The sequence below is a fragment of the Streptopelia decaocto genome, assembly GCF_964273445.1.
Source record: "Streptopelia decaocto genome assembly, chromosome: 11".
In the NCBI taxonomy this organism is placed as follows: Eukaryota; Metazoa; Chordata; class Aves; order Columbiformes; family Columbidae; genus Streptopelia; species Streptopelia decaocto.
In genome coordinates, this window is record NC_138666.1 from 17034737 (window position 1) to 17106545 (window position 71809).

Consider the following 71809-nt stretch of genomic DNA (forward strand, 5'->3'; position numbering starts at 1 on the left):
AGAGGAGTAGCAGGAGAGAGGATGAAGGCTGATTAAATTACTGATTACAAATACCGAATTAAATCCACTTGCAAGGAGTCTTTGACTTTCGTGAAGCCATTAGTCTGTAATTATATGGCAAGTGATTTCTGTGCCACTTTTCAGGGGTCACTGAAAGGTTCCTGGTACTTTTTGTTTTTACTAGTTTGTTTGTATGGTGACTTGGGGAAGTTTTGCTGCATGGTTGTAATATAAAAAAATGAACAAATAATGATTAGTGGATAATGCACATGGTCATACACAAATACACGAATTCAAGATACGAGAGTCACTGAAAATAAAAATTATTTGGTATTGCTTGAGAAAATCCCTAGTAGTAGTTGCAGTTTGGTTTGAAAGGAAAAATATTCTGAAGAAGCAGGATTGGACAACATCTTTATCATAAAAATCAGATTTCAGTGTTGTATAACAAACTAGCAGGATTTAGTATTTGACTTCTTCTGGCAAACAGGGAAACCTGCCCCAAGTAGGGTGATCTGGACTGACATTTTAATGAAGGAGACATCTGGAGCTGGCATCCTTTCCCCAAAGCCGTTTCCCTGCCCTTCATGCCCTTCAAAGCTGCCTGAACGAGGTCACTACTTTTTAATGTGTAAGTCCAGGCTTCGTAGCCTTTCTGGCTGCTGGAGAGGGCTGAGTATTTTTATGAAGTCAGCGTTAAAGCATGAAACGGATTGATTTAACTTCCCAGGATTGTTAATTTTACCGAAGACGGGTCGGATGCCCGTGTGGGCAGGCGGAGCCGTGCAGAGGGCAGCAGCCAGGCTCGAACCCGTGGACGGGGTTGCAGCCGGGCTCGAACCCGCGGACGGGGTGGCAGCCGGGCTCGAACCCTTGGAGGCGGGGGTGCCGGCACCACGCGTGCCGGAGCGCTGGCACCGAGCGCCACCAGGCGGCCGCATGTGGCCATGGCAGGCGCGGCCCCGCGGTGCTGACCGCCGTACCGCGGGCTCGGCTCGCCTGTGGTTCTGAATATTGCACTAGCGGGCATTCTGTGCATCGGTGGCGTGGGACAGGCTGCGTGCAGAACGTGCAGCAGTAAACTCTGGCGTTTCATGTTCCTGTGGGGTTTTCAGCATTTTTAGGTTCTTCAGGTTTGCTCTTTAAATGGGGAGAGCAAAGCATGGACAGTTGTTTAGAAAACACATTTTAAAATTTGGACTCACATTTTGATCTGGTTTCTCCGTACTGCCCCAGTTGCCTAACAGTAGTTTGTAGTGGCAAGACATTGTCCCAAGAAATATTTGCCATGTTGGAGGTTTCTGCAGGTCAGAGCAGCAGGTGGATACACGATATCTCCCTTTGAACCTTTCCGTTTGAGAATGCACTGTTTGCAGAGGGCACTGCAGGTCAGGCCTTGAGCTCTAGCGAGGCGGCCAGAAATGCTCCTTGGACCACTTGCAGTCCAGCTGTTACTGGCTGGACTTTATTTGGCTTATTTTCAATGTGTTTGCCTGGTGAACTCTGCCTTGCTTTGTTCTGCTTGTTTTGATAACTTCATTCGGGGCACTGGCTTTCAAGTAGAGGTTCATTTTTAATGAGGAACGAAAGAAATACAGACATTTATGATTGATTGTGGCATTGACAAAGGGGTTAATTAGAATGAATTAAGAGAGTCTTGTGGGAAAGCAGGTGGAACAGCTCCTCACTGGGGGTAAGTGGAAGGAAATGCTGTTTTTCCCTTTTCTTTCAGGTCAGGCAGGAGCAAAGTCAGGAAGCTGAGAGATGCCAGCAAAAATCTGTGCGTTTTTATTGCTCATAAAAGAGTTTTTCTGTTTTTCTCTTTTTCTCATGCAGACTAAAAGGGTGTCTTTGCTGTTTGGTTTTCTGTCATGCTTTTTCTATGGACTAGATTTAGGCTAAATCACCACTTTGATCTGATCAGACTCTAGTTCAATTCCTGGTAAGACTTGATGACTTGTGCTACAGTGAAATCGTGGTCGCTTCCTAAATGGAAAAGATACCACCTTGGTGATTTCTTTCATTCCAGGAAGAGTGTGACGGTAAAAACTATGAGAGTTTTATCTTTCACTTCCTCAAACTTGAAATATTTATTTTAAAAAAGTAGGAGGGGAGAATAGATCAGGAAAGAAAGTGGTTTTTCTTTTTTTCTATCCTAGTCCCATCTGAAGTGTAATGGAAATAAGTATAACTATTATTTCTAGCCAAATAGGATAGTATATCTGCATATTTACTATCACCATGAGCATTTCCCCTATATGTAACATATGCATAGGAGTGAAAACGTATAAAATAAATGTACATAGGTGGATCTGTACGCCGAACACTAAGGTCCAAAACCCCAGTGTGGCTTTCTGTGGCTTGGTGACACCAGCTGTGTGTGAGCAGGTCTGATCGCCAGGCTGGCCCGGCCCTTCTGCTTGTTGAGGAAGAGAAAGGGACAACCCACTAAGTGCAGAACAACAACTCAGAAAAATTTTTTGAATTATTTTTATAACTAATCCTTCTGTTTTCGCTGGATTTGCCGTTATATTCTTTCTGACAGTGTATTTGTATCACTGGACTGTTATTGGATAATACCCAATACAATCGTTCTTTCTTTTTCTGGCCAGTGGAAACTCATTTTGATAACGGGACCTGAGCTGCTCTGAGCTACCTGGGCAGTGCGGCAGCGTGCCAGGTGTTCATTTCAAACAGCTTTCATTGCTGCTTTGATACGCAGCGAGGAATCCGATCACAAGTCATTATTTCATAAAAAATTTCTAACGGGGTAGGAGTAAAAACTTATTAAATGGCATTAACTTCTGTGTCTGAATGTAATAAAATAATAATTCGTGATGTATGTTTAGGGATAAGAGATTAAAATGCATATTAATTAGATGAATAATGAAAACCTTTACAAGAATCTCTGCTACAAGTTGCAAGTAGCTGTTTAATCAAATTCTTTCTATGGAAAAATGCATTTCATTATAACATAATTAGCACATCTATTGTGTTTTTAATACAACTTGTGCTAAAGTGTGTTTGATCTGGAATTTGCTCATGGCAATTAGCAGTGAAGGAATAGAACTTTTTCGCTTTATTCCAGGCTTTGTAAATTATCAGTGCTGTATCTGGGGAAAATTGACGTGTTTTTTTTTAAAGTACTAGAATAATCTTGGGAATATATTGGGGTAGTCATTGTTAGCAGCAAAAAGAAATGGTTGGAAACTGTGCTATATAAAGCTGCAGAGTTAGGAGTAGGGGTTTTTTTATTTAGTAGGTGTGTACTGTTCTGGCATGTCCGGTCTGAATCCCGTGATAAAGTGCAGGATTTTCTGCTCTAGGGAGCGATCCCGCCTGCCTGTGCGTGTGGCAGCGGATCAGAGGGGCGGGTGGCGGTGCTGGGGTGTCACCCGGGAGGTGACACAGACAGAGCGCTCAGGTGGTGCCCATATGTGCAGTTCCCCGGGGTGGGTGGTTCGTACTGGCCCGGGTGTCTGGACTTGCTGTTCCAGCCTGTCCTTTCCCGTCAGAGCCGAGTGCTGTTCCAGCAGGAAAAAGAGCTAATCCACCAAACATGTGCTGGGAATGCGGGTGTGTCGTGCAGCGCTGCCGAGCCCTCCACAGGCAGAGGGTTCGACTGAAGCCAGACCGCACTGGTGGGGCTTTTCCACACCCCAGGAGCTTTACTGACAACTTTCCAAAGAGCGGGAGAAAACTTCTTTTACAGAAAGTCCTTTGGTGAATTTGTGTCTACTCTGAATTGGCTTAGAGTGAAGATACCAGTGGTTTTATAGTTGAATTCACTGTGGTACAAAGCGTGGTATTGTCTTCTGTGTGAAACTCATTAATGCACAGAAAATCTGAACTTGAGATTGGCTTTTATCGAGTAAAAAAAAAATACAGTACAGGAATGTAAAAAGAAACTATCCAGTGCAAACATCTTTATACAGTGGAAATTGCTACAGTGATCCTTAAAATAGCTTTATAAAACAGGCTTAAAAATTGCGATTACAGGTACTATTATCTGGATGCTGCTTAACAAAGTACTTACTGCACTAAATAATTTTATAACTAACTCTACCTGTTGATAGCCAATACCTTAGTTACTGATGAAAACCTTAAACTGTAAGTATTATTAGTTAGCACTCCTTATAATATACTAACATGTGGAACCCCAATAGCATACACTGTTGAATGGATTAAGCAAAACAGAAGAGAACGAACACATTAAAAATAAAACCAAGGCTGTCATTGCAAATTGTACTTCTGCTATAAAGGATGTGATCCAAAGCTGATTCGCAGATGTGCAGAATTCTACTGACTTTTCCTTTAGTTCGTATTTGGACATTTGAGGGATTGCGTTATTGGTGATATGAAGCGTTAGTGTCCCGCTAAGTATTGCATTGGACAGCTTTCTATAGTAGTGAGGACTAATGTGAGACCCTATTATAGTGCATTGCTATTTCCTGCCAAGAAAGCATTTTGGGGGAAGGGGGTGTAAATTAGAGATGACATGAATAAGTGAAAAGCAAATTTGTGAGGTTCCACCATATTGGTTTAGGAAAACAAAAAAAATAAAAAGAAAAAAAATTAGCGTTACTTGATTAGCTACCAAATTTAAATAATCAAATCAACTAAACTAATATATACAGCTCCAGCACAGATTCTGCAGAACTGAGTATCTGTGTGGCAGGGCTCTGCTCCTGCTGAAGGCAACGGGAATCTGCATTGCCAGGACCAGAGACAGAGCAGCGTCCTAAGAGACCCGCATTTTACACCATGTGTCTGGCTGGGTAACTTCCTGCATGGGAAGTTTCATTCTGTTCATTCTGTGGCTCTTCATCAGGCAAGAAACTAAACACATGCTTACCAGGGACATAGTAGTTGCAGCTCCAAAACCTTATTTACATTTGCAGTTCTTTTATGCAGACTAATGTGTGGGTGTGTAGCATTCTGGTTTGGAAGTCTACAATATTTTCCTAGGTGGAAAATACCCATTTTACAGTACCTGCTTAGAAAAAAAATCAAAACAGTTTCACAGTAATGAGGCCTTTCAGTTGTGTTTGTCCCTGAAAAAATACAATTGCTTTAATAATGTTGAATAAAAAAATGTATTCAACCTCTTTAGAAATCTAGAGAGACCTATGTTGCCATCTAGAGACATTTACAGTATTGGAGTCTCCACATTCTCCTGATCTTTGCGTTTCCTGCCCTGCAGGATATGTTCCATTGAGTAACACTGAGATCCTCTTTACAGAGAGAAAAAACAATTTTGCTGCTAGCTAGAGCAAATTCCAGCAAGGTGCCTGAAATCATCATCAGGCTGTTGAAAATGACAGATGAAACCAGATTGTGCATCTAAAAATTCTGTCTAATTTTATCTTTAGTAACTCATATATGTAGTAGAAAACTATAAAGCAAGAATAATTAATAGATTGGAAAGAAGGAGAAATCATGCCTCTTTTTGAAAGTGATGGAATAATTTCTAATATGAAGTGACAGACCATATGTTCCTCCTCTCCTCTGCTGGGTAAGCATAAGCGTGGAATGTCGGTGAAGATGTTACAAGAGGGCCAGGCAAACCAGCCGGCTGGAGATACAGGAGGTTCAAAACATTCCTTCCCAATGCCACCCAACCTCTCTGCTTCAGCGGATGGTGACCTTGAATGTCTGTTGATGAAAACAGTGCAGGAGGAGAGAGGAATGAAGGAGAAACTGGGGACAAAACCACTTTTTAAGGAGAAATGTCTCTCTGGACAGGGAGAGGAGTTATGTCCCAGAAGAGTTGAGCAGGTCCTCAAGCAGCAATTTTGGGGAAAGAACTGAATGTTAGCAAGGAGAGCAGAGCTGGGGGAAGTCAACATATGTGATCTGTGTGTTTCTTTTTAACTCTATGCTCTCAGGTGGGTTTTTTTGTGTGTGTCTGTTTGAAATCTTAGTACAGATTGAATGAAGAGCTGTGAGTTCTTTGACCATTGGCAGGGTCTTGATGTCTGTCTGTAGTGGGAGTGAGAATATTCATGGCTAATTTGAACTTAATACACAAAATCTTCATTTGGTTCTGATCCATACAGCTCAGCTAACATTTTAAACCTGGGTCCCCAGTCATTTAGAAAGTCATAATCAATATCTGAGTCTGAGGAGCCTGATTCCAAAGAACTGAGAGATTCTGCAATGGACTCGGCACCTTCGTAGCCGTAAATGTGAAGTGTGTCATAGGGCAGCAGGTCCCTGTCGTTGTCGGCTTCATCTTTCTTAACCTCAATCATCATTTCCATTTCTCCAGCACCAGAAGTCATATTCCCAGGAGGCTTTTGGACTTGTGCATACGGAGAGGGAGCTGCCTCAGGCTTTATACCATTCTTGCGGACCGAGTTGAGTACAGATACATCATAGCTGGTGGTATCCATTTCACCACCCCCTTCTTCATCGTACGTGACCAGCTGTTCATGAATCTCTGCCACATTCCTCCCAAGACCGCTCAAATCCTTCTTGTGTCTCTTTCTTAGAAGAATTAGCAACGCGATTACTGCAAAGAAAACTTAGATGAGCAGGTGTAAATGGAGAAGTAGGGAAGTAAAACAAATTGCATTTAAGATATGTAACACAGTCTGAAGTGGGTTTTTTCCTGTTGTGGGTTTTTTTGATGTGTTGGTTTTTTTGGGGGGGTGGGTTTGGCTTTTCTTTTTTACACTATTTTTAAAAAGTTTTAAATGCTATTTAACTGTAGGATTTTTATGTTCTCAAAGCAGTTCAGTGGGTACAGGAATTGTACAACTGACTCTTGAGCCGGAATCACAAGTACGAAGGTATAGTGTCACAAGTTAATTGAATCAACTACTGCCTTGAACTGGTAAATCTTTTAATGCCAGGCATCAGATGCTGTTTATGTGCTAATTGCATAGGAGGCCTGTTCAAGCAAGAAAAAGTGTTGCTCCTTCTCTGATAGATTCCAAATACAGCAAATAGGTACTGGTCTGCTGATTTGTTACAGATTATTTATGTATATATGTCCACTGTACTGTTCAAAGGGCTTCCAGACTAGTTCAGCCTTTGGAAACAGGAATTCTGTTGTTATTGCCCCAGCACAAATTTCCTGTTTTATAGCTGCATGTGAGCCTAGGAACAGTAAATCAATTATATTATGCATACCTGCAATAACCTTTCAGTGGCTCAGCCTCTCCAATAGACTGAATGGTTTTGTAGCTGAAACTACGCTAACAGGCCAAATCAAAAGAGCAAGATGTATCAAATAGGTACAGTATTTCTGCCTTTGTGACCATTTGATAGCCACAAAGGTTTTGTAGATCTCAGTTAAGAAAAAACCAAAACAATCCCCACATTTAAAGTTAGAGAACATAACAAAAGTCAAATACTTACTAATGATAGTGAAGATACAGACAAAAATTGCCACCAGTGCTTGTATACTGACTCCAACTTGTTTAGCTCTTTCCTCACAAAAAGTGAAGTTGCCTTTTTCATTGCACTTGCAGACACTGATGACAAGTGTATTTGTGCTGCTGAGCTCAGGATCACCGTTGTCTGAGATGATGACAGGCAGGTAGTGGATTTTGGCAAGTTCACGATTAAATTGTCCATATTTGACAGTGATATTAGCTGTGTTATCTGGAAGAAGTAAACACATCTAATTAAGTGATAATCTCTACCAGATTTTCCTTAGAGATTATCAGTCAGTTGGTACATCTTCCCTTAGACAGAGCCAGCCACTACAGAATGCAGTGAAACTTGGGTGGCAACAAATACGATTTTTTTTCACCAAGTCGAGCCTTTACAAATAAATTGTTACTTAGCTCATCTAGACCAGTCATAGGTCATTGCTACAGCTTTTCTCCCCCATATCTCAGTGTCTCACTTTGGCTGGCTGAGAAAATGCATTGCAGGGATACGCTACCGTAGTTCTCAACCAAGGAGAAGTTGCTGTCTTCTGTGGCCAGGGAGTATTTGAAGAAACCTCTAGGTGATGTTTCATCCTTGTCGGTAGCTGAAATCCTGATGATAACCTACAAAGATGGAAGAGGTCAAAATTTTCAGTATGTATTGCTTCCAATGATAAAACTGTTTATTGTTAGAGCTGGGCTACGTATCCTGTGTAACCCTTCAGTAAAGGGCAGGACAAAGAGATATTGTGATGCTCCTCTTCAAGTTCTTTCAAGGCAAGTAATTTCCTGGTAGATCTCCAAAAAGAGCAGTCTTGCCCTTTCATTCACAGGTAGAAAACGAAAGAGGAAATCTTGTGTAATTAAAGCATAAAAAAAGTCTTATGCACAAAGACATGTGGCTCATTTAAACAGTGAAGGTGGCTGTCTTCTAAAGTGTTCAGCTTACTTAGAGCTATGACTCTCGTTCATTGAATGTCATTGCCACTGCCACTCCTGAATGACATGCTTCTTTTTGGAAACCTCAATCCGGGATAGATTAGAAGTATAAAATATATTTAAAAATGTGTATGATTATGTCCCAAAGGTATTTTAAAAAATAAATTAAAGGTAAAATAATATTTTGTGTGTTTTAACAGATTCCGTCAGAGAGTCCAGTCTGTGACAAAGTCTCTTAATTAAACAAACATTACATGTATGGGCTAAATACTTGTTTCTGAGACCAAACATCTGAAAGCACAAAAACTAACCCTGTGCATGCAGATACTTGTGCTCTGATGAATACCACTATAATGTTATATGCAGCAATGTTTCTTTTAGTATCTTGAAATGGTTTCATTCTCAGTATCATGTACGAGCATTTGCGTGATAAAACCGAATTGCTAATTTTTGCTCTGCAAGGCTTGACTGTACTTCACAGTTCAATTGCTAATGCACAGATGTTCTTAAAAATCTGGAGGGAGCGGAACTGTGCAGCCCACGTGTATAAGCAGATGAAAGTCAATATTCCAACACTGTAAAGTCCTGAAGAGAGGTTTCTGACCACTGATGTTTTGGAAATCAGTGAAATGATCAGGCGCTTGCGTGTGAAAATTGAGACTAACTTTTATTAAAAGACATTTTTCGACTGAGCTTGCAAGTAGATAATTCAGGTTTAAGGGAAAAATGATTCATCCTGTCTCACCTTTCCTGGTGCAGCATTTTCACACACTCTGGGTTCTTCGGGATAAACAAGTTCCGGAGCATTATCGTTTTCATCAGTGACTATTACGTGAACTTGGGCATGTGATTCTCGGTCAGAAAGGCGGCCTGAAATGACAATAACAACAGTACGGGTCTCAGACATCTGGAATCTCAGTGCTGTCTAGGCCTCTCCTTTCCACTGTTTGTGTCCACCCCTGTGCCTCCTGCATGATAAATATGGGGAGTTTCTAGCTCCATTATTAATTTAAACTTTTCCTTTGACAGATTGAGATATTTTCCTAAAATCTCTCCTACTGGCCTGAATGATCAAGGATCTATGGGGAAGAAAATGATAGTTGCTTATGGTTTCTTCTCACCATGTGGCTGTGGGATCCAGCATCGTTCTGTGGCGCTGGGGCAGCAGGCACAGGACAGGCCGTGGCCGGGATGTTTCTGCTCTAACCACAGGCTTATCCCTCTTCCCCAAGCTGCTTCCTCTCCTCATGCCCTTTTTATTCCTTGTAACAAACTGAATGCATTTTCCTAATAGCTTGGCGCCAAATCTTAAAACTGTATTTGACCTATTTGTAGGGACTCATTTGATTTGGAAGATTATTGCGCAAACCTTGCGAGCATCCCTTTCGTTCGTAGCTTAGTGGAAACAGGCTGGCAGGGTGTTGCTTTGCTTTTTGTAAAGTTGTACTCGATTTATTTCGAATAGGGCAGCGGATAGCACTTACCATCTTCAAGGATTTCCTGAGCTGCAACAGTGATGTTGTATGAGGAACTGAATTCTCTATCCAGGGGCTTGGGAAGTTGAATAATTCCGGTATCGGATACCCTGACATAGTCTCCATTAGGACTAGCTCTTCGTCGAATAAATCTGTTTTTTGTTTAAAAAGAGATATGTCAGTGCAAGGGTGATAGTGCTGTGCTTCACCTCAGTTCTTTGTAGTGGAAAGTCAGAGAGTTCTTGTGTGACAAATCACATTAATATCTTGACCAGGCAGTCTTGGAATATTTTCCTAAAATTCTGCAAGCTGTGGGAGTGAAATATGTCCATTGGAAAAGTTTCCAGATTTTTATTTTTTACTGTTTCAGAAGTCTATTTTCTTTTCAAAGCACAGGCTTGAGAGAGCTATTACAATAAAAAATGTAATAATACATTATAACCATGTAAAGATAGCCAGGATTATTCCTTTTCCTGTAAATGTGCAGATACTTAATCAGTAAGTTTATGTGGTAATTACATGGGTGAATGTAATTTATGTCCGTATTTTTGGTTACCATATATATCTGTGGCTGCAGTGCCAGAAAAATCAAATTGGATTTTTTTTTTTAGCGTGAATATTCTGAAAAACAGAGCCAAAGTCTCAGTTCTTTGTCAAATCCATGGAATCATTAATGAATTCACCATTTAAAACATAATTACTAAACCTAATGTCGTATTACCTGATTTTCCGTTTAGCGGCATCAGGGTCGTGTGCCCAAACTGATCCAAGTGTTCTTATCTCTGGATCATTTTCCCTTACTTTAAATTCATATGGCAGTTTAGTGAAGACGGGAGGCTCATCAACATCAGTGACTTCAATGGTGACTGTCGAAATGCTCCTGGAGCCACCGGATTTAAAATAGCGAAGATCAACTGTGGGATCTGTTGCTTCAATGTCAAACCTGTATTCTGCTACTTTTTCGAAATCCAGGGGCTAGAAGAAAGACAAACAGATGTTCTTCCTTTGGAGATGTCTAAGTAAACTTTGCAGTAACTATCTGTGGAAACCTAAGCTGTGTACTCTAACCCACGTTTGGAAATATTACCAAATTGCATCCCAGCTAGACTCCTGCTAGCATGTCCAAACTGACCATCTCCTTCATAGAGTGGTTTCAGCAGCTTCTGGCTTTGAACAGATTCATCTGGTATTCTAAGTTTGGGAAGTATTTCTTGGTTGAAATAATTTTCTGTAGCTACCAAAACTAGTTTAGCTGCTTTTTATCAAAGGATGGGGATCAGATTCTCCTCTTCTTGGCAAGGCTTTCTGTTCTGAAGTCACCCAAGGCAGAGTTCATAGCTGCGCTGACTGGTGCTTGGACCATTTACTGATAAACAACATCCTCTTCCTTGGTTTTCCCGTTGATTGCGATTATAAACGGGATCGCACAATGGAAGGAAGACCAGGAGTGAGGGGAATGCCCAAGCTATCTCTCATTTCAAAATTTGTGTCCCTTTGTGCTGTCACCTGAGATTATAAAAGCACCGTGAAATACACAGCAGTTAGTTGTGGTGACTCTTGATTTTCTCTTTGAGTAGACGTTGCAATTGGAAGTGCTAGTGCTCATCTAGCAGTTGAAATTTTATCTCGCGTGGCTGCGTATTTAGAATTATGACACGTGCATGGCCAAAAGCATGTTACAAAACAGTGGGGCGAACCTCTGCCCACTGCGTGTTAAAAGAGGAGCTGATTCCAAATCAACCGGTGTGTGTATGTTTGGAAGGGAAAAACACATTCTTGTCAATCTGAGGCTTACAGGACACTATTTATAGTCCTCCCTCTTTTCTTTATTTATTTATCTTTTCCTTCACTCTGAGTCAATGAAATCAATGAACTCTTGGCTCGGCAGTGCCCTGCATAACGCAGGAATGTTTCTTGGTACGAATCAAGTATGTTTGAGAATTAAAAAACAAAGAGCAGAGCATAATAAAGGCTTTGGAGAGTCTGGTCCGTCCTGAAGAGTTAAAAGGAATTAGTGAGGAAGCTCTGCAAACACCCTGAGGAAATTTAGAGAGCTGTGACTCGGGTTGGAGCAAGCGCCACACTGTAAAGAGCACGTTCGGAGGGGTGGGCAGGTGGACTTGTTCACGTTTCTTTGTTTTCACTTAGGCTGCAAAGATTCTTTGATTTGGTCAGTTGGTTAATCTCGTAAAATCACTGACTCTTTGAATAATCCAAATATCTGAAGTTTGTGAGAACTGTGTAACAGTGACACAGTCCCCATTGCACTCTGCAGTAATTCTGGATTTTCCCAGAGCTGGCAGTGAAATGAGCTGGTGAATCACCAGCTCTTCTCCCAGAGCTCACACAACAGGGTTTTCAAGATGAACGTATTTCATGGTGACTTCCACACATGTTCATTTTGTCCTCCCACTAGTACCAAACTGAATCAAACACCGTTGTTACACAGGGAAAAACAAAATAATCATCTTTGTTACTGGGAAAAGTACCTTCTTTGGCCTAATGATTCCTTCATTTGTGAACGGATTTGCTACAATTTCAAAGGTGTCCCTGTAATCTCCTCTGACAAAACTGTATTTTGTATTTCTATGTTGTGGTTCATCAACATCTTCTACTTTGACTCTGCCAACTTCTCCTCCTACTGAAATGTTTTCAGGAACTTTAAAGTGAAATGATGCTGTTAAAAGAAACAAACAAACAAAATAACACAACAAAGACATGAGGAGTGTGTACATGGAAGTTAGAACTCAGTCAAAAATTCTTAGTTTATAGACATACAAAAAAATATTCCATTGAGAATTCAGCATTATATATCTCTGCAGACAGCACTTTGATGTATTTTTTATAAAAGTATAATTAATTCTCAAAACTGCCAAGATCTTGTGCAAAGTGATAAAATTAATATTGTTTTTCATTTTCTCCTCTAGGTGTGAGTCAGCAGGCAATGTAGCCAGGGCTGCACTACAGAAGCCTTCTCCATAGGTAAGATTCTTTTGTCCACTTTTAAGAAAAGTTAAATTGTTATAAACTCTGACATAAATTGGTTATAGTCAAGTCAGCCCTTGGTTTCCAACTGATACAGCGCTTGCTTTATACTTACGGTGCTTGAATACGGGGAAGTTGTCATTGATGTCGGTTAAAGTGATAATGACTGTAGCTGTGCTTGAATCCCCAGAAGACCCTGGAGCATCTTTTGCTTTAACAATAATTTCATATGTCGACTGATGCTCTCTGTCTAAATCAGCCCTTGTTGTAGAAATCACACCTTTGAAAAAATAACATTGACTCTGATTAGGTTTTGCAGCATGTCCAATATCTCTTAACTTTGACAGCAAATTTTTGCCTTGTGCCACACATTCAGCTTTAAGTAGCATTTTTACAGTGGTATTTTTCTAAGGCCAGAAAAGTTTGAAATCTTTCTTACATGGTGGAATATTTGGGAGATTTTGTCCATGACATTCCTTTAAAGTGATACTGATCTTTGCTGCTTAGAAACAGGCTAACGATGTCTAAGCTTGGTCACTACAGCGTCTAGAGCCTTTGAGCACCTCTTCATCTGAGTTATGTGCTCCAGAGGACTAGCAAGGTTACAAGACATACTGACGTTATTTTTAAAACTGGGCAAAATTGAAACAAGAAAGTTTAGGAAAGCAAAGGGTTGAGTTACTGATTATCGAATGCTGTTTCAGAATTTATGTACTCTCCTTTTCCTGTTTGGTCAAAGGAATGGCATCTATGCTAAACTGGAACTGAACTTATATTAGCTCCTAGTCAGTCTCTTCATCAGTGGGAAAAAATTACCTTTTATCTTCTCATTTAGTTCATGGCACCTGATATCCTGACTTTATTAGTTCATTTCCAGATGCAGGCAGTGGCATTGTGTGAGTGTGAATGAAACATCTTTCTAAATTATGGTTAAAATTATAGTTTTGAGTTATTATCTGCCTTTTCCAGAATAACAAAGGCTTAAAACTGTTTTCTTCAAAGTCTAAGGTAAGGACAAAGTGTAAGGGCATTTGCTTATTTCACCTACCGGAGTCATCAACTGTGAAGTATTCGTCTCCTTTAATGACTTGGTAGGTAACCGTGGCGTGACCTGTAACTGTTGGGTCGTCAGCGTCTACAGCTGTCACCTTGGTGACTGAGGTTCCTAGAAAAGAGTTTTTCAAAGAGCATATTTAGTATAAATTCCGCTTTTTAACCAGAGACATGAAGGGAAGTGAGTGATGGAAGAACATACCTACTGGTGACATTTCTGGGACAGATCCATTGAATACCTTTTGTACAAACACGGGGACATTGTCATTAATATCATAAACCTTGATAATGAATTTAGATGGGGGTTCCAGTGACTGGTTGTTTCTTCTGTCAATAATGAGAGCTGTCAGCTCATACTCTGCTTTCTTTTCTCTGTCCAGTCTCTCAAATGCATATACATCACCACTGGTTTCTTCCACTTTAAAAATGGTGTTGGCATATTCACCCTCAATAATATACTTGGCGTAGTTGTTCCTTACGCTTGATGTGATCTAGAAGAAAAGAGAAAAGTGAGCTTTGGTGTCTGGATGCAGCATGGTTTGTAACAGAAGATACACAGAATCATAACCTTCTTCAGGCTCAGTTTGAAACCAGAATGGCCACCAAGACTTCTGATGACAGCTGGAGTATTGCTGAACAAACAGCGCTACAGCAGCTCCAGCCGTGCAGGCTTATGGGGTGAAACTTGCATCCAGACTGACAGTTGCTTGCTTATATATCAAGAAGCAATTTTAAATTTTTTTTTAGATCATATCTCATATTTCCTAAAGATTTAAATTGTTCATTCAGTTGACACATACAAATCATTAATGTCATTATATCTGAACACATGCCACCACGTTCAGTTTTGAGCTACTCTTGTTTGCAAGTAATCTTCTGAATTTAGCAGAGATTTTGCTTAGACTGCACAGAATTACAGAGTCAGATCTTCATTCACAGGTATTGGAATTATTCAGCATTAGTTTCTATTACTTGGCATTTAGCAGAATTCCTGCTGTAGCTGACAGCTTTCTTGTATTTAGTCACATGCAATTTTTTCATTGTCTTACATGCCATGACAGTAAATTTCTACCCCATAGATTTTATATTTTAACATTATATGCAATCAAAATGGGATGGGATGAAAGTAACGAACATTAATCAGTTTTAAAATGTAATTTAATCCGATCTCAAATGGTTTTGCACATCATTTAATCTGCAGGTAATCTGATGATTCACCCCTTTCCATACTTCATTGATCTAAGGACAGCGATAGCAGGCTTAAACCACAATTTTCTGTGCATCATATCAGCATTCTTACTTCAGCAAGCTATTTATCAATGATTGCTGGGTTTGATCAAGAATTTTTAGTCTTTTGTTACTGATGTTATCATAAATTGCACCTGTTATGTATTCAGGATTTGTTTTATCCTGTAGTTGTCATTTACTGTTGATCGTGCTTTCATTTCTGTTTTCTGTTTTGAAATGTGTCATTTTCTTCCCTCATTCCACATACTTAAATCATCCTTCTGGCTGCTGCACCTGCTGAAGAACAGTTTACAACTCTGGAGATGTAACACAAGAAATAACCCCAGCCTTGCCTCAAAGGCAGGATAGTCTTTCTCAATTTTTATTTACTTATTCCGTGTAAAAGGTATAGACTTCCAAGACTGCCTTTTCTAAAACTGAGGATGAACATAGAAAGGAGAGAATCCAAGGTCACGAAAGATAAAATCAAATTGTATCAGCATATTCGTGCAGCTGTCGCTCAGTTCTGCCGCGCTGCTCCTGTGGCCTCTTTTAAAGGGTTTATCAAGTGTTCAATCCTGCAAATGCAATGCTCTGAACACAGCCATTGCAAAAGCAATCAGAAGCACTCCACTGCTGAAAGACCACAGAGCACGGTACAAAGTGAATTACTCTTATTTAGGACAGCTCCGGGAATGGAATCGTTCTCCTCAATCTACCAGCGAATTGGTCTGAAATGAAACGGAGCTGCCCCGTGTGAGCGGTGTGGCCTCCTGTCCCCCTCCCGCGTTCCGCCGGTGAGCACCACAGCTCTGTTTCACTTGGCCACACGGCTCTGACAGCTGCTCATTGTTGTACATGGCAGGAAAACCTACAGCCGCAGTTATCTGAGAAGTGTCAAAGCAGTTCAGTTTGAAAGACTAGATTGGAAGAACTTTGTCTGGGTGATACGCAGTTAATCATAGGATTTTTTGAGCACTGCCCTGAAGAAAATGAGTTTGCAAGCAGGTCAATGCTCATTATTATTTTTTTAAATTATTTTCTTTCAGTTGGGGAAACAAATATTGTGGTTGTGCAACAGTATTCCTAAACATAGCACTTTTGTTTTGTATCCAAGCTGAGGGATGTAAACTGTATGTTTTTTAGTGCATAGGTTTTTATTAGCTGATCTCCTGGCTTTTTGAAAGAATCTTGAGCTGCCAGAGAAATATTGACATCCATCAGCCGCCAGGCTTCCTTCCTGTGCACCTGCGTGCAGTGCAATTGGTGCTTCACTGCAGATGCTCCATACTTGCCATTCTTTAAAAATTATTAATATTCTTCAAAAGAAGTAGAACTCCTTTGACATTATTCTTGATTTACTCTGTGTCCACATTCTTAAGATGTTAACACATTAGTATGTTGGAATTAAGACCCATTTCTATTTCCTTTCTTCTGCCTAGACTGCAAACAAGTAATACTTTTTGAGATACTCATTTGCTGTCTGCATTTCTAATTATTCATTGCTAACAGACTGCTATTTACCTTGCCAACATGGTGTGGCAATGGTGTATCAATCTCTTCTTTGATATGCATTTGGTTCCATATCCAGTCTCTCTTCTGTCGTTTATGACCGGCATCGTTTGTTTTCTGACTTTCACTGTCAGCAAATGCTGGAGCCAAGAACAATGAGAAGAGTAGAATAAGGTGGTTCATCTTCTTCTGTAGCCTAGAAAGTAATATAAAATATGAAAACTATATAAATAACAACAGAATCAGGTTAATCAGAGAGAGCACATGTGGACATGCAAAGAGACATTTCTTCTATAGGAAAGTTTGATTACTTTCCATATTTCTTTTCATCTGCCTTAGCATCCAAATTTAAAATATCTGTCTTCTTCCTTCCATGGAACAGTTTTAACTAGATGACGACTGTAAAAAGCAACAAAAATATTTTAACAAAATAAAAAATGTTCAAGATTTGAGAGGTAGCACAGAGGGCAGCATCCAGTCGAGCTGAAGAGAAGGTTCAGTAGCGAGGAGCAGCGGCCGTGGGGAGCAGCACCGGGGCTGAGCCGGCCCCAAGTGGCTGTGAGCTCGGCCTGAAGGGAAATTTTCCAGCTTGAGAAACCCAAATGCAGTGTTTTGACTTGCCCTGACACCTAATATGCTGTAGTCAATATCTTCATATGGAAAATATTGATTTAGAATAAAATCTGATTTTTTTGGTTGAAAAAATGATTCATGTGAAATTTTCAATCAATTCCAAGTACAATATAGCAAATTATCTAGCTCAGAGAGCTCATTTATTGATTCAGTCCCTTGTCTTTTGAAACGTTTGAAGACACACATAAAGTTCCTTTATCCTTTATTTTCAGATTTTACCATCTACAAAATGATGATTTGTGAAATTATTCTGAGGTGAAACCATGTTTTTGCATCATATATTAATATTAGCAAACTTTAGGTCTGACTTTCGTATCAAATTGAGAATTTTCTTTAATGCAGCAAAGCTGATTAATTTTCTTACTAAATTTCCCCTTCACAATATAAAGGGCTGTCAGGGAACTTTAACACTCAAATAATCAGACTTTAAATTACACATAAGTGACTTTGCATTATCTTTTAGGATCTGTCAGCATGCACATCAAAAATAAAACCATTAACAGGTTGCTACATGCGAGATTGAATTAATACTTTCGGCAGGAAGGTGCTGCAACGTTTCCAACATTACTCTTTGGTAACAGGCAATCACTGTTATCCCACGATGCGCTATCATTATCACTAAAAAGATGTTATTTACCATCAAATTTTGCTTTCCTGTACTTTTCTCACTTCTACATTGTTGTACATAAGCTGAGGAACACTCCTTTTTGTGATTGTGTAGGAAATGACCCAAGAAGGTGGCCTTGAAGTTGCTTTTTAATAGCTAAGCTGTGTTTTATCCTGTTTTGTGGATTCATCAAAATTTTGATTTAGCCAGTTTTTTGTATTCTATGCTTTTATTTTGGCTTTGAATATTTTTAGAAAAATGAGATTTAGTTGTTTTGCTTTGTTTTGTTTGTATACATGAAGATTCTATAACTGGAAACTGGAAGGCATTGATATGATTCTGTGGTCATTGCATAGGTCTGTTTTATTAAAAATATTACAAAACGTGCTAGCCAAAGGAAAGCAGTTGGTTAGCATCAACTAGTCCAGGCTGCAGTTTTGGAAAAAACAGACTATAGTGTTAAAAAAGGTGTTTTCTCTTGGACACCTTTGGTGTCCTCATGTAGGGCCTCTGCTTATCGGAAATTGATGGCTCAAATTCGTCACGAGTGTACGGATATCTGTGAGGGAGCTCGGGGACTGTGGTGATATCCTGATGATTCCTGAGGATCCATGCAGCAAAGGCAAACAAACTCTCCTTTTGAGTAGGTGACCTGTACGTGTGTCACAGTTCAGGCCTTGTTTGAAAGCCTGGCCCTTAATACAGAAAGCACTAGACTGAATCTTCTTAAATATATGCACATTTCAGCTGAAACTGAAGCTACCCCTTCCACTCAGCAGATCCATCTTTGTCTGCTCAGATTTTAAGGTGGCTTCCTTTCCTTCAGCTTGCCCAGACTCCCCGGTAAGTTAACAGTTCCTTGGGTGGGGTTTGGTGTGCCCTCTGGTATGCACTGCAGGTCAAACACAGGCTGAGATAGAAGAGCCTCTTGCAAAAAATGACTTCTGCTTTGTCTTTGGCATCTTTCAAAATGTCTCATTTTGGTAGAAGTAACACTGCACACCCAAGCACTTTGCATGCTGTCTTTTCTAGGGACATTTGATGTGTGTTGCTCCATAGGACAGTCTGACTCTTCTCACTCCCTCTATGTTACTATGCCAGTTTTCCGTTCAACAGTGGGAAGTCTATTGCTGTTGAATCTGTAGCTGAGTTCATCACAGTATTTCAGAATCCCCTTCTTTGACAGCACATACAAACACTTCAGAAGTAGGACCCTGCTGAGCAATAACTGGATAAGGGCACGGTCCTGGTGTGAAGGCCATGTTCCATGGATGTTAGCGCTTGACAAGCTGTACTAAATGCCCTCTCTTTTCCTGGCCATGGTAGTGTTCCTTTCCAGCAGATCTCATTTGAAATGCCCGAGGCAGCAGCAGAAGAGAGACATTCCCATTCCTGAGCAGGGGAATGCATTCCCATGGAGTCAGAAGCAAGACAATTTCTGAGGGGTGACAGGCGGATGACACGTAGGGAATGGCTTTTCGTTTCTCCTGATGTCTGCTGTGGCAGCCAGGACTGAGAAAGGAAATAAGATGCGCCCTTTCAAGCAGTGTCCCCCGTGGCCACACATATCCGGAGAAGGGGACGGCACAGCATGAGCTGTGACCGACCTGTCCCAGGCCTGGGGTCCCATGGCTCGCCTGCCTTAACACACCATCTCCAGTTGTCCCTCTGTCTCTAGCTCATCAGACCAATAATTCACTCTTTTTCCAGTTTAAGCAGGGACCATAAATGTTCCTTAAAGTTAGCAGGGGAATGGTTTATTCAGATAGCTAAGTTTCTTGCTTTGCACTTAAATTTTCTTTCAGCAAATGATGGGTTTTTTCCACCAACATTATTCACTTTATGTGTTGAATTATTTTAGCAAATAACTCTTGGTCTGCGGGGTACTGTAGACAGTTAACTGAGAAACTCTGGTATTCAAACTGATTTATGGGATATATGACTCATTCGGCGTAGTTTCTTCCTGCAGATTGGGAGTAATTATTAAAAAAATGTCAGGTGGAGATACAGAAAATAGTGTACTAATTAAAAGTTTGCATTTTACAAGTTGTTTTGGTGAGTAATCAACTGTAAGTTTGATGAGAAGCTAATACAAGTAAGGTGTCTGTGTAATGAAAACACACTTGATGAAATATTTTTATGAACATTTGTGGGTTTTTTTTCTAGTATTTGCCTCTTATCTGATTAACTCCTCACTCTAAAAATGTATATTAGTGCTTATGGGAGGTAAATTTAGTTAGCAAATAAATTTCTTCTATGCTTGCATGTTAAGTGGAAGGTAAAACATGTTTCTCTATGGAGTATTTGGTTAATGAGCAAACAGTTGTAGCTGAAATGATGTATTTTTCTGGTTGATCAGACTAAAATCTTATGCTAATCTTGACTTTTTTTTCAGCAGCTGAAAAGCAGAAATAGTGCTGGACACAGTGATAAGAGAGAAATTTGCTTAAGCGGCTATCATGCACCAAAAAGGAAAAACAATTAAAAGGCTTGTGCCACTATTATTAACATATTTTGCACACCTGAGTGTCAGAAAACCTGAGTGTCAGACATGATTATTGATGATTGAGCTTGATACTTAATGATAACTTTTACTTACAGTATCTTGGTTGGAATCTGAACAACGTACATGAAAATGCAAAAGTGAGAGTGACGTCAAATCAGAAAATATTAACAAGTTGACTGATAAATCAATACTACAGAACGTAATCTGCTCCATTCCACAGTACTTGAAATTCTGCTGTTTCTGGTTGTTACTGGAACCTGAGCTGTCCCCCTGCAGCCATGTAGATGCAGGTCGCGCTAAATGCCTGAGATGCTGTGTTCAATTGGCAGAGATGCGGAGAGGGCAAGGGCTCCCGGCTCCTATTTGCCGCACCCTCCCAGTATTCCTAAGAAGATCTGTGCAAGAAGCTCTGTTGAAATTGCAGTGGATTAACCCTACAATACAGAGTAGACAACGCTTCAAAATTACCTTTTTTTTTTTTTCCAGATGCAAAAGATTTACTTTGATAAATGATTTAAACACCTCCAAAATTACTGTGCTCAATGAAACCATGATAGATATAATGAGAAAAGAATCCAAGCCGGTGTCAAGTAACAAAATGACCCTGAAAAACACCGCTGTACAGAATCCATTTTTAACATTAAATTTTCATCTATATGATATTTAAGAGCAGAGGTAAATGTGTGCATGCAGTGAGGAGTAAGAAACAGGAAGGTGAGACACCAGATACGTTCTCTTTGTCATTCTGGTAGTTAAGATGTTTAGCTTGCTTTGCGGAGGGAGCATGTTTGGTAAGCAGGGAAAACATTATTTAAAGGAAATAGTCCAAGCAGTACTTAATGCTGCCTCTCAGAGATCTTAAATGGCTGTGCAAACATGAGTTGATAAAGCCTCCTCATTTCTCTGAAGAGTATTGCAGCTAGATAAAAGGCAATATCACGTTCAAAAAGCACATTTGAAGCACAGAGGACTTCAGTGTGTTTGCCATCTCCTGACGGTGGGCCAGGGTCAGGACTAGCAACAGTCTCAGATTTTGTTCTCCCAGTTTCTTCGTCTCATAATTAGACGACATTGCTCTGAGCAGCTTCTAACAAACCCAGAGAAACACGGCAGCAAAGTAATCAGGTCGGCACGGTTGTTACCTGCGCTCCAGCTGCTCCTTGGCGTCTCGGCTGCAGAACTGGGTTCTCTGCTCCCGCACGGCGTGAGAGGGGCTGAGGGCGCACAGGCGGTGCCGTGGGAACGGGAACTGGGGGAGCTCTTCAAACTTTAGTGACATCGCTTTAAAAAACTAAGTAAATTGCGCAACATTTGAGTTGGAGCAATCTTTTTTTTTGGTTGCGTTTTCAGATATCATTTGTTTCGGGTGGCTACTCCATGTTTCTCTTATTTCTTATTAAAGCTGTCTTGTCGCATTTCCTCAACAGTGCACAATGATTCATTTTAAAATAGGCCTTTCCTGAGAACACTCTCCTGCTTTTCGTTTCCAGATTATTGAGCTGATTTAAATGGGCCTAGTGCCTGACTACCTGGTATTATATTTTTGATTGTCCTTGTGCCGATTTTATGCATCTGAGAAGTGGTTTCCACTGATGACTAAACAACCTGGAGTGCAGATGCCTGCCTGAAAACTGAATATAAAATGACATTTTATACTTGTGATAGAACCTTTGAATGAATAGCCACTTCAGCAATATCTTAACTAAATTTGCTACTTAAAAAAAACCCCACACGTCACTCAGCATTGTGAGAGCACTCGTGTGTACATTTGGTACTGTTCAGTTCTTGGCATTAACGCTGCAGCACTGTATATCAATATAGCTGCAAAGTTAATTCAGCATTTCTGGTTTTGGCTTTGGTGTTGGCTCCTCATATATTTTTCCAGGGAAAGGGAGAATAATTCTAACCTGAAAGTTCCTTGTGATTTCAGCTCCAAGTTTCTGGTAAGTCAGGACAAAATTGTATTAATGATTTTCCCCCCCCCCCTGTCCATTCATCTCACCAAGAAATTCTCTCCTGGCTGATCTCATGGGTGTATGGAGTCATCAGCCAGGACAGATACCTCTTTCAGAAATGAAGAAATTTGGTTATAAGAGACCTGTAAATACTGTCTATATGTTAAAGATTCATTGTCTGGTAGAAAGCAGGCAGCCAAATTGGTCTAACCACTTTTAATTATCTTAGATACAGAACTGGCTATAAATGAGGCAGTCAAGCACAGACTTCTTTTTTAAAGAAACAAAGGCACCCTTCAAGCTGGTGAGTGAGTGCCCATGTGCTCGAGAGGGGTGAGGTCTACCTGAGCGCCCCCCCAGAGCTTCCTGACACCCCAGCTTCCATTTTAGTGAATGACTTGTTGACTCCAGGATTAAAGAGCTGCGTTAAATACTGAGAGAAGGGCACATGAAAAGGCTGAGCGTGAACTGAAAATAAGAAGTGTACAGCCAAAGAAGACATTTGCTGTAAACAGAACGATTGTAGAGAAATGAGTGATGAAGAAAGTTGTTTCCAGTTTTTTTCTGGAAGACACCTCATCACAGATCTGAAAGAGAAGCAGGGTGCAGGGTCTGATCTTGTGTCAGGAAATTCTCCTGACTTTACTGGAGTTTGTTTTACGTCAATGATGTGTCTGATGGTATTTTAGCTGGGTAGGTGAACAAAAATAGAAATGTAGTCATGAGTGGGGAAAGACCAGCCCATAGCAGGTTTCATTCTCTGAATCTCTGACAGAGCAGTACTGCAGATGCAGTCATCACAGTAGGCCAGACATACTGTGCTTCGTGCTCTTGTCTATCTTGGCTCCGGATCACTCTGAATCCAACCCATTATATACAGGCATGACCTCTGGGACAAATGGGGAAATCATTTTGTTGGTGGTGCTGCTTCAGCTCAAACACTGTTCCTTGCAGCACTGACCTTCAAGGGCATCCTGATAATGGCATCAGGAGACTCATGACATTTACTGCTGGGTGGGCAAGACGTAATCACAATCTCCCTTCCCCTCACAAAATCCTTTGCTGACAGATGCTGATCTTGTTGAGAGAGTTCAGAAGCAAGTCTACTGGCCAAAATCTCAAAGGTAGAAGAACATTGATCTTCTGCTGATTTCTCTCAATTTCTAGCTAACCTTATCGTAATGTGTATTTTCCAAAAACATACAAAACCATATTTGCAGTTTGGAGAGTGCTGTCTGCATTCCTACATGGCTCCTATCTGATAAAGAACAGATTAGTTATAGAACTGTAGAACACATGTTGCTGATGTAGGTTCATATTCAATTTCCTGGTCACAAATACATGGCTGAGATCTTGATTTACCTATAGATAACGCCCATACAGCTTCTGTTTGAATTCCAGAAAATCTCAAACAGCTTTTTTTCTGGGAAAATTTGGAAGAGATGGGCTGTGTTCTCCAGGGACTCGTGGCCTCTTGTGGACAGTGTTAGTGTAAATACGTCTGGGGATCTGAAACATTTCTGTTTGTGGAAATGAATCCCATACATGATCTAATAAAAGATGGGACTGTATTGCTATGTAACTTATAGTATGTACAAAAGTACACAACTTCTACATAGGTTGGGGGTCAAGCTATTTTTTTTCCTATGTGGCACATCCAAAATCTTACCTAGTGAAGTTATCCAACCAAGAGGGACTGCTTCTGTGCTTCATGTGTGCAAGCCATGATTCCTATTCTAATCTTTAATTAAATAGTTTTTCTATTGATCTATAGTATCCTGGGTTTTATCTGAGTTTGTTAGTTGCAAATCTGATAACTGAGAAGCAAATTAAATACATATTTTAGTTACTGGCCTGGTCTCTTCATGGACTTTAAGGAAGCATTATTTTGGGCTGGATAAATTAGTAATTCTTATTATATCACATGACAATGCCCTGTTTAAGTGAGAGTTGTTTGCTGTGGTGAGGGTGACATATGTGATGAAGGTAAAACAATACTTTGAAATCATTAAAATGAGTGGTGAGTGCACCAACTGGTTTTTCCTCTTCTCATGAGATCAGTTATGTGGCGTAATTATTGTTTTAATGGATGGCTGTTTTCCTTTCATATGAGCATCCTGGTATTTCTAGCAAGTAATTCACTAGTCTTAGTAAAACTGCCAGCCTTCTGCCTTGCCCAGGAGAGAAATACCTGTGAAGGTCTAGCAGAACCATGCCGAATCATTAGGTGAGTTTTAAGAATCTCCCTCATTTCACACTCTCAGCATGCAGATCGTGTACCATGCCAGCTGCACAATCAATGTCTTTACTCATTTTTCACAATGTTATTTGTCATCACAGAAGCTGTAGAGGTACTTGGGAACTGATGAAAATCAATTTGAACAGAATACAGTACATGAAGCACCGAAATGTATCTGTTCTGGTGCTGCGTAAGAGTTCTTACTCTGGCCATGCTACTATAGTCATATAAAGCTTTACTACAGAAACTTGCCCTGGAGAGACCCCAAAATGGATTAGAGTGGTTTAAAGAAGCAGCAAGTGGTATTGTCCACTCTTTCCATGCGTAAAGCCTTTTATTTCTCATACAAATATGTTGGTACAAAATATAACAAGGGATAAAATGTGCTTAAGCACAGCACCCAGTTTAAATCTAGCCACTAGAAGATTTTGAAGCTCACTTGTGATTAAATTATTAAGCCAATTTGTGTCACTGTTTCATAACAAGTGAATATATCATTGTGACCAGAAGATTTTGTCTTTTTCTTAGTTGTTGACAGCATGGACAGCATTGAGATAAGGTCATAAGATGGTCTCCTATCGCTCTTTACCAGTTCTGAGCTTTGGGAGCACGAGTATGAGGGCTGAATGACTCCTGAGGAGCAGGAGTATCCTGGTGTTTACTGAGTCCACTCAAACCCACAGGCAGAGTTTGGGTGTTGGTACAAAATATTACCACCTCGTTGTCATCGTGTCATATAGATACTGTGCTCTGTAGATTGAGATTCCATTTTTTAAAATCAGGAAGCTCGTAGGACCTATGACTAATATGATTTATTTGCTTTGCAGATGTTGCAGGGGTGAAACTAATAATCAAATGACAGAAAATTTGTTCTTGGCTACACGTCTTTTGATGACAGTTGCCAAATGTTGTTGAAATCTGAGCTATTTTGGGGGTTTAACTTTGCATTAAATACAGCCCTTCTGTTCTGCAGTGAGCTAATAAGATGGGTGGGATAAACCCTGCATGCATAGTTTGGAACTGTAAACGTTTGCCCTTATGAATTCTTTGTCCAAAATATAAAGCTAAGAGGAAAATGTCTCCTATCCAGATTAATTATTGATCAGGACAGATGCTGAAAATAGGGATGAAGTGCCAGTGTTACAGGCAGGCAAAGAACTTGTCCTTTGCTTATATCCAAAATGTAGGTTCAGGCATGACCTTGCAGTCAGGTGTATTTATTCCTGCGAAGGCTCTCACTGACTTTGAAGAGCACTTGAGGCTCTGTTGGTCTCCGTGCCTGTAGATCCGGGTTCTTTCTCGCTTGCTTTGAGCCAGTTTCCTTCTGTTTGGTCCAAACTGTTGTGGCTCCAGTAGGAGAGACAGAGGTGCAGGTGTCTCAGCTCGGAGCCTCCCCCATCCCCAGCACCTCCCACACTCAGATGATGATGTTTGAATTTTGGGGAGGGGGGTTTGGGTGAGAAGGGGACAAAGGAATCCTCCAGAATTATTTGGCTCATCCGAGTGCAGAAGTGGAACAGTTCAGGTATATTGGAGGTGCTTGTGATCACTAAGAAGATTTCTCAAGCATCGCTAACCAGAAGCTTAGTTTCCTGCAATAAATTGTGTGCACATTTCAGAATTGATCTGTTTTGATGGTGCACCCTGGTTAGCTGTGCTGTACACAGAGATTAACCAAAGCTGTCACTGAATGGTTAAGAGTTTGGCCAAACCGGAACAAAATAAGATACACTTTGAGAATAATGTATTATAGAGCTTTTTTCACTTCCCCTTTGTTTCCAGATAAAGCCTTAATATCAGAGAGGCTTCCTAGCACGGAGCTCTGACCGAGTAGCTTTGATTAAGGAAGAGTCCCCATCCTTTGAGGAACTGCATGTGAGAAATCTGATTTTTTTTTAAAGTACAATGTAGCTGTGTTTACAGCAGATAAGATTTTTTGACATTTTCCTTCAACAAAAGCTCAAGAGCAAAAGTATCTGTCTTGAACACAAGTATCGTGCACAGGTCACAGTAATTGATATTTATTGCGCTAACAGTAATCTGAAGCAGAGAAACCATGTTTAGCCAGCTGTGTGCTCTGATTCCTTTATCCAGGCTATTCTACTGGGTAACTGAATACATTAGTATTTCCTCTGAAAATTAATTTTGTGTCAGATAAAGAAAGCATGTACATATACAGAAATCCCTTGTTTTCTGGCTGGGCAAGAGGCTAAAACAACAGGGTGTGTCTGGATATATTTTGTTTGGTAATCTGTATTCAGTATTCTTCTCCCTTTTTTAAATCTCTAATTCAAATGTCAGTTCATTCTTCTCTATTTCCTGGCCTTATTCAACTAGACTTCCAGAGCAGGCTAATTAACTTTAAGACCTTTTCTGCCCACCCCTATAGTTACAGTCTTTTCCTGGAACATTTCCATTGTTACAATCTCCATGTGTTGTGAGATGATAGAAATGATATTGTTACTACTCTTATGAATTTACAATGAGCCTTTCAATGTTTTTACTTACAGCTTAGCTCTTGTCAGGAAAATCTCATCTTCATATCAAAATAAAACTAGGGAAGCAAGTTTCCAGCTTACAGTGCTGATAAAGAGAAGCTGGAGGGCCTGAAAGTTGGGGAAGCTTAAAAAGATGAGGAAAGCTGTTGTAAGTTTTGTGACTTTATTTAGAGCTAAAGGGATTTTTTTTCTGTGTAGATTTGTTTCCGTGTGGGGGTGATCGTGATTTAACAGTGTTGTGTTTTGCCTCATTATCTATGCACTGGCTTAAGCAGGTCGTTAGTGTGATGAATTTTACAGCCCCAGTCGGAGGCAGTGAGGGGACCCCGCCCCAGGAGAGCTGAAACAGATCACAGAGTAGGTGCCAGTTCAACGCGTGCGCCGTGGCTGCAGGAGTGACCGTGGTTCAAGGCACGCCATGCTTTTGTGTCCATGCGGTAAGAAGTCTTTGTGAAAGTGACAAAGTGAGAGCTGGGGGCTTTCAGCTGCCTGGCGCGGGGACCCTTCTGCTCGCGGGTCTCCCCCAGCCAGCGCCGGGACACGGGCTGGTGGCAGCTGCCGCCTGTGTCCCCTGGGAGCTGGCGGCTTTAAAGTAACCTGGCTGCTCGGGAAGATCTTACTCACAGCAGCGCTGAGCTTGTGAATCTGAAACACAGCTGGGGGTATTTCTTAAGCTGAGGTGGGAATTTTTTTTTCTCCTTAGTGAGTGGCTTTGTACATGGAACATTTCTTTCTCCCACTGCTCATATTTTAATAATGGCCACTGAAAACCCTGTTCTTGTGTGAATTAAGCCTTTCTCTTTATTCAAAGCCGAAGATCAATCCATATAAGGCAGGTAATACCGCTCACCATTTCACAGCAGGAAAATGACGCAAGATATTCCAAAGAGAAATGTGCCCCTTTCTTCCTGTTTGAAACTTAAGTCATCTCCAAGTGCAATTACTGGAGGATTCAGTATCTGTTCTAATCTTAAACTTTTACCAAGGCTGCTGCTGGCAAATGTAGTGTACAAAGCAAATGAGTTTGTTAAATGGTGCTACAGATGAGAGAGCTCTGCAATAGCTTTGTCACTGTCAGGTTCACATTATTGTCTTTGTAAAATAGACCCATTACAAAAAGCATTCCTGCTTTTTGTGCTCTCTGCTTTCTGCTCTTGCTTCTTCATTTCTGTGCTGGATATGTTCTTTAGTTGGTGTATTGGTAATATGGATGATGTGCACAGTGTAGCAATATTTGTCTACGTTTTAATGACAGCCTAAAAGCCCCTAATGTTATCAGTACTGAGCAAATAGACAATATATGCTATTTCATTGTAGGTTTAGATTAGTGGATTAGGTGGTGCAAAGTCTGGTACCTTATTAGTAGTATTGAGTGGTTGGCCTAACCCTAACATGGGAATATTGGTTCTCTTGCAGACAGATCATATACATCTGAAAGACAGTGATGAGAAAAGCCAGTAAGATAATGCAGATCTCCTCTGAATTCAGGTCTAGGACTGGAGGTAAGGGGAGGGAGCACCCCACAACAAGAATGGAGAAGCTAATGTAAAACTCTGTGCCGGTCGAGATTCTGCCAATGAAGCTGAGCCTATCACAGGAACAGTTCCCATCAATGGCAGGATTTCCTATCATTTGCACGAGAGCAGCGTTAGGCCCTTGGTCTCCCCAAGCGGTATGTTGTAAGGTAGGTTTTGCGCTCCTAGAGCATTTCCAGAACACAGATTCATAGCAGATAGCATCACAAAAGGAAGGGGAAAAGGAAGACTGAGCTTACCAAAGCATTACTTAGAAATGTGGACAAAGGCAGGAGAAGGAATTCAACCATATCCTCCAGACATAGTGGAGAAGTGGAATTTCCCTTTCCACTGTCATACACAATATGGTCAAGGGCCTGTGTGTGTTCCTTGTGCCCTGTGAACTTTGCCAGGTGTCAGGAGGACCATTCCAGATGTTGCTGATGGGCTTGTGGAGAGAGGATGCAGAGAAATGGATGACCTCAGTGGGGCAGAACCAGATGGGTTACTGCTAATTTATGGAGACTGATGGTAGGCTTTTTAAACGAATGTGTAATAGAAACAGGAGGCTCTTTCTCCTAAAGTTTTGGCAAAGGATGGTGGTGAAATCCACATGCAGCTCCCAATCTCCCATAAGACAGTTTTGCTGTCTATCTCACACAAAAATACTCGCCTGGAGGAAAGTCTGCCAGAGTGCCCATCCACCTCCTTGGCTCTTTCTGGTTTACTGGTTGTAAATCTTTACTTGATAGAGTACAAGAACTGAAGTGTAGGCAGTGTGAACACCTGCAGCGGATGGACAGGTTTCCACTCCGCCCTTCCCCTGTCGTTGCCCAGCCCTGGAAAGCACGGAGCTCCGGACCTGTTCCAGTCTAACTCGCACCTGGGAGGGCTGGGCCCCAGCTCTGCTCACTGCCCGCACAACAGAGGTGTATAGCAGCACAGGTACAAAATACACTCCTGGCACAAATAAGATCCATCTCAGAAGGATGTTACAGAGAGAACTTGAAATATTCAGCAATATCTTGCATTCAGAATATAGCTAGTTCCATGATTATTGGCAGATTTGAAATTCAGATCAAGATGAGTGAAGCTCAGGTTCGCATTGAATTAAAGGGCTAATTTGTATCCTTGCATTGCAGAACTGTAAACAGGATCTTCACATTTTTTTATTAATATTTTAAAATCACAGAATCACAGAATCGACTGGGTTGGAAAAGCCCTCAGAGATCATCGAGTCCAACCCTTGGTCCAACTCCAGTCTGTTTACTAGATCATGGCACTAAGTGCCATGTCCAATCTCAGTTTAAAAACCCCCAGGGATGGTGAGTCCAGCACCTCCCTGGGCAGCCATTCCAATGCCTGACCACCCTCTCTGTAAAAAATTTCTTTCTAATACCAGCCTAAATTTCCCCTGGCAGAGTTGAAGCCCATGGCCCCTTGTCCTATTGCTGATGCCTGGGAGAAGAGACCAATCCCCACCTGGCTACAACTGCCCTTCAGGTAGTTGAGAGCAGACTGGTTGTGGAATTTGGGAGGCACATGCACTGGTGAGCAGCGCGCATTCGTTTTGCACGTCATTATTGCCAGCACTAGTGCTGTTGGTGGGATTCCCAGGTGTGCAGGGCCTGGAGGAGATGCCTGCAGGTTTCCTGCCAACACAAATGGTGGCTCCTGGTCGTGGCTGCGGCACCAGAGCTGCTTTCTGTGTTTGCAAGGGAAATACACCAGTGTACGTGCTTCAAATGGAGCAGGGTGCTGAACTGAAGTCCACAGATGAATCAAGCAAACTCATCATGGACCAAACCAGTATCCTGCTCTGGATTTGCTGAGATCTGTTCTCCCAGCTCAGATTCTGACCAGCTCTTCGAAGGCACATGTGGGGAATTGCTTTACCTTAGTGGTTGTGAGCTGGGCATCTCTCTGTCCTAGCAAATCTCCAGTTTATGCAAATAATCACTCTGTGCTGTGTTCTAGGCTAGAAGGGAAACCAGTTGTGTCAGGGCTAAACTTTGAGGGATTTTTGATTTGTAAACCCACAAGGATAACAAAGGGAAATACATTTGTTTTTTTAAAAAATACAGCAAAATGTTTTCATGGCCAACAATTTTCTCACAGAGAACCTCTTATTTCCTTCTAGGCACTAACATTTGAACCTCTGAATTAAACTTCCAGAACCTGAGCAAAAACTGGAATTATGAATGTATGACAAAAATAACCAGGAAGATTCCTTACAGAAAGCTCAGCTGCTAGAAATAATTAGTTACCTCTATTATGTCAATCTCTATTTTTAAAGAAAATGTAAGTTAATAGCTGGCCTGATTTAAGCCTGTAGCTCTGTAGACATGCACCCTGACAAGAGAAAAGAATTTTTAAAAAGTTTTCCTATTTTTCATTTGAAATAATAATTGAAGTAATTGATTTACGGATGCCCAGTGAAGTCCTTTGTTCGTAAGTGCTATAAATCAGAGGAGCTTTTAAACCATCCCCAGTGATTTCTACCTATATCCTGTTTTTGGTTCTGTTTCACTCCGCAGAGACAGGATGTGGAGCAAACCTGGCAACAACCTGTTAACTGTTTGGGTGGAACTTTCTCTGCCTAAGCTGCCTCTTTAGTCCTGAGCCCTGGAAGCTTTAGCTCTGGCTCTGTGCAAGCTGCAGGTTGCTGAGTGACATGTAGCTATTTCATGGCGTCATTTCAGTGCTAGCGTTTGTTCTAAAATGTTTAAGAAACAGTTTTATGATAACACATTAAAGTACAAAGCTTTGGGAAAGAATTCTTGTTGCAGTGCAATGCAGCTGCAGCACTCTGAAAAATAAAGCCCAGGTTTAGCGCACAAAGCAGGAATGATTTGTTAATTGAGTTTATCTTTTGCTTTCTAATTCATTTGTTTTATTGTTTGTAACTGCACATTATTCTCTATAGTATACTGTACTATTCTAAGCCTTTCATACGCTAAATTAATCTTGCGTCCTTTTCTCCTGTTGGTCACCCTTTATTTAAGGATAAAAAGTAACTCCTGCAGATACCGCAAATAAATTGCAAGTCAGCATTTCTGTGATTTGTTTCTGGTATATTGTTTCTTGTTACAAGGCACAAATTAACCTAAGATGAGAAGCTTTTGTAAATCATTGGAGTATCCTTGCTTTTGTCTAATATTTTTTTTCCTACATGAACATCTATAATACTGTATGCTTTTACAAATGCTGATCCAATGATTAATAATCAGTGGAGGCAGGGACGCATTGATTAACTATACCTTTGTTAACTGCAGTAGCAACCAACTTTTAATGTTTTCGGTAGCTAAGAATGGAGCAGATTTTCTCACAGAAATTCATCTTCTTCCATATCTTTTTTCCCTCGCATTTCTTTCCTTCCTTTATCTCTATTACAGCATGACAACCAGCACGGTAAAGTACTGTGCACACTGACAGTCCTGCTATTGCAGAATAGAGTTCTTACAGAAAAAGCAGTACCAATTCATCTCTTATGCATAAATGCTTTGTCTCTGCAAGCTGTACAGCAAACTTGTTAGCTCAGGGACTTGCTACGCTATCTTTAGGATAAGATAAAAGCCTTTTACACCAACTTTTCACATCAAGCCACTGCTCATAAAATAACCTGACAGAAAGAATGGTTCTTTTTGGACCACTGAGATCAAGAAACTTCGAAAATAAGAATTGCTGGTCTTTTAGAATAGGGGCTGTAAAACCTGGTAGTCCAGGATTATTAGAGTGCTAAAGTACCCGGGCTGCTTTGAACTTGAGATTTAGGAGACAAAGTCACTGACGTGTTTATATAAACTCCCGTCTAAGCCTTAAACAAGTCTTTTAGCAAGAGAGTTATGCCAAACCTGGCTGGGGTCCATGGTGGCTTTCACCTCCTCTTGCCATTGCTCATGATAAATCCATAACACCTTAAACAGAGGCACCAAAGGCAACCCCCCCCCTTTGATAAAACATATTTATCAGATCATAGCACCGCGCACACCTGCTCACTCAGAGCTGCCCGAAGCCTCAACTGTCCGCTCCACAAGTGAAATCCTTTCCTAAAGGGTTTACAGGTGCCATTTCCAGTATCATTTCTGTCCCTTTTCCATTGAGAATCAGCCAATACTCTAAATATTACAAAACAGAACTACAAAAAAGCATAAAATATCTCTTCTTTTGAACCATCTAGGAATATTGTGGCGTAGCCCAAGAAAGCAAGAGATTTACCTTTTCCATTGTCCATTGTAAACAGCTCTGCTGCTGTCTGCACTGAATTTGGTTTAAGTGCCATCAGTGTTAGGCCCAAAGGCTTCTGTGCATATGTATAAAATTCACAGCCTGTCTGCTGGTATTTCTTAAATTATTTAAGACATTAGAAGAGATATTCAGTGGAGGTAGAAACCTTTGAAATGAACTTCATGGCTGAAGGACAACAAATATCGCTTATCCCTTACCTGAGTCAGAGTTGGTGGAGCTTCAGTTTGTTCCCGAATCAGGCAAACGAAAATCAACAGTATCCCAAAACGTTAAGCATTGTTCAGAAAGTGAAGATCAAATAGAAAAATCCACTTCTCTTTTCGTTAAGCAATACTGGGAGTGTTCAGCTCTCCAGTCTCCAAGGTTTTCCAGCTGGGAGTCAGCCTGTTCCCATCCTGCATCCCGGCATCCTGTTATTGTTCCAAAGTCTTAGTAATGCAGTGAGAAAAGGGAGTGGAGGAAACAGATAAACTTAGCCTTATTATTGCAATACCTGCTTATTTGTTGCTGACTCTAGAGAGGGAGCTGAATAAAAAGAAATTTCTGAGAGAAACACAAAACATGGTATGATATTTAGTATCATTTTATAAAGAATTTTAGGAGTTAGCAAACATCTGAATGGTGCTTTAAATAGTGTCTGATATTTGATCAGCACAGACTATGCCTGTTGTGCACAAACAGGATTTTCAAAGCAGTTTGGAGATGTCCTATCTATAAGGATTTTTATACCCACAAGCAAAAAAGCCAGAGCCCTCGTATGAATGAAACTGGGATTCCTTTAAAGCTCTGTCAGTGCTGGATGTAAAGATGGAATTTAAAAGTATTTTTCCTGGTAAAATTGTGACTTCAGAAATGAGACAGTGCAGGTGGGCCTTCCAGAAGGAGAAGATGTTTGTAACGTCCTGATAAAGCTTAGTTTTAAGTCCCAAGACCACTCAGAGCACACAGAAGGGAAGGAGTCGGTGTCTGTGCTCCGTCCCTGAGGCGGCGGCAGCCTGGGGGACTCTCACCAAAGCGCAGGTGTCGGTGTCTCTAATATTGTCACCCACATAAAGCTTCAGTCGGGATTTTGTTCAGTGAGCCCAGCCTAAGCACCCAAACCTCTGCGGGACGGTGTGCTCCCTCCAGTGCCACCTGTCTGCACGTTAAAACCGAGCCCAAAGGGGCATCTCTGGCACTGTGCGGTGCTAAAAGAGGAGGAATCCTTTTACTAAACAATGCAGAAGAGAATCTGAGAAGTGTGAGACTTTGGGACTTAACTCAAAACTCACTTTTTTTGGAAATAGTTATAGTAAATGTAGGCAAATGTTCCACGTGTCTTAAGTAGGGCTTTAAATAATAATGTTACACAGTTAAGCACTCTCTTGCCCCTATTTGTCATCACAGTCCAGCACAGGTGATGGAACTGGTTTCCTGGCTGGCCAGAATGCTGAGGTTGGTTAGATTACTTCATGTTTTTATGACGTGCAGCAGCGGAGATGAATTACTTTTTAAAAAATTTGATACATTAATTATTCAGAAAAGTTAAGCACCTAATGAGGAGACATTTTTCAGTCTTTTGAAAGGAGACCAAGTAGAATTAAGATTCCTCAAAAGAAAAGAAGCCGTTCCAGTGTGGTTGCTGAGAGAAGAGCAGGGAGGATGTTGATAGGAGTTTTCCAGAGAGCTGCAGTTATCTGGTCAGTATGCAGCTCGGTGATAACCTGGTACCCACAGCAGACAACGGGCCCAGATGTGATGTGCTTTTGCAAGTGACTTCTACTGTATTTACAACCGTTGCATAGCCTTTGATGTTCATATCTGTGCGGTAAGCATGCTGTTTAGCTAATCTAAACAAAGGATGAGGATAAGGGAGCCCTTCACGTCCACTGCTCAGAAAAGAGAAAATTCCTATGTTCTCTATATATGCCCTGAGGCAACAGGCCTAGATTATCAAGGTCTGTTTTGATGTCTGCTAAATAAGTTTTGTACTAGTTGAATTGTTTTATCTCCACTGAAAAGTTCAAGGAAAGAAGTGAGAAAGTTTCTAAAGGCATTTTCAGCATACTCTGTTTCAGAGGCAATAGAGTAACTGAAAACCATTGGTGAGCTTTGAAGAAGATACTTTCATTTAGATTTTAGAAACCTGATTTAATAACCTTCCACGTTATGATTTACAGATTTCATCTCTGCCGAACTGATTCTTTAAGTCTTATTTCTGGCTAGGAGGAAACGTCCATGGATATCAATATCGATACCGAATGAAGAACCTGTTTTTGCAGCCCTGTCCAACAGGTGGCAAAGCTGGTCATGGTCCAGCACACCCCTTGCCCCCTGGTTCATCCCGGACGTTTGCACCGCTCTGCTTCCTAGGCAGTGGATTTCTCCATCTTTTCAAAGCTGCTGGCTCAAGGTGCTAGCAAGCAGGTCTTCTTGTAAACCTTAGTCTTCCAGAGTTATTTATCATTAGGGCCAAATCATAAGCTTTTGGAAAAATTCCAAAGACCGGTGTCTTTTGCAAGCAACACAGTAATGTTTTTGACAAAATATTACTAATTCACTGCTCTGTGTGACTTGTGGATGGAGCTGGCGACACGAGTAAAAGGAGCGATAATGATTTACTTGGTATTTCACAGTGTTTGTTTGTCGTTCCTTTTTTTCCAAATGACACCAGGCCTTTTTCGTGGGTCTGTTCAGCACTCCTGTGCAAGTTTTCTTCCATGTTATATCCAGTTGCCCCTTCTGCATCATTTGCTTGTCTCCCACACATGTTCATTAGCTGCTGTTGTTTGACTTTGTGGCACCTGACTTAGGTGTGTCTGGTCTTTCTGTGAAACTTTAGGCTGTTAGCCCGTGTTATTTGAATGCTGGTGTCTGAGCAATTGTCCAGACTGCTTAGGCTGGTAGGGTTTAAAATAGTCTTTACTTTCTTGGGGGTAAAACTCAACTTTGCTTTGAAGGTGTTTGTGCATAGTTTGAGTATGACATTTTGAAGAATCTAAAGTAATAACTGTCATCTTGCTGATATTGAAAAGAACAATGTGTTAAAAGGGCAGAAACAGAGCCCTCATTTACTACGCTAAATCTATTAAATTTGACTGTTCTCACTATACAGAGATACCTGTGAGGGGGTTAGTATAAATTAATGGAATTGATAACTGCACAGAATAAATGGGAGATGAAAGCTTGCATCTTTCTTCAGAATGACATTTGATCTGTTGCTGAGGAGTTTGGTCGGGTGATGTGAAACTCCGATTTCATGGCTTTCTGCAGAGCCAGCAGAGCAGGCTGCCTCATGAGAACAGCTTTTGGTTACATCTTGTTTCGGTTTCTCACTGGAGTTCTTTTTTGCTGTCCCATCTGATCCATTGCTCTGTGAAGTTCTCCTCAAAGAATTCATGGAAACCATACCTATAGGAACAAGTTCATTGCTTTCCTAACCAGCACAAAGTCCAGCCGAGCTGATAAAACAGCCCATGCCTTTCACTGAGTGAACACAGATTTCTTCTATTTCTGTGGAAGTAACTCTAGTTACAGGGAAATTTCATGTGATAAATACGCCCTTCTTAATAAGCACAGTCATCAAAATCAAAGACAGCTATTGACACAGCTGCAACTAATGATGTTTTCATTCCTCATAAACGATAGTCCTAATATTTGACTCTGACTGGAGAAAGGCTTTACACTTGGCAATATAGCCCAAGAATGCTTTTGTAACAGTTTATAAAGGTTAGACCCAGTAATCTGTCTTGCTGAAAGCAGCACATTAGAGGCGCTGTGCAAGTGAAGGTCTGCCAAGATGTGAAATTCACTCACAGCAGCTATACTTGTGTCAGTATTTTTATGACTAGCTAAGAATTATGGTAGGGGGGAGCATAAGCTTTCCTTCAGTTATGAAAATAAACCCAAAACGCTGATTTTCAACAACTCAGTCATTGTGAAATCCTTCCCATTTTAAATGTGCGGTTCTATCTGACTGTTGTCTGAAGCCTCTCTGGAAGAAACATTACTTAGAGTTTAAAAAATAACAATTAGTGCTCCATGTGGAAAGCATAATCTGTGCAGAACGTCGTGTTGTTATTTCTGGGACTTTTAATCAGGGCAGTGCAGTGCTCTTAGTCATTTCCACTTGGTAACCCTTTTCCTTTTTGTCACAGATTGAGGTGTGTATCCTGGGGCGAGTCTGACTCAGCTTCCTTTTGTCAGGTTTGTTTAACAAAAGAATGTAGCTCTGAATTATTATTACTTTTTGTTAATATAAGGTGCATTTAAAAAACTGCTGAGGAATTTTAGTTAAAGTTGGTGGGATTGGGTGTTTGCTGGGGACATGCGATAGCATTTTTCTGAAATGTTGTCCAGACTACCATTATGGCCATACCATACACATTTCATTAAACAGGGTCTCTCATGGAAGGTAAAATCCTATCCTATCCTATCCTATCCTATCCTATCCTATCCTATCCTATCCTATCCTATCCTATCCTATCCTATCCTATCCTACAAATATCTCCTTATGTATGAGACCTCTGGCTGCATAAAGACTAATGACTGCAGGATTTGCATCTGAAATGTTCAGCCGGGAATGATCCCAAGTGATCTTGTTTCCTTGTTTGGGAATGAGAGGACAAAATAGATGCTAGAAAATGCACCCATATTGTACTAAAACTCTAAGTATCACCCTGAGCAGGAGCTGTGAAGTGAAGCAGCTTCACTGTCGAACCGAAAGGAGTGATAAGTCCCTTTGATTTGTTCATGGAGAACACAATCCACAGGGATTTTAACAAGCAAGCCTGCAGGTTAACTCAGGAACACTAACCTTGATATGTGATTTGAATTCGAAGAGCACGTCTAATGCAGAGACATGAAGCTGATAAAAAATTCTCCTGAAATATTTTTGATAAACAATCTTGATTTCAGTGAAACATTTTCCCACAAAGAACATACCAGCTTTAACTGAAATGTCCCTTGAAACAGAAACCCAAACCAACACAATCTCTTCTTCTCCCACCCAAGTGAAAATGATGAAAATTGATATAATTGATTAACGCTGCTGCTTGTTTATAGAAGCAGCCCAGCTTTCACCTCTGCCTGGCAATGTAAGTGGGAAGTTCATGTTTTGTTGTAGAAGTGTTTCTCTCTGTTATGCCAGGTCCAAAATGAAGGAATAACATCCATCTTAATTTTTGGTAAAGTTTGCAGTGCAGACACTCCTTGTGGCATTAATGTAAAAAATCACCAGAACCGGAGTGTGCAGTAGGGGATGGTGAGGAGCTGCTGGGGCAGGAGGGCTGGGGGCTGAGCCCTGTCCGTGTGTCCCCAGACACCGCTCTGCCGGGGATGCGGCGTATCAGGCACAGGGAGCCGGAGAGAAGCAGAGATGTGGCCTCCTCTCCTTCCTTCCTACCCTGTTTACATAACTGATATCCCCTTCCCGATACTGGCTTTCATGTGACATTCTCCCCATTCACAGTCAGATGTTCCCAGCTGAAGCGCTGGGCTGCCAGTTCCTGACTTCAGGGCTGGGGTGGCCGAGGGCAGCGGATCTGGGTCCCTGCGCTCAGAGGCACTGGCTGTTGGACTTGTTCTGAGGTTGAATGTCTGCTAGGAAGCTCTAAAACAGAAGAAGATATCAGATAAACTTTAAAAAAGGTTGAAATAATGCTGTTTTTTTCTTTCAAAAAAAGACTGAAACCTAATTTTTCTGCCTCATACTGTGTGCCTCAGGGGAGATAAAAAGTCAGATTACTGCTTGAACTGCAAGCTATATACCAAAGAAACATTACAGCCATCGGAGAGGTGTCACCCCAAAAGCTGCAGCACACAAATAGCTCTGTGACGCTGGGATTCGTGAGGCTAATCAAGTGCAGAAGGAGTTTTATCTTGAGAGTAAGATTTTACAGTATTGTAGAGAGAAGAGCAGGGTGCAGCAGAGTGGCTCACAGACACGGGGTTGCCTTCAAGACAACGGTGGGGTGCCATTCACCTCAGTGTCTTTTCCATTGCTGGTGCACCGTATCCCCTTGTAAAGCTGCCAGAGAAGGGATGTGTCTCATTGGTGCTTTGTTCTGCGCCAAATGAGTCTGCGAACAAACAAGTTCCTGGAAGGGAAGCTGCACTGGGTGTTTACAGGACATGAGCTGACCCATATCTTAAATGTTTCCTTGATGCCCCTTGAAGTCTCCAGATTTTCCTTTTATCTCGTTACATTGAACTGCTGGCGCTCCAGTGATTCAATCTCCATGCATGAAGTGACGCCATTGACATGAGCATCTCCTGCACCCGGGCACGGCTCATCCCCCCTTCCCCCCGTTCCAGGACACAGGGGTGGGCAGAAGCGCTTGCAGCATCTCGCAGCCCCGCTGCGCGGTGACGGCGCACACCGGCACAGCCTGGGTGGCGGCTGGGCAGCCCTGTCCCCACGCCGAGCACGGCCTGCCAGCCCCACTGCTTGGCAGATCCCCATTGGGGCCGGCTGGATCTCTCTGGCATGCAGCTTCACCCAGTGGGAGAGCGGCTGTGACACCGGGCTGTGACACCCGCTGTGACGCCTGGCCGTGACACCGGGCCGTGACACCGGGCCGTGACACCGGGCCGTGACACCGGGCTGTGACGCCCGGCTGTGATGCCCGGCTGTGACACCGGGCTATGACACCCGCTGTGACACCCGCTGTGACACCGGCTGCCCGTGCGTGCGGTGCCAGCGAGGGCTGGAGGGGCGCAGTGCGGGGCCGGCTCTGCTGCACGCTGGGGCTGCGTGAGGCTGCGCTGGCTCTGCGACAGGGATCGGAGGGAGCCGAGCCACACATCGCTGCCACCTTTTCCCAAGGGCACAGGATTTCAGACTGGGGTTTTGTTTTGTTAAAATAGCGCATGGGAAAAGGGAAGGAGGGACATGTGCTTTCTATAAAAGCTGTTGGTGGATCTGCCCGCTGGGCTGAGCCTGTCGGAGCCTTTGCCAAAGGAGGGTGGAGAGAGCTGCTCTGAAAGAATTTTTTGCTGAGGGGTTGAAGTCTGGGAGCCAGTGCACTAATGCCTTGTAAATTGGTTCAGTGACTTTTACTCATTTATATGCACTCCCTTTATTATACCCCCGGACCTGAGCTGCCTTATTTCTGGTTTTGCTGCCAAACACTGTGGAAATGCAGATGGTTTAAGTGTATCACTGACAGTCCCCCACGTATTGTTCCTGTTCTGCAGTCTGCATTGTGCCTCTTTTAGCCAGTGAGTGTATGTGTAAGAACTCCTAATGGCTTGGAAATCAGTCAGTATAGATTTTTTCCCCCAGCTCATTGAAACCGAGACATCCATGTGGAGGCAACAGCAGCCAGTATTTTCCTTTATTTAAACACTGGAGGCCATTCTCTGCTGTCATGTTGTCTCCTTCTCTGCAGTGAAGCTGCTCTGATTTGCACTGGTTAGAATTTAGCCAATGCAGTGAAATATGGAATATAAAGTATCAGGCTTTCCCTAGAACTGATCAAATAGCATGTAATTCTTAACAGAATAAATATATTCGTAAGTGCATAAATAACTTCCTAGCTTCCAATGGCGCAGGGACAGCGCAAATCTGATGAAAATCCAAGTATTTGAGTTTGGGTTTTCATGTTTGTAATTTTGGCATAAAGAAGTACCCTGCAAATAGTCAGGAAAGCCAGTTGCAGCGGCTGAAGGGCCTGGTCTATGAAATGACAGATTTCAGCGACTGTGATCTTTGCAATGCAGTGGAAAAGTGATTTTTAATGTTCCGGTTACCTGCGAATTGCTGGGTGTGATAGTGCGGAGGGGGGACTGGTCTCCCCAGCTCCACGCTCACACTTTGAGCTGCGAGGATCTCATTGCGACTCTGCTAACTGAGGGAGTAGTGCCGGATGAAAAATGTGTCATGAATAATGAAAAGACTCAGGCTTTAGGAATTAATGATTCATGCTGAAATATATCTGCCCTGGACAATTTTCTTTTGCTGATATTTCATCTTGAATGTACAAATGGTAATGCCGTGCCCATCCCTGTGCACTTTAAGAGAGATTAAAAAGAATAAGAGTTGGCTACTAACATCCAAACAGAATCTCCAAGGAGAGAATATGTATATTTAAAAGCACAATGGAAAATTTAAGACCGTTAAATCCTTGCTTTGACTTTTCAGGATTTACATTAATTTTGGAAATTCAGAGAAATAGAAAAATGAATGATCGTGCTGGTTTGCAAAGGCAACACTTCTGTTAGGATCTGTCTTCCTGAGCGTGCTCCTGGAAGAAATATTCTGCTAGATTAACTTATTGCGTAAAGATGTATTTACAAAAAACAACAGGAAAGATAAATGTTCATGAATTACTGCAAGTAGATTTGCAGCTATTTTGACTTGTCACCAGTTTAATGCAGCAGAAAATTATGCTGATTTAACTTAAACTTTTGTTTTGAAGAGAACACATAATTTTAAAATGCTTTAAAAAAAACCTCAGCTTTTATGTATTATTTGCACACTAGGTGCGATATTTTAAATGTGCCTCAAGTATCTATGAAATAAAATGGCTGGTGATTTAATATTATTTGTGTTACAGAAGAACTCATAGCCTCCTGTGAAGGCTGCCTGAGGTTACACCACAGCAATGGGTCCCGAATCCAGAACCTTCCTTGGCAGGTGGGCAGCTCAGCAGGAGCAGGTCTGACCCGGACCTTGACGCTGCCCTCCCCTCAATCCGGAGTTTTGTGGCTGTTCCTGTGCTCAGACGCACAGAAATCCCTGTGAACGTGAGGATCTGCTCTGTTTGGAGGCTGGGCTGCAATAGCCAGATGTTAGTGCCTTTAAAGCTGTATTTGGCTTCGGCGAGGCTGGGCTAAGAGCTCATTAGAAAAACTTTCTTATGACACTTCCAGCATTTCCTGCCCATGTTGAGATGACAAAGGAACTGGCTTTCTTGAAGAATTTGTTGTTTCCTGTCCTGACCTTGGCTGGTGTGTGCAGGTGCACAGCAGCACAATGAGAAACGCCCGCGACGTGCTTCCTTTACATCTTCGGAAGGGTTGGCTTAGGGGCGGCTTGGATGAAATATGAGCCATTTCTAATCATCCCCGTGGAGCGTTAGCACAGCTAGGGCTGCACATAGGAGACAAGTGCAGAAGTATTCTGAAATGGGAGCATTACATACGAGCAGATTTTAAAAATCTAGCTTGGTGGAAACAAAAAGGCACCTGACGCGATAGCAGTGAAATGCAGTGAGTCAACACGCTGGAATGAGCTGTTGGCCGTGGGTGATGCTGTTTGGTGGCTTCCATTTGGGTGGGGGGAGAGGAATGTGTGTGGTTTGGCTCTAGAGGGAATGTTCCAGTTCAAGTGGGGCTGAGCGGGATTTCCGTGCGGGTAAAAGGTGCCGTTCCTGTCACGGGACAGCTTGTCTGGTGCTAAAATAGAGAAGCACATCTGTGTGTCGCAGAGTATTTGTTTCACATAACCCCTCTTTGCCACAGCAAAGATTTTCTGTCCTGTCTTACCTGGAGAATAAAAGATAGATGATGTTACTGCTATCATTACAAGAAAATATTTGTTTTAAGAGAGGGCAAATTAAGACTAAAACGGTGGTACCTGAGCATGATTTGTCAGTGATGCTGCATCTATGGGCAGGCTGAGATATTTAATATACTACCTGAAAGCTTGTAACAAAATAAGTGGATTTTAAGATGAATCAGTTTACGCTATTGGAGCAGACTTGATCTCTGACAGTTATACAAGTGTAAAAATAAAGACCTTCTACTGAGGCTGTAAACAACAGTCGTAGAAACACTTTTTACAAAAACTTGAACAACAGCTGAAAGTTTGGAATTTCCTTCTTTAGCAGTCATTGACCAGTTCAGGTGTCTTGGGTTGTATTTGAAAAAATGCCATGCTTTATTTTGACTTGACAGTCTGGAGGTACAGAGGAAAATGAAGAGCAACTGTAGTCACAGAATTGAACTGTTCAGAAAGGGCTTAATGCGTCACAAATCAGGAAAATGAGAAATTCCAGGTTTTTATTTGGCTTTACAGAACAAGAGACCAGCTAGCATACGAGGAAATGAGACTGCTGTACCACACGCCTTTGTTAATACATATGAACAAATAGTTTGCAGCAGAGATCTATAAGGTTTGAGCAACCAAAGGAATTTAGCGACAGAACCATCTTTGCTTCATTCTGCTTATTGCACCCTTTGAAGGCTGAAACACCTCTTTTTAGCTTCATCAATACCTCATCTCCAAAATGATGTGCTGTACCACAAAGAAAGATTAGACCTGCCGGGACCATTTGCTGATGAAGTTTATTACGGTGTCTGGAATGAAATAGGGCACTGGCGTGCTGATCATTGTGCAGACGGCTTATTGGTTTGAAATCCTCAGTTCAGGGTTGGCCTGCAAAGTGCTTCATTCTCTACTCCTGGATAACATTTTTATTGACTTACCCAGCTGTAGCTTAATTAAGTTTTAAAAGTGAGCTTACTTTCAATTCTATGACTGAATATAAATGAAGCCCCTTGAAACAAATTTGTTTGTGAATGACTCTACTATTATTTCCTATGGATTTCCTTATTGATTTCCTAGTTTTTGTGGATCATATCTCTTTAAAGTTGGCTTAGATTTTTTATTCTGGATTCTGATCTATGACCCACAATTTTATGATAATACAACTAACTGCGTACCCCATATTGGGAACTATTGTACCATTTCCTTTAGCAGTACTGCTAGCATCAGTAAGGTGATGTGAATTTTGGATTTACTCCTGGAGGTTGATACAACTTGGAAGTGTATCTTTATAAAGTACTAAGAAATACAATGGTGATTTTAAAGGCTTTTATTACCGTTTAAACTCATGTACTGCCTTCATTTTCTGGGAAGCTGAAGCTGACTTGCGGTTTTAATCAGACTGGTAACATTTCTGTGCGTTTTGTTATATGTGTTCTATAACTCTGTGGTGTTGGCTACTTTCAGTTATGCAAATGTTGCAAGTACTCACAAAGAACTTCATCAGCAATAAAAGGCCAAGCTGATGCTGCTGTACATGCATTGGACTCCTACAGTCTCTTTAGGGGTAGGTCTGTTTGCTATCAAGGGTTTCTTCTTCATTCTCTGGTTTAACGACTATTGTAGCGGTGTGTAAGGCCTAAGGATCTCTGAAGCTGATGAGAGCAGAATGTGGAACATGTCAAGTGAAGTCAGGTGTGAGCTGTTCTTCTGCCTGACGTCCCCTCTGTCGCTGCCTCTGTCCGTCCATCACAGAGTGGAACTGGGTGGTGTTGCCAGGAGATGCTGTGGAGTTCAGGTACCCCAAGCTGCTGTTTCCTATGACATTTGCTGCATGTGCTTACTTGTTGGGTGCCTTATGAAATGTACCCCCTCCTTGCTCACAAGAGGAGTTTTTTTATTGAAGAGAAGATAAGCAACTGATTTCTCAGCCTTTTGAAGACATGCAGTCCAAGCCATGTATCGTGGTGCAAGGGGAAAGTGTCATCTGGGTGCCAGTAAATGCCATTAAATACACCTTGAAGAGAATGAATGATATGTGGGAATGGGAACTTTATTTTTGTTCTCGCTGAATGGAGTAGTTCTGATTTGTTTTGACCCATCTATGCTTCTATCGAAAGGATTTCCGTTGTATAACAAAGCTTAGGACAGGAAGCACATTGTGTTTGGGCTTTTGCTGAAGTAAGGTATAGACTGTTGTAAAATGTTAAACTCGTACCTTTAAAATGGGTGTTTGTCTATTGGATTTTTTTTTCACACTTTAGGAACTGGCTATTGGGGAAACAAAGCACAATTTAAGGAAAAGGAGAAAATTGTTTTTCCCTGTTGGTATATTAATAGTATTTTCATGCTAATAAGCTTTAGAAATAGGAGATCTTGGAGAAGGGGAAAAAGAAAAGTCCCATTTTCAAAACAAAACATAGTCCCTTTGCTGTATGTATCAGCTCTGCAATAAATAAGCAGACAGGCGCCTTCTGCCCTGTTAGAGTCCCTTCTGTCCCTGTGATGTCTGTCTGTCTCTCTTTGCTCTGTGTTTAAGGACAGCTTGTAAAAAAAATCATTACCATTGGCCTATTAAAATCAGCGATAGCACTGGTAGATTAAATAACAGATTATGTAGATCAGTGATGCATGAAAATCAACAACAGCAGAAAGATTTCATCTGTAGGGTTTAATTTTTTTCTGTGCCAATAATGCAATGGTGCTTTTAGCTCTGAACTCAAAATGTATTCTGGCATTTTGCATATATGAGCAACGTGAGTTTTAAACCCGTCAGTTTGCTTATTTATACACAGGTCCCTAGTAACTACCCCTATAGATGAAAACTAAATTCCTTGAGTTTTGTGGGCTGTCCCAAAGTCAGGACTGTGCTTCAAATAGTCAAATCTTCCACAGCTGAGGACTTTTTAGTAAGTAAGAATACCTGGACTGTGCAAAGGCAAACCCAGTTATTCATTCCCTCTGACTTTAAAAGACATTTTCTCAGTAATCTTATGAATTGTTTTGTTATTTGATGTGTGCTAATTGCATCCTATTTCCTTTTGGTTGTAACGTGAAAAGTAAATGGTGAGACATTTCTTACAACGACATGTTTGACTTCAGTTGTAGCTAAAGCTGGTCTGTATTTTCTAAAAGATCTTCTTTGGTAGTTATATGGGAGAGTTAAGAGGATGAGTGTAGATACCATGAAGCAGAAAATACATATGGAGAAAAGTCATTGCCTATTAAAAAGTTATGTGGAAAATACTTGTAAAAATTTCTGTCTATGAAGTTGGGTTCATTATGTAGACAATACTAATCCAGGCTGTGTGTTGAGCAGTTTTCTCTCTGGGTGCTTTTCCTGAATAGGCCTCAAAGATGAGAGAAAATTTTGTATTTCGGAGGTTAATGTTCCAGGTTAATGTTAATAAACCCTGATGTGTCATAATAATTAAAACATCAGCTGAGGTTTAGAGAGTGATGGAGAGGGAGGTGCAGTGAGCTGCTCCTGCAGGGTCTGTAGCGGAGGTTTCTCTGTGCTCTGTTCCTCAGGACGGGCCCAGGTCTGTTTTCACCGCAGTTTTCTTCCATGCGTGCTGGTTTGTGCTGACCAGCTCTCATTCCAGTGCCTAAAAAATGCACCCCACCTAGTGTGATGAACGAATCAGTTTCTAAGAACAAGAGGACAAACACGTTGTATCCATTACCAGGCAGGATCTCCTGGGAAGCTGAGAGTTCAGGAAGGATGCAAGAATGTGACCTGAAAGCCGGAGTAATCTTAAACACAATGTTTTAAACTTGAGAGGACAACAGTTAAGGTTACCTAGAGGATGGTTTTCTGTGGCCAGAGGCCACTGGATTTCTGAGCAGACCACAGTGGCCATGAGACTTATAATTGGAGGAGGTCAGTATTAAAGACAGAAACAAGGGCTTCAGCTTCCATTGAGGAAGCTTTTCACAGATTTGTGCAGCATACAGCCTAAAGCAGCCAATTGTAAACCAGTGTGTTTTCAGGTATAATCTTTAGGGGCTTCATGATCCAAGTGATCAAACAGTTCGGGATGTTTGTAATGGACCGTGAAGCTTTTCACTTGTTCTAGCGTGTGGTTGAAGATCAATGTTCAGCGCTTAAGGAAAAAATGGTTTCATGTGGGCCATGTAGCATCTGCTAAACCTGTGTTGGCAGCCTTGTCAATGAATTAGGGGATGAACAGGGCATGGTGGAACTCCAGCTGTTGTCCTTCTGTAAAAAGAAGGCTATTTGGGCAATTGTAGTTTTCCTTGGTGAGAGAAGAGAGCTCGAAGCCGACATTCCTGAAACATTCAGAAGCTCAGACGAAGTTCAAGCATTAGACTGTGGGAGATAAATTTGCACCTTTGTCCAACATTAAACTCGCTTGAGATGAGAAGAAGAAAGCACTGTTTCAGTATGAAATCCCGCGTAGTCAGGATGATATTTAAAAAAATTAAAATAGCCTCCTGATAGGCCTGAAATGCATCACTGAAAATCTAACAAAATGTGTAGTAACATATTCCATTTGACATCCCAAATCTGTAATAAGTTAATGTTAACGGAACTGTAATTTAGTTTACAAATAAATCTTGTTCGAGGACATCACTTGACTTTATTCAGTTAATTAGTGTTCCGTAACAATGGGTAACTGCTAAATCATTGTAGCTCCATCATCTTTACTGATAGATTTACTACTAATGTGACAGTTAAGTGGCACATTAAATATTATATCCATTATTTCATCTCCTTTTTAAAATATAGTATAGCATATTAAGTGTAATTTGACTTCATCTATACTTGTGTAACACATTATGCCGATATAAATGGCTCGACTGCAGGTGAAACTGAACTTTTAGTGAGGTCAAGATGTATAAAGTTTAGCTGGCTGTCAGTTTTTATGAATCTGTTCTGCAATACACCCACAGAAAGGCAGCCCTTCAACGGAGAACAGGCTTGACAGCTTTTAAAAAGCTGTAACCAGAAGATGGTAATGCTGTCCTTAATATTGGAAACTTCAGAATCTGAAAATTAAAATGTGGTAGGTTTGCAAAGGCGTGAACAAAATTATGTTGCTGTTAAGAAAAACAAATTAATACAATAGAACTCTTATCCTTAGAAAGAATAACGAATCCACAATAGTAACAATGATAAAGGAACATTCATATTGTGTCTTGCATTCAGGGTGACATGCAGCTTCTCTGGGGGACGCGGGAGAGTTGTTATCACAGATGTGGCTTCATTGCTAGGTAGAAGGTGGTAAGTAAGATAGTGCTTACGACTATCTGACGTTCATTCTTGGCCTCTTCTAGTGGTGTCATCACAGTAACTCTTCAGTGTGCGTGAGTGCACCAAGAGCTTATGCCTCACAATGCAATTAGAGGTAGCAGTCTTTAAATCTCCATTTGGGCTGGTATTGATCACAAAATGGCTTGGGAATGACCAGACTGAAAGACTAGATAATGGACTATTTCAAAGCTTGTGAAATAGGCTGAATATGTATGTTTAGTTGTGATTAAAAAAAGAATTCAAATAAAACCACACCTCTTTTCCTAAAAGGAAAAGAAAATGGAACAATCCCAGAAGGATATTGTTTTGACTAAAATGATTTTCTAAAATGAATGCCATAACTAAAATGTAAAAAGTTTTACCTGTACTTACTTAGTTCTCCAAGAAACCAAATATACTTTTTGTGAAATGGCCTTTCACTTGAGTCAGTTATTCCATTTTGAGGTCAGGCTGCTTTTACATTATCATCACCTCTAAAACATAATGTGATATACAGACAGTCATAAATTGCCTCTTGTAACATGAGAAATAAAAACATAATTGATTCCCATTGGATTATAAATGGCAGTGGTAGGAAGACCTTCATAATTTTGTGGCTTTACCACATATGAATTATAGGCATGATCTCTCACTAGCAGGATGCATATAAATATCTGTAATCATCGTGCATTCATTTCTGTATTCTCCATTATGTTTGTAATGTGTCTCTGGGTAAAAAATATGGCCATGTAGGTGACAGCAGAGTTCAGCAGAAAAGTATTTCTGATGTTTGTGCTGCAGTGATTTGTACTGGAAGGAGAAGCCTTTCAGTAGCATCTCCCTGGCCAGCTCTCAGCTCCAGGGGTTGTCAAGAACACGGTGAGAGCTCTCCCCTCCCTTTGGGTTTTTCATGACTCTTACCTAGAAACAAGTGATCACTGTTCAGGCTTAAAATTTATAAATGGTCAAAAAGGTAAAATCTACAAACTTGAACCAAACCCAAGACTGCTATTGAAAGGCTGGTTGTGGTTGACCTCTTTGCTGATGCCCAGTCAGCGCCAACCAGGAGTGAGTTTGGCCTCACGCTGCCCTTGTGGTGCAGCTTTAGGCTGACTTAACATTTCAGTGGCACTGCAGACCAGATACGTGGTGTTTATATACTTGCCACTGTTTTGAAAACTGTCACCCGGTGTAATTCAAACAAGGCTGTGTCCCTGTAGCTGTCAGCGCTAACAAAGACCACCAAAACGTCATGAAGCTGGAGTTTCTGTACCCAATAATTTTGACACATCCTACTGCTTCTTTTATAACCTCATTTAGGGAAAATATACTTGCCAGTCCTGTGCTTCCTACATGTGGTATGACTGTCGTGGTTGAGATGGACAAACGACATAGACCAAGTTCTTCCAGGATGAAAGTAGTAGATGCCATTTATTGCCACAAGTGCATTTTTATACAGTTTTACCAATTCATGTGTCTCTTCATTATTGGTTACAAGTTACAGCAGTAACATGTCATTGGCTATTTTTGCTATCATCAATGTTACTCTTCTACTCCCTTATCTCTCACGGGTACATCCTAACATCTCCAGATACTCCTTTCTCCCACCTTTCTCACGGGTAGGCCTTCATATCTTCAAGGCTAATTTCTGTTCCCATGCCCTCCGTCAGGGAATCCACGGACCCACCGTAGTCCCCCACATATGACCACAGAGATTCCTGCTGTGTACGTTATAACTGCTGGTTAAAATACAGGACGCTTCTCTTGCCTTTTCCCCCTTTTTTTTTGGTGTGCATATATTTCATTATCATTAGCTTTGTATGTTTTAGCTATTTTACCTTGAGAAAAGAAAACATTGGCCTAACAGCTATTAAAAATAATTCCTTAATAGTTCCCCATCTAACAAAAACGTCGCACCCAGAGGGAGGCAGGCGGCCACGTCCTCTGGTGGATGCGGGTGGTGACAGCCGCGCTGTGGCTGCTCACCCAGCTTCCCCTGCGCTGCTTAAGAGTTTTGGCCGTTCTTTCTGCCCCAATGAACGAAACCCTTTCCACGCGCTGAGCAGGTGAGTTGCTGGGTCCAACAGCACAGTTCTCCACAGGACCATGGTGCCTTCTTGTTTAATGTGGTGCCTTCTTGTTTAATGTGCGCAGGTGGCCAAAAAGGCCAATGGTATCCTGTCCTGTATCAAAAATAGCGTGGTCAGCAGGACAAGGGCAGTGATCCTTCCCCTGTACTCTGCATTGGGGAGGCCACACCTGGAGTGTTGTGTTCAGTTCTGGGCCCCTCAGGTCAGGAAAGAGATTGAAGTGCTGGAGCGAGTCCAGAGAAGAGCAACAAGACTGGGGAAGGGACTTGAACACAAGATCTATGGGGAGAGGCTGAGGGAGCTGGGGTGTTTAGTCTGGAGAAGAGGAGGCTTAGAGCTGAGCTCAGCACTCTCTAGAACTACCTGAAGGGCAGTTCTAGCCAGGTGGGGATTGGTCTCTTCTTCCAGGCAGTCAGCAATAGGACAAGGGGGCATGGGCTTCAACTCTGCCAGGGGAAATTTAGGCTGGATATTAGAAAGAAATTCTTTACAGAGAGAGTGGTCAGGCATTGGAATGGCTGCCCAGGGAGGTGGCGGACTCGCCGTCCCTGGAGGTTTTTAAACTGAGATTGGACATGGCACTTAGTGCCATGATCTAATAAACGGACTGGAGTTGGACCAAGCGTTGGACTCGATGATCTCTGAGGTCTTTTCCAACCCAGTCGATTCTGTGATTCTGTGATTCTGTGAACTTCCCTTTACCGTTTGGTGACGTGTCCTCTGTGACTGGGGATTTGCAGACACACAAGGGAAGGGCAGAGGCAGCTCCTGTCCCCGCGGGCACACGCCATGGACCATCTGTGCTGCAGCACCCTGGAGCCAGGACTGCAAGGCCGAGGGGTGAGCAGCTGACTTGCAGGCATCCAGCCATTACATGTGCAGTTTTGAGCATAAAAGCTGGAACCTCTGGGTAAAACTGGCTGGAAAGATGATCATTAGTAACTCATACAGTTAATAAGCTGTATATATATGCAATCATCCAGCCATCTGTCTGACTGCATATACTAAGTCCTCCCCAAAGTATATGATACAGTACTCTCAAAATCTGTGTCATTAAGGGTACTGCAATATTTGTAAAGCCATCCAGTTTCATATTGAATGCCACCCTAAATAAGACCAATTAACTCTGTGGCTAATATAATGAGAAGTCTGATCAAACCTACTGTTTCTTGAGCTGAGCAGAAACATGTTCCCGCTGTGGGTCTGTTCCAGCGTAGCTGCTCGTGCTCTGGAGCATCGCGTCAAACATGAGGAACTGCTTCCTCCCGAAGTTTTGGTGAGATTTTGAAGTAGGCTGAGGAAGGCACAACCTGGACTCCTAGATCCCCCTCTTTATGTAAATCACTTCTGCAACTTGAGAAAACGCTGGGAGCTCTTAATAAGGGTCAGTTAATTTGTAATGAGTGAATGTAGGCAACTGTGTCTGCATGTTAATTTTGTATGATCACAGTTGCTGGTATTTTAAGTCATGAATTTAAGCGCATGCAAATCCATCTAATGCATTAAATTGATAGTTTTTGGAGCCTGAATTTCAGAAATCTGTCATGGAAATGAGAAGGTATTCAGTTTTCCTCTACTGTAGCTATAACTGAAGATTTTTTCTAAAACTATCATTGTCATTCTATTAACTAAAAAAAAAACCCAACCCCAAACCCTAAAAGTAAACTAAATGTGCATATAAAATAATTACTTTCTGAAACCTCTGTTAAATTTAATGAAGTTAAAAGCTGAGAAATAAAGCTGTCGATGCAATAAACCTGAATGCACCATTATGCAGTCTTTGCTAATTTAAATGCTGAGGATTTGCAGTCTGTCTTGCATTTTTGAGTTGAAAGATTCACTTCCTTTTCCCTCCAGCCTTCTTGCAAGTTCATAATTTCTATTCTTAACTTTAAAACTTTATTTCTTCCTCTTCCATGCCCCCCCAAAATACAGCATAGCTTTCAGCTGATCAGAATCCTGAGAGAAAATTACATGTTTTTATATAAGAAATTGGACTTATGCTTGTTAAGTTTTTGAGTCTTGAAAAGTTTCTGGACAAATTGCCTGCCCGAATTTCTTAGCTGGCTGCTATAAGTATCTGAAAAAAGAAGGAAACATTTCCATGTGAGCAATTAGATTACTAATTTGATCTACTATTTCAGCTCCTTTCATAGCAGCCTTGCAATGTCTCAGGTTGCACGTATTGCGAGTAAGTTACCAAAAACTGAGCAACAATATTGTTGTGTAGAAACGTTCTCGTTGAACATGGGATGTGGGGGCCTGTTTCAGTTCAGTAGTTTGCATGTTAGTTCTTCAAAGATCTAATCTGGTTTCACTGAACTTGGTCTCTTAAGATTGTGTTGGTCTTTTTAAGCACTCCAGGAATGTCAGGATGATATTCTGCCTGCACAGAAAGAATCTGGAGTTGATAGAAAAAGTATAGCAATTTATAATGATATTTCTTAGTGTTCTCATTAGAACTTCGTCTTTCTTCTCCAGGCAGTGTTGAAAACTTAACGTTCCACCAGCATCCTCTGTGTGCCTTTTCAAAATATCTCAGCTTTATTTTTAAAGAAGGAAGGATGGACAATTTTCCTTGAATTTGCCTCAGGTCTTTTTCCAGTTAGAAAAGCGAGATGGGGTAAGGACTTAATCTGTGTGCTAAATTAAAAGTAGCTTGTACCTAGAAGTTGTGCGATGGGAAAAACAAAGCGTCTGTCAGTAACTCAGAATAATGGAGCCACTGAAAATCATCAGAGCAGGATGAGTGGGAGGAATGGCCTTGTTTTCCTAGGTTACTCACTGCGAAAGGCTGAAGCTGTGATTGATGAGATGCCTTAGAAATACTAGCAGTATCAATCAGCTGGCATTTTGTTACTGCTGCAAGCAATGGCTACGACAGCTCAGGACTGCACCCCGGGAGGCTGAGGCTTGGTGGAATCACGCTTTCCTCCTGCAGAATTCAGCCGTGGGTTTGGTGGGTTCATTTTAGTACCTTGAAAATACATGCTTTGTGCTGCACCCAGTCAGTGCTTGTGTTAGTCAGAATGACACGAGACAGCGGGAGTGAAAAAAGAGACCAGACATATGGCACTCCTTGGAAAAACGGAACCTTGAGCTACCCTCTTAGTTTCAGTTAGCAGAGAGTTCCTTAAAGAACAGTCCAGAATGTGACAGAATGAAGTAAAGTAACAGCCGAGACCTGATCTGCTCATCTGCAGAGGGAATTTAATTACACTTTTGTTTTGCTTGTGTAATTTCCTTCTTCCTCCCCTCCTGTCAGGCTCTGTTCTCATCAAGGGATATCTGACAAGGAAAATATGTGAATAGGATGCAGCTGAAAGCTTTTGAGCTCTTGGGACTTAGGTAGGGAACACAGACTCTGATCCAAAGCCTCTTTGCTGCCAGATTTCTCTCTGTCTCTTTGAGAGGAGAGAGGGAGGGTGGCCAGGAAGGCAGCTCTGGGGCACAGAACCGGGACAGAGGCGGCTGGTTTCGCTGGAGAGAGGGTCGCGCACCTCCCTGTGTGCTCAAAGAGAAGAGCAGCCAGCCCGCTGCCGCAAGTGGGAGGCAGGTGAGCTTCACCGCCTGGACAAACCCTCTGTCTGAGAAAAAAGAAATGCTTGTTCCAGCACCGCTGGTGGTGAGGAACGTGGGCACGGCTCACAGGGGTAGAGACGTCCCTTTGGGCCTCAGCTACTGATGCAGCTCACACCCTGAGGAGAAAAAGACCATCAAAAGCTGCTCTGATCTCGGATTGTAGGGTTACTGGGGGATTGCACAGGCAACTGTTTTAGTCAGCTTTCTATTAATACTTGAACTTTTCCCCCTCCCCTATTCCTAACGTAACGAAGATGTCTATATCTCCACAGTGTGTGCTGAGGCCAGGGAGAGGTTGTGTTCTGTGGGCACATACTCTGCTGTTCACTTGCCCAAAAAGTCATTTGCTTGTCCTTCCCTTTCAAACAAGCCCTTTCTCTAGGTGGTTTGTGTTCAAACATGACCTTTGCTCCTCACCTGCCTAGAGCCAATTCACTACTCAGGTAGTAGATTTTCCCACTGCAGGTACTCAGCCTGATACAGTCTCCAGCCCTGTTCAGTAACAGTCTCCACTCCTCACATTACCCACACCATTTCCTGGCTCTTCAACCAATCTGTCTTTATTTTACTGTCCTTCTGGCTTTCCATCAACACTGCTCTTTGTCAAGTGAGTGCTTGTTTCCCCAGTGTATTGCTTCCTCATCAATTCATCTGTGTTTATTGTTGTCCTGCTTGTAGCCAAAACTTCTGGTTTTGCTTTTCATTCCTTTTCCTGGTGATTCCTTTTTTCCGTAGCCAGTCCCAGCTGTCTCCAACTCCTGATCCATCCTACTGTCCCCCATTATTTGGGACTTACATTTTCTAATTTTAAACGGTTATCCTTCATACCACCTGGAACAAGCAAGAGTGAGCAGGCAGAAACAGCACCATGGAAAAACTTTTATCCATGAAATGTTTTGACTCTACTATATTCTAAGGAAACATACTCAATGGATGTGAACTTGCACCTATGGAGTTATGTCAAAATCAGGCAGGTTAGTGTGAAAATTAAAGTTGTTTCTACTTTATCCCCTTGTTCCACTCTTGCTCTTAAAGAAACAAAAAGCTTGTGAAAATTTGTAGTTAACCTGGGCAAATTTAGTTTGTTCTTCCTTCAGGGCCCTTTTCAGAAACGGCAGAAATGTTGTGGTCGAAATGCTCACAGAAATGTCTCCCTTTGTTTGGTAATGCCCAAACTGGTTCAGATTTGACAAAGTTTCCAGCTGAATGTGGTGTTCTGCAGTTACAGGTGTCAGGCAACCGCAGCAATAGTCTCTGCTGTGTCTGAAGGGCTTTCCACGGGGTTATGATTTGCTTGTGCTTCCATCCCTCCTGTGCTTTAGTGGAGCTCCTTTGCTCTGTTCGTGCCTCGGGTCTGCCAGCTAGATATGTTTTTGTATACCATCCAGGCACTATTGTTCTTCTGCGGTGTATTTAAATTCAGTAGCACCAAGAATCGTAAAGGAAATCTGTGGATAGGTTTGTTAATTGTTAGTACATAATGATATCTTTAGGAGAACAGCACCTGGCCAGGCTGGTATGTCCTGCCAGTTGGCACTACAGAGATACCTTAAAGTCAGGGCAAAAGCTCTTTGTAACGCCTGCTGTGTCCCCTATGTTTTCACTGTCTAACGTATATAGCCACAATATCCAGCAGGCAGAGGCTCTCTGCAGCATTTGAAGGGCAAACAAAGGGGAAGGAGCCTTGATTAGTGAGCCTTGTTTGTATTACACAGGGATCAAAGCAGATAAAACAGAGTCTATTGCACTGTTTGTAAAATAAAGATTCCAATTACAGAAGGTGGTGCTGCATCTGTGCCTCCCTGACAGCTGTGAGGAGAATGAAAACAGCAGCTCTCGTTGCATTAAATCATTAATAATTAATTCTTCCTTGGAAATCTGTAGTTGTACAGAAGGTTGGTTTAGGTTAAGGCTGAAATTTTTAAAAGTGCCCCATTCTTCTAATTTTTAAAGGACATGGGTATCGAGGAGCCCAAGGGTCTGTCTACGGTACTGGGTGCAGAGGACTAAGGCGAGTTTGGGCATAGACTGTAACTTCACCTGCGGCCAGGAACAGGTACGAAACCCTCCTTATGCACTGTGGGTATTTTGCTCTTGGCTCAGGACGTGCAGGGAACAGGCGAAGCCCCCAGCGCAGTTCAGTGGCAGCAGAGTCCCCGCGCGGCAGCCGCGGCCGATGCTGCGTGACGGGAGGTGACTCTGCACCCCCAGGTGCTCCATGGTGTGGCCGTTCCCTGGCGCTGCTCCCCTTGGGGCTTCCTGAACAAAGGGAAAGTGGGGCAGAGTTGCTGCTTTGAAGAAGACCTGAGACACCCCCCCTCCGAGGTGCCAGGGGTACCAGCCCCTGCCCTGTGCCCGATGCAGGGAGGGACCCGAACGGAGCCGCTGCTGGGCTGTGCTGCCTGGCCAGAGCTGCGTGTTGAGGAATGCCCCCCACTGCTAATTTCTGCAAAAGGCAACATGCTCTAACTATGTATTACATGCACTGCTGAAAGTGTAACGAAGATTGGGATGGATGCTGCCTGCTGTATGGAGAGCAGCTTTTTAATTTTACTACACAGTGCTACGCCAGCCCAGCAGAACTTGCCTGTCTTTGAGAAATGCTTTTATTAGTTGGCTGTGATATGTTGGCAAATTAGACCACACCAAATGTGCTTGCAGCCTCCTGCTGTGAGGATGCTTCACAGATCCTGATGCATACCTTAGAGGTGTTTGCACATTATACAGTATTTGCAGTCTATTTGTCCTAGCTTTGATCATGTCCTTGCTGATTGTATTCTAGTTGCATGCCCTTCCCTCTGTCAGCATAGATCCTTTTTATAGTATTTTATAACAACTTCAATATAAATTGCCTTAAAGTTCTCTAATTAGTATTCCTTCCTTACACTACTGAGGCAAATCCTGGGTCTGTTATACCAGCCAATAGTGTGCCTCAACATATACTACTTAATGCGTGTACATGAGCAATATGTACTGCATAATATGTAGTGCTTGTGAAATTTGGCATTTGATACATGGTTGTAAGTAATATAGTAATACAATAAAAGCAAGGTACGTTTTGAATGCCTCAGATTTCAATCATACAAACTGAATTTGCTTATTCGTCATAGCAGGGGATAGAATTAGACGCGACGATCATCTTTAAACACAGGGAAAAGGCGAATGGTGGGGTAGGTGTATGACCGCAGCAGGATATAACGCGCTGGCGCGCGGGCCGTGCTGTGCCGGCGGTGCCACCGTGCTCTGCCGGCGGTGCCACCGTGCGGCTCCCCCGGCCCCTCCGCGTTCCCGGCGCAGCCCGTGTCTGGGCGGCTCCGTGGGGTCTGGCTGCTGCGCCTGCTGGCGGGACCAGAGTAGCCGTATGGTGTGCTTGCCAGAGATTTACAATGCATGTACCAAATAGCTTTCCTCAAGCTGTGCTAGGAGACCGTGTGTGTTTAGACACATGCTGGATCACAGTACGCCATCCCATCTACGCTTCCAAGTTCTGTAAAATATCCTCTCGGCTTTCATTTCTATTCCTGGAGAAGCTACCAGATGCTTCATTATTGTTTTGCAAAACAAGCTGCATATTACCCATATGTTTTCCCCCTTGTTTTTCAGGAGGCAAACTAAATGTTCATGCCCATTTCAAATATTCATTGAATTTTTCAGATAGGTTGGAACTAAAGAGCAAGAGCTTTTCACAGCACAGAGCAGACAGAAGATTTGTTCACCGCGCAGCCAGGCTGGTTGCACAGCGTCTGGTGATGGGTCTGGAGGGACCTCCTGGCCACCACAGCCTGGAGTGGCACAGACTTGGTGGGAAAAAGAGTCGTAATCTTCATACAGTTGCAAGAAAGGGAATGTTTCAGGGCTTTATCCAAACTGCCTGTTGAGAGGTGGAAAGAGGTTTTTGATCCTTTAATCTCCTTTTTGAAGGAAAGGAGATAGGTTTCTTCCTTTGAGTCTAAGAGGGGTTATCAGCAGACGCCCAGGTGCTGCAGGAATGAGAGACTGGGGTGGCTGCGTCTTACTGCGAGGAGAGGAGAGGAGAGGAGAGGAGAGGAGAGGAGAGGAGAGGAGAGGGAGCAGAGGAGAGGAGAGGAGAGGAGAGGAGAGGAGAGGAGAGGGCGTCTCTCTGGGGCTGCTGGAGTGGAGGGTGGCAGAGGTGAATGATGCTTAATTACGGGTCTTTGTTTTATATTCTGCCACTTGGCAGTTTCCATTAAGGACATAAAGCTGTAGCTATATACACATCCTGTAAAAATGTGAATTCTGGGACAAATGCTCCCTTGTTGTCATTAATACGGTGCGGCTATTTAGGTCTATGCTGAAAATGAAGACATGACTGAAAGTGAATTATTTAGAAATTAAGTACCTATTCCAGAGTAAATATTAGTCAGAACCAGGGGATAGATTCCCGTGAATAGCACCTCACTTAGCAAGTGCTCCCTTTGATGCTAAAGCAGCTGTGCTGATACTTAGTGATTTGGAAAAATTTAGATGGAAACTGGCAGATATCCATGTTTTGCTTTGTTGGATTTTCAGGAAGAAACTACTGTTTCAAAGTTTCTGATAAATATTTTGCTGTGTAAAACTCAGCCAAATTATGCATAATTCAACACATTTCCCCTTCTTCAAATTTCTCAGTAATTTCTACACTATTTTGTCTTGATTTTGTAAATGGCTTTTTGTTAAACTGCTTTGGGCAAGGGGGACTTCTTTGCCATTTTTTCCTGAATCTCTTTGCATCTCTTCATCTAATGCAATTCTATAATAAAAAGTTTCCCTAGCAACCAATGGATGCACTGACTATTATGGGAAAACTTATTAACGTCACTTATTGACACAGTCTCAACAATTCGGCTGTCAAAAGCTTGACACTTCAGAGGGTGACAAGTGCAAGAGGTTATTAATAGTGTAATTTCTGACGTGTTTCATGTCAGTGGAAGTATTGGTTGCTTAAGAGCTAAATTTTGGCTGCTCTGAGATCAGCTGAAGGGACCAGATCATAGGTACTTAATGTACCTGCTTCACTGTCAAGGGAGAGAAGGGCTGACCCAGCGTGGGATTTCTTTGGAGAAGAAAAGGTTCTGTGAGAACGACGGGAGGTTTCCCTGGTACCTCGCAGGGGTTTCTAACTGTGACGTGGCCTTAGCTGGAAGGGGAAAGGCCTGTGATCTGGTGGCTTCTCTGCCTTTAGAAGGCTACAGACATTTCTGCTTGCAACACGATTTAGAAAGTAATGACCTTTCTGCAGGATACTTGAGTAACTTCCTGAGTTATGCTCCATGACTTTGGCTCCAGCTGTCTGTGCTATTTTACTCTAAGTGCCATAGATTATTATTTATTTTCACTGTATCCTGATTATTACATACTGCTTTGTAAGTGGAAGCACAACCATCTTTATAAAGTGACCCATGCTTTGTTTTGCTGCCACCCCCGGTGTCCCTGTCGATGAAAGGTAAGTGCAGTGCCCCGGCTGTCACTCCTGGGTTTGCACTGGCAGTAATTGCTGTAGTTAGCAGTACGCATCTGTGTCATCCCTCCCGTATCTGGCATAATAATGCTCCTATGCCAGTTTGGCCCCGTGACACAAATGAGATAGGAATATGAAAATGAGGAGCCATGCTCTGACACGGAATTGTTGCAGGAGCGGTGCCAGAATACAGCCAAGAGGATTCGTCCCCGTCTTGGGCACAGCAGAGTGGGGGGCAATAGCACACACGTTGCAGCTGATGGAAATCCTGGCTGCCGAGTGCTCCAACTGAAGGACTCTTCTCCGCCTTTCCTACCATGGGGGAGTTTTGCAATTTAAGGCCATGATATATGATCTGAATATTTTATGGTGGTGTTACTGACTCAGCCAGCGGCTGCACTCTTCCCGCTCTGGTTCCTTGGGCTTTTGGCATGCACAGCCCCTGTGAGCAGCTGTGGGTTCACCGTGGCCAGCCAGGGCTGAGAACAGCCCAGCAATGTTTGTCTTTTAATGCCTCCGTACATGAGTTAAGGGTGCTCAGAACTGTGTGGCCTCAGCAGACCTAGGTCAGTCATCATCTGACTTTGTGTCTGTTCTCCTTCTGTAGGGTAATGCTAATCTTGCATGACTTCAAATATTAAGGTCAAAAATAGAGGTTTGTAGTGCTTATACTGTGCAGGTCTGCAAGGGAAGTTGCACACATGCCAGGACAGTGCACACGCAGTAAATCTCTACCCTGCATTGCATATAAAATAAGCTATTTAATTACAAGCTACTAAGAGTTTACAGGCAAGTGAATCTGATTCATGCACATCATAACTTACATGAAAATAATGCCTCTACTTCACCAGATGAGCATATAAATGAAAATGTTAAAAATAAAATACTTTATTTCCTCCTTAATTTGTGGTGGTTTAAGGCAATAACTGTCATAGTCAAATTAATATGCTTTATTAGGAAATCAACATGTTGGAGATGTAGTCTAATCTGTTATGCAGGGGAATCATGCTAGCATGTAATGACAATACATAATGTATACAATTCCTATTGACTTTTTGGTGTTGAGCACCTTGAATGAATAGGAGCTTCTGAACTGGTAAGTGGGGAGGTCTTGCAAAACTCAAGTCTTTGCAGCTAAGAGGAGGCAGTTTGTAAAACATGTAATCGCTAAAGCATCATTAATAACAAATTCTAACTGAACAGGGAAGTACCCCAGGGATGCTAATCATTAAGTATTTTGGAAGTGTCATTTGCATACCTGCTCGTCGATTGGGTCAACATGTATACAGACACCTCTCAGTAGTTCTCCTCGATTATCCACAGCTTGTTAGACCTTTAAACATTGCACAATAAACACAAGAAGCTCCATTTCACAAATAACTAAATGTGCAATTGTCAGTTAATGCTACAGCCTTGGTCTTGTAGTCCGTTAATGTTCTCCTGTATAATGCTGTAGCACAATATTTTAGGGTCTTGTCTTGCATGTGTATTTAAAAAATGCTACTACTTATTGCTGCTCCGCACAGTTGAAGTAGCTTTCTTAACTAAAGGTGGAGAAAATTGATTAGAACAGCTAGACTGTGGTTAAAAGAAATAGTCATAAGTTCCCTGTTAATCGATGAAGTATTCTGTATAGCAGTAATGTATTCCAATATTTTTTTTCTGTATTTAAAGTGACTGGCAACAGGCCAAAGGTACTGAGGCTATGGGGTGCAATCTGTTTTGAAAACAGCGAGCAGGATTTTAGCTGCATGATACCAATTGGCTTTTAGCTTTTATGAAAAATGGATCCATAGCTCCAGCTATGAGAGAAATAGTAATACCGCTACTCATTAATACACTAAAAGCTATTTAGAAGCGTTGGCTTGATTTGATCATGAGTATTCTGCAGGAGGGATAGGTGGGTGATAAAAAGCAAAGCAGCCCGCAGTCACCTCCCCCAGAGGTGTTTATTAGGTCTTTCTTAAAGGTGGAGGCCATAATTCACTGTGATGAGGCTTGTTACACTTGTAATTTGCTTTTTGATAAATATGGGTCTGTAAACTTTGCCTGGCAGGGTCTGGAGTGTCCTGTGTAGAGTAGCTCTTGGAAAGAGACACAAGAATCAAAGCTTTCCACAAGATTAGAGACCACCCTATATATTTATTTTGTGCATGTGCATACATAATATTGGTAAAAAGGCAACATTGTCTACCATTTGGATAGTAAACATCCCATTTCCCACCTGCTGTGTGTGGCTGTTGCTTGACATTTAAAAGGCTGAGTCATGTTCCCTCAGCATCTGAATACCTAGGTGATATTGTACAACTTGACAACATCACTGGGGTTTTTTTGTATAGTCATTTTTCCTTTTCTTTGACACTGAGTGGCACTGCCAGCACTTTGCATTCTTACTTTGCTGTGGAATTAGTGCTGTCTCCAAGACATGGGGGAATCTAGAGAGACTTGTGAAGAGACCATTTTATTCCTTGCGATGCCATTTATTAGGGAGATAATTAAAAATTCACCATAAATGTGCTTTAATTAATACATCAAAATAAGAATGTAAAGCCCTTAGGGTGAAAGAAGAAACTTCACCTTTAAATATAAAATGTACCTTACTTGCTTTAAAGTAGACCTTTGAGAATGGCAATTTTACTTATCTCAGCTTTTTAGAAAGTTGAAATCTCTTTGTAATAGGTAGATAATGATTTCAGTTGCTTTTTTTGTAGGTAAGGAAATAACAGCACGTATTGAAGCGGAATACTGGTATTTTCATAGCTGGGAAATTATCCATTTTACACTTTTGGTAGATAAAGTATCTGAATACTTGTAGAAGAATTTCAGACTTCGTGTGCAATATAAAACACCAAAGAGAGCTTCTAAGGAGAAGAATGCTTTTCAAACTTTATTTTCTGGAGGTTGAAGAAAAGGGAAAATTCTTAAAAGGGTTCTTTATATATAACAGACCATATTATTCTGAAAAACACAATAGTGTTATAAATTAATTCCACAGCTTATTTCTCTTGAGATCTCACTTAATATCTCAGTATTTAATGTGTGCCTTCTTAGATTGTCTGATGTGCTCTCTGGGTTTGCTTGAAACTCTATTGGTGTTAAACCTGCCTTATAAATATTCACAGGAAGCTGCTTGGGAAAACATGGAGAAAACACAGTACCTTTGCTTTCCCCGTGCGGAGGGCAAAACTTGGTTGGGTTTTGTGGGTGCCTGGGGTAAAACCTGTGGAGAACAAGCTGGGGCTGAGCCTTCCCTGGCCCTGCCAGAGCACTCGGTGCGGCTGTTCCGCTTCCAGGAACACTCTTGGGCTACGTCTTCAGTGGCCACCGGCTTGGGCTGACCTGCTGTCTCCACTGAACACAGGCAAGCGAGTTCCTCCCACAAGTATAAGTGTAATAACAGGTGGTGTCCTTAAAAAGTGCCCTAGAACTTTGTGGTTTGTTTTTAATCAAGATGCAAAGGGAGTCTCCATCATCTTTATAGCTACCCTTTAAATGCTGGAACGTGGTGATGAGGTCTCCTCGAAGCCTTCTTTTCTCAAGGCTGAACAAGCCCAGTTCTCTCAGCATTTCCTCATATGGTGGCTTTCCAGTCCCTTGAGTGTCTTTGTGGTCCTTCTCTGGACCCCATCCAGCCTCTCCACATCTATTTTGTACAGTGGGGACCAAAACTGAATGTGGTATTCCAGCTGTGGCCTGACAAGTGCTGAGCAGAGCAGGGTAATGACTTCTTTGCGTCTGCTCTTGAATCCTATTGGGTTTTGCCACAGAAGCCCATGGGTCACTCGTATTGAGCTTATGGTCCCTTTCCACAGAGCAGCTCTCCGGCTGGGTAGATCCCAGCCTACGAGGATGTGTTTTCTCACTACATTAACAGAAGTATTTTGAGAATATAGAAAAAAATCATATTGTATGTGGGAGAGAATGTTACAGTGTCCATAATTTCTCTAGGCCTAGGTGACAGAGCAGAAAGGAGCAGGCTGGAGCTGTATGGTCAGGCAATGAAAGCTGGTGACTCGGGCTCATCGGCCTCGGTCCCGAGCCAAAGGCAATATGAGATCTAGCGGTTTTGTTTGATGTTGTAGAGAAGTACCTGGATCATGTAAATCCGTTTGTTGTTTTTAGCAGGAAAAATACTTCAAATGTCTCCGATTTTTCTTTTTTGTTTCTTTTTTTTTGCCAACCAAAGCAGAGGTAGAAACTGCATTATAAGTTCTTACTCCTCAGCCCTGGTCTCGTCCCGCAGAGCCGGCTGCAGCCACACGGCTGGGCTGGGCACAGGGGGTTTGAAAAAGGTAGTCGTAGGAGGCGCTGGACAGAGACTCGAACTCTTGTGGGTTACTCTGAGCAGTATTTATTGTAGAAGATTCGCAGGAACAGCAGCGTTGGGTCACCTCCTCAGAGAGTGACAACCATATATCACTATAACTGGTCATTATATAGGGTTCTAACAGGTATTATGCAACTAAGCAAAATCTATCACTGTCCAGTGGAATTTTCTAAGTATTCACGATGTCCTCAGGTTCCTTCCGTCCCAGTGGTCTGCGGGTTCCACTTCTTCTTTCTTGTTCCATTACGGCAAGTACCGAACGAAAGGTCATCGGGTCGCAGGACTAGCTTTGTCTGAAGTTCTACCTGTCTCATTTGTTATCTATAGTTCATCAGTCTAGCACGGAGGTCAGCAGTCCTAGAATAGCATCTATCAATGTCTCAACTAAAGGTACAAGATAAGCATTTCAGGTAACCACACTTGTGGTTCTGGGTAAGGGCTATACAGAGGACAAGCTGAGACTTCAGCCTTAGCAGCTTAGCTCATCTTACTGATACAAGGCCTAAAATCCTAATTTCCTATTCTCCTACAACAGGGTTCAGCCCTGCAGCCGCATGGAGCGCAGGTAGTGAGAGCAGCGAATCCAGCCCGTAATGGCTCTCCAACCCATAAGAGAAAAGAATTAATTGGGTGTTTTGGCTGATTTGTTGTTTTTTCCTGAAGCTGTGAAGAGCAGAAGGTGTGCAGACGGCATTTCTGAAGCCTGTGTTCCTTACCCAGGAAAACGCTGAGCCTGGATGCTGCTGGGAGAAGGGGATTGCGCTCATCAAATGGCTTTCCTTATACTAACTGACATCTTAAAATTAAAACAAACAAAACCAGTTAAGCCTCATATTTGATAGAAAGCAGAGCAAGCTAAACGTGGGGATCAAATGATATTAGGCATGTTTATTTTTTGCAAAGGGAAATGAATGCATTGAATATATATTGTTTTTCTGGACTTTCAGAGAAATGTTGGCCTCCTGGATACTCAGATTTGAAAGAAACTGGGAAAGTTATGATTGTGGAAGTAAAAAGACAAAAGAGCAGAAAAACTAAATGTCCTTTTTGGTTTCATGTATGACTTTGCCATGTGCACTGATCATATTTTTTAGAACCAAAAGGGCACTAACACATAGTGCAGATATCAGTGCTAAAACTTATGTAGGTTTACTCGGTTTGTATATGGAATTACAAGCACAGGTAGATATGTGAACTTTTGGGTTTTGTTTTTTAGGGTTTTCCTCCATTTACTTTGGCATTCCAGTTTCTAGTGCTGGACTGTTGTGCATGCACATTTAGCAAAGGATGAAGTGTTATTCAGCTGAAGCGCTGAAAATGTCCTTTTTTCCTGCAGACTGACATGGGCTTGGCCATGAGTTTTAACACAGGATTCGTGGTAGCCCAGTGTGGGCTTTCTTTGCTTTGTTTTGATTCAATAGAACTGGGCTCCAAGCACAAAATGATGCATCCTTTCTTCCTTAGATGTGCATTTGGCAACCGGGGGAGGGCTGTTTTGTGACCTCCATCTGCTGTGGACTCATGGTGTTACCTACAGGCTTCAAGGTGTGTTTTATTGAAGTGTGTGTCTGAACGTTTAGCCTTCAGAATACACATTTTCTGTTCTCTATTATACATTGTTCTGGTAGTAAAAATTGTATATATGTCAGGCAAGTTTCATTTCTACCTCAATAGTGATACAAACTTTGTTCTTAAGTGACACCAGTAATCTGTTTGCAAATCACTGTTGGTGTTGAAATTCCTGACAGAAGGGGATGTGCTCAATGTGCTTTTTGTGACCACCTTTGTTCCAGGGAGAAGTCTATACATAATTAAAGCTAACGTTGCTTGGACTGTGCTCAGGCTCCATCATCGTGTTATCCTCACATGGCCTCCAATACCTGCCCCAGCTTGCATGAGGTGCCAAAATGATGATAATTCACTCTTTCACGGGGCTGAAAGAGTTTTGTAAACAGAGCCAGCCAGTACATTCTTGTTCTAGCAGTGGTGAAAATGAGATAACTGTTTGATTTTTACATATCTAATAGCTTACTTAGGTCAGACTTACCTGGCTTCTAGCCCCGTATCCTATCCTCTTGGGCCACGCTACAGAGGATATAATTTTTTAATATTGAAATGAAGAAATCTTTAGAGTCACCAAAAACCCCCTTATTTTCTGTGATTTCAGTGACAAAAGGCTGATGCTCTCACGTCGGCAGCAAATGCTGGATAATGAAAGGAGCTCCATGGGGTTCTTAAAAATGCTTTTTACTTGCCTTTTCAAAGTTGAGATCTTATAGCATATTCTTATTCGATACAATGATATAGCTGATGAATTATTTTTTAGATCAGAGAAGAATGCTGATGAGTTGGATTTGGTATTGTAGCTGTCATTGAAATAGAAAACATTATCTTTACTAGAAAATACATTTTGAAGAGTCTTGCTTGTCTTTGCTTTTTGAGTGTCACACAGATGATAAAAATATGTATTCCAACAATCAGGATAAATGGGCTTTTCTTGTGAGTCATCAGGCTCCCTCCTGTCAGCTGAACGGGGCGTGTGGCTCTGAAGGGGGCACTGTGCTCTTGTTCAACACTGAAAGTGTATAATGGAATTATACAGGCCAGTCTTTTTTTTTTGCTGAACTAGATGCCGATTTAAAGCTGTTCTCCTTGTCTCCTACATAGCGCTTGCTGAGGTTTTGCTTGGCCACACGGGGACAACATCCAGAGCAGGATGCGCTGTGCTGAGCTCTCCTCTGCCCTCTGTTTTAACACGCAGGGGCAGCGACGGGAGCTGCTCGTTCCAGCACCTTCCCTCTCCTGGTGGTGCCTGCTGCCCAGCACTTCCAAAGATGTTTTCCCAAGATTCCACCCCACTAAGGGTAAACTCTGAACAGGGTCAGAGTATATACTTGTTTCTTGCACAGTCTAATTTTCCTCCTATATCTAAGAATAGACTTGCTGAATGCGGAGTATGACACTTGTATTGAACGTTGCTCCTGACTCATCTCTGGGGCAATGTGTTCAAAGTGAAGTGGGCTAATTAAAGTATGGGTCTGCGTGCGTCAAAACCTCTTTGTGGTGTAATCATGGAATGTCATCTGGGATTTTTAAAACATGAGATGTTGCACAATCTGATAAGCAGAGAAGAAGAATGACTTGTATTTTATACTTTTAGTATGCTACAGAGACGGGTTGAACTCTGCAGCAGGAGAGTCCTTTACAGCATAGAGGGGATATGGGGGTGACACCTGCAGACCACTCAGCACCTTCTGCCAGCTTAACTGTTTTTGCTGAAGAAGTGGTATTGCCTGTAGTAATTTTTCGGAAGGAGGGGTGGTTTGCCATGGTTGCCAGAGGTTGGGGAAGTGGACAGCGTGACACTCCATGGGAGTTTGGGGAGAGCTTGCTTGGCTGGTGGGTGGGTTGATGACTTGGTTGCTAGAAGGGCTCAGTCTCTTACGATTAGTGGTGGAACAGGTCTCCAAGTTTGAAAGGCAGATTCGGGTTCAGAACTTGCAGCCCCTCCCTACTGTCCCCCTGACTTTAGAGATGTAGGGATTTCTGCCTCTGACAGCTGATTAAACTTAGTTCAACATGTAGGTTGGAATCTCTGAAAAAATAATCATTTTCTCTAATGGCTGGAAAGAGCTGTTGCAGTTAAGAAATATTAAATAATTAACCTTTAGTCCTTAGAAATAAGAAGTTTAGAAATCACTTTAGTGCCTCAAATTTCAACAGAGGGCAGTGTGACATTGCTATATGCATCTCCGGAGCATTTTCTGTTGTGATGATTTATGTGAAGACTCTTCCACTCAGTGTCCTCATTAAGCTTATTATAGGAGTAATAGCATTGCTGAAAGCACAGGGAAGATGTAAAACAGAAGTGATTTTTACAATGGCTAGATGTGGTAAAGGCAGGATAAACTGGAGAACATTTTAAGGTAATGGATGGAGTCAATTACAGCAGCATCCCAGGATCCAGGATAGCAGAAAGGGTTCTGCAGGGAGCCACGCCGAGAGGTTATTGTTATGGATCAGTTCCTAGTTGGGGAATATTTCATTGAGTTTGTTTGGTGCACAGACCTCAGCCAGAAGGTTTCGGGCTATAGATTCTAGTTACGCTGAGCTGTTTCTGCTCTCTCATTATCTGGATGCCCCGAATGGCCGTGGTCTCCAGAGCAACAGAGAGCTCTGTCAGGACCAGCTGATTTAAGTGGTCCCCCAAAAGGATGCTGTGCGCTCCTGTCAGCATCACCTGCTGCACGGGCTGTTTCAGACCAATCTCTTATAGCTGGTGTCTCACAGCTGTTAATAACTAGTGCCTGGGAAGTCGCATTTTAGCAACATAGGCCCGGAAAGGGGCTTTCTGGGTCAGTGAGTTCAGTCTCTTGCTATCATAGAAAACCGTATCATATAATCCCCTTCAGAAATTTATCACACTTCATTTTAGAGCAGACATCGCCTTACTCCAGGGGTGACCTAGCTCAGAGGGCTCGGAAATACAGAAACCCAACCTACTTTTCATCCACTCCAGTTCTCTGCTTGGCGGAGCTCGCGTGAGGAGACCCTACCCCAAAATACCTAACAGAAAGTGTAACTATTTCATCTGCTAAACAGATCAAACAAACCCAAACAATAAGTCTTGCCTTGGGATATTTTGTGTAAGAAAATAAGTGTTTGTGTACACCCGGTAGGAACGCCATGTTTTGTGCTCTGCCTGCTAGCTCTACAGCAGCAGTTAATTAACAAACACAATTCCCAGAGCTGTGTTGACATTAATCATTGTTGCTGGTGCACAAACAAAGATGTTTTGGCATGAAAAGGTGCTTTGGCAGATGAAGTTCTTGCTGTTGCTAAACAGAACAACAGCATTAATTTAAGATCAGTTTAAAACATAAGGGAAGAACTGATGTTCATAAAGGGAAGAGAGCAAAGCATCATGGAGAAAGGTCCCTGCAAGAAAGGAACAACTGTGAGCATAAAGGTTAAAATATTTGGATGTTACTTTGCTAACAGCAAGAATTAAATTACTGTAAGCAAGGGGTGGTGGTCTGCTAACATGAGACATACACACACAGAATGGTTGTGTGAGAGTAACTCTCCTCCATGGTCAGACTGGTCTGGCTGTGGGATCTCCTGGGAGCTTGGTGGAGCTGGACCCTCGAGACGGAGGATGAACTCCTGCTCTTTTCTGTCCATTAGCTCTTTCACTGCAGAAATCCTTTTAGCTCAAAAGCTCTTGAACTTCTTGTATGTTAGAGCTGCAGCAAAGACTTGTTGGCCAAAGTGGGCTTGTTGTCATCTTGTTCTCCATGACCAGTGATTTCCGTTTAAATATAGTGTGTATCACTCAATTATATTGTATCAGTGAAGGAAAAATCTGGCACTGAGCATAAAGAGAAAGAAGTGAAAGTGGGTTTTTAATCATCTCTTAAACTCACTGTTCTCCACAACTAAATTGCATGGTGTACATGTGTCCTCATGCGTCCCTGGAAGAAAGACGGGAAAGAGCTTGTAAGCATGTCAATAGGAATGAGCTTGTAAAGCAGGGCTGAGGCTGAAAGCAGGACGTCAGATGGGAGGGCTGGGAAGATATGTGAATAGGGAAAATGAGAAAAAAAATATTTCAAGAGACTATTTTATGATATGCAAAATGAAGATAAGCAGTATTTAACTGGCTTTATTGAAAATTAAGTCTATATTTAGCCTCCCAAATGGCTGAAATGGCTTTTAAAGGAAATATACTATACACAGTTTGAATCCGGATTTCTACTATTGAAGTTTGTTGCATGGTGGAATGATGTATGTGGTTACATGAGCTCCAGTCACAAACGGCCTGCTCCCCGGCAGCTGCTCCGTACACTTATTATTGCTATTCCAGAAATCACAGTAATTACAGCTGTGAATGCATATGCATTTTCCCCTTCTGCAATGACGAAGCAGCTATGCGTTGCTGTAAGAGCATATCTTCAAAATTGCCCCTGTTGTTATTTGGCTGAATAATTCTTGCACTGCTTGCTATGGTACAGGACAGCAAAGCTCCCAGTTCCTTGAACAGAACTTGTTTTGTCATCCTGCAGCATACTGGATAAGCTCCCACTCTTGGGAGAGAGAGTTTCCCTGCAGATTGCTGATTTCAAGTTGTTCTGATCATTTTTGCAAGAAGGTAACCTGAGACAGCATCGTTGCTCATGTTCTGTCCTTTTGGAAGGATCCCCAGCTTCTGACTGTTGCTGAAAATCTGTGCTTTTTAATCTCTAGCAAGAAAAGACAGAGGAAGGCAGCAGGCAGTGGTATTCGTGCATTAGACTCTCTGCCATTTCTCAGTGTGGCTGCAAAACAGCGGAGTTTATCCAACATGCTTGAACTGCCTTTGTGGATGTATTTCCTGCGTTTCGGGTGCTCTCTGGAAGAGCAGGTTGTGTTTCGGCGAGCGAGCCGAGAGCTCGGGAGAGGGCAGTGCGGCTCCAGGGCTGCTGCTGCTGGGAGCCTCTGCCTCCTTCCCTCCATCTGTCAGCAAACCTATGACAATGTCAAACTGTAGCATTTCAGAAATGTGAACAAAATACAGTTTAACAATCTGATTTCACCCCATCTCCAAACTGCTTGCAGACATTTTTTCTTGGCAAAATGCCTGTTGAGTCAAAATTCACTTTGCAGTTTGATTTAACAATGTTTGTTTGTTTGTTCTCCCTCCAGTTGAGCCCCCACCCCAGAAGTAGCTTTCTGAATGGTTGTGTTGAATGACAGACGAATTGTTTCGTGGTACTGTACTGTGCTGTGATACTGGGATTTATTGTATCTGAATACTTGATGCTCAGCACTGGTATTATAGTTTTATGTCTTGGGCATATGCAGTCCCAATGCTTTATGCACTAGCTAACGGAATGAACAAAGCACCTTCTGAAAGTATTATAAAAGCAGTGTCTACTTGCATACTGAGCAGAAGAACAAGCTATTATTAAATTACTGTGCTGAAGAAGAACATTTCCTTCCACCCTTAGGCTAATATTAAGTATTCTCAAGGTCAATTGTAAGATAATATAGAGACAGACAAGAAGCATAGGTGCTGTCAGTTGTATTTTTTGTTTTCATTTAACTGTAGCCTTAAAATCAAAATTATTTATAGCTGTGATGTATGTCCCTGTGACCCTGGCTCCTGTAGTTCAGGAGTGCCCTTATTTGTGTTCAAAAAGAAGCTGCAACTTCTTCTTTGAGTCACTCCCTTTTGTGCATATTGGACAGTAGAAGATGCCTCAAGTTTTCTTGGCTTGCAATTTTAATTACAATTTTTTGTGCTGCATGGGTATTTGGTCTTTTCAATACATGGAGAGCCCAACATACTGAGACTGCTTAAATATGACTGCTTGCGGACTATCTATCATGCAGTGATTTGCATGGATGCGCAATTAATAGATCTGATTTGATGTTGTAAGGATACATAGAGGTGCAAACATATGGGATTTGAGCTTTAAGGGCAGATTTACACTTCTGACTTGCTTGTGTTGAAGGCGGGAAAAGCTGGGGTAGGGCGTTCCCTCGGCTGGGCCAGTGGCCCATGTTCCGTGGGTCTGACTGAGCGCCGGAGGTGCCGGCGGCCTGAAGGGCGATGCTGTGAGCGCAGCGCAAGGGTGTGATGGGCATGTGGAGGTGACATCATAGGGCTTATCTTTGAATTTCCCTTAAAATTAGTCCAGCATCACTGACATCAGAATAATTTTTAAACATTTCAATGTTGAATATTACTTTTATGTGTGCGAACTTTGCTGCGAGTAGAGGATAATACAAAAGAAATGCAAAATGCTGGAAAAATTCCAGTGAGCCATTTTAAAAGTAAAGAGCCTATTTTTAATCTATTTCAGTATACATACTTAAAGGCTTTAAACAAGGGCTTATTCAGCCATTCTCCTGCTCGTCATTCACAGCAGCATCATTTCTGACTTCTCACGTGTCCTTGAGCAAGTCACTTAACCTTCTTTTCCTCAGTTTCCCATTTGTGAAGTGATGGAGGTAATAACGCTTGTCTACTTCACACAAAGGACACAAAGTGCAGCACTTAATTTAAGCATAAATGCCAGCCCTGCTGAAGTCAAGGCAGAAAAAACTGTATGATTTTATGCTAATTTTATACTAACCTTATAATCTATTTAATTAAATAGTTGCATGTGTGCTGGTTGAATGTACGTCAGTCTTGTGAGTGACTGCAGAAATGGAGACGTGACTGCATATACATGAGATGTTTTGGAGGTTTTATGTCAGCTGGCTGTGGGCAGGTATCTCTAGCTGTCATTATTTACTAAAACAAACATGGTTTGCTATTGTGTGGATTATGTGTGCCTGTGTAACTCTATCAGTCCAGCTGATAGGTTTGTGAGAAAAATTGTATAGGAAATCCAGCCTGTGAAAAGTGACTGATTCATACCCTGCTCTGCAACCAGAGAGTTAATTTTTGCCTGTCTGAAGGTTTTCAAACCTTCTAATGAATGAAGGTGAGTTTCGATCAAATCTGAGTCAAAATAAGCATGGCCTTTTTTGAGCTTCCATGGGTAATTCAGTTTTCTTTTTGTTTTAATTTTTTTGCTACTTCAGATTTTAAGTGTTTCACAGTCATTCTTGGATAGAAAATTCTGGTCCAGCTAGCTACACGACTATGTGCTTATCATGTTTATGACAAGCAGTTTCTGGAAGTTAACGGTACGTCGGCTCTTTGTGTTAATCCCTGTTTGGCCGATTGCTCTGGTATACGCTGGACTTGCGGTACATACTGGAACTGCGTTCATTTTGAAGTTAGGCATGTGCTTGTGTGCTTTCTTGAAAACAAATGGGCTTTAGCAAGGTAACGAACACATACTTAATTGGGACTCA

The 71809-nt window shown here is 41.9% G+C and overlaps 1 protein-coding gene across 5 annotated transcripts; it reads right to left on the minus strand.

The window, feature by feature from the left end:
* Window positions 1–3846: 3846 nt before the first annotated feature.
* CDH5 (cadherin 5) lies at window positions 3847–33176 on the minus strand. 5 transcript variants are annotated; one of them, XM_082062977.1, is made up of 13 exons: window positions 32971–33176; window positions 21462–21950; window positions 16586–16769; window positions 14037–14325; window positions 13830–13946; window positions 12897–13061; window positions 12286–12473; window positions 10518–10771; window positions 9806–9948; window positions 9067–9191; window positions 7898–8006; window positions 7366–7611; window positions 3847–6514 (listed from the first exon to the last, which is right to left on the minus strand). In XM_082062977.1, the coding sequence occupies exons 2-13, from the start codon at window positions 21596–21598 to the stop codon at window positions 6021–6023; spliced, it is 2451 nt and encodes an 816-aa protein (XP_081919103.1). In that variant the 5' UTR covers window positions 21599–21950; window positions 32971–33176; the 3' UTR covers window positions 3847–6020. The 5 variants fall into 5 exon arrangements, with proteins under 5 accessions (XP_081919103.1, XP_081919105.1, XP_081919104.1 ...); XM_082062979.1 differs by lacking the exon at window positions 21462–21950 and having other exon boundaries at window positions 32971–33174; XM_082062978.1 differs by lacking the exons at window positions 21462–21950; window positions 32971–33176 and adding an exon at window positions 28786–28973.
* Window positions 33177–71809: the final 38633 nt, after the last annotated feature.

Excerpts from the sequence above, each read along its gene's own strand:
- CDH5 (XM_082062977.1), bottom strand. The coding sequence starts at position 21,598 with ATGTCACTAAAGTTTGAAGAGCTCCCCCAGTTCCCGTTCCCACGGCAC. Across the intron at positions 12,474-12,896 it reads CTTCCCCGTATTCAAGCACC|CATCATTTCACTTTAAAGTT; the intron begins GTAAGTATAAAG and ends TTCTTTTAACAG. Across the intron at positions 9,949-10,517 it reads GCCGCTAAACGGAAAATCAG|ATTTATTCGACGAAGAGCTA; the intron begins GTAATACGACAT and ends AACAAAAAACAG.